Raw genomic sequence first — 72089 nt, forward strand, 5'->3', positions numbered from 1 at the left:
TTTATTTAAATAGTTACAAGTATTTAATATATTTTGAATATAAGCTTTAGCCTATTCACGTTATTCATATTATGCTTTTTGGGGTTTTCCCGGGTCTTGAAGAACACTTGACAATAATAATACGCACATAAATTGTCACAAGTATTTAATATAATATAATTTGAATATAAGTTTTAGTTACACATGTTATTCATAATACGTTTCTCGGGGTTTCCTTGGGTTTTGAAGAACACTTGATAAGAATAATATGCACATACATTGTCACACTGTCACATATATTTAACATAATATAAATTGAATATAAGCTTTAGTCCACATACTTACCTGTTTTCACTTAAATATGATAACTAGAACATTATACATTGAAAGAGGATATTATTAAATATTTGTATTTTTTAGGACCTCAGATAAGGGGCACTGATTTAGGTTCTATTAAAGAACGAGTTTGTCACTATTTAACTAATATATGAATGAAAAGGGAGCAGGGATTATCCTAAATTTTTAATGCACATACGATATGGGTATATGAGTATTTACATATATATTCATATATATACATATATTAGTTGGACTTTATTTATAAAAAATACAATTGGGTCTTGGTAAACGATCAATTATTTATATTGGTTTAAATATGGTAATAGAATAGGAATAAAATTAATAGCATTATTATCACTTTATATTGTACTCAATACTAGGGAGTTAGTGGTGTTGGAGGTTTTGTACTTGATCGGAGATCTTTAATTGAATATTTGATATGTATACTCAAGTTTATATATATATATATATATATATATATATTTATTTTTTTTTTAATTTTTTTTTTCTCCCCCATCCCCCTTATGCCAACCTATCTTTCTCTTTTTTCCGCCCATCGGCCCGGAGACTCGAACCTCTTTTTTCTTTTTCCTTGATGGTTCAGGAAGTTTTTTTTTATGCCAATGACGGAGAAATCGTTCTTCCTTCATGGCATGAAGAGATTGAAAGTTTTATGTGTTGATGATTGTTTGTGGATAGAAGCTTCCGTGTTAGAGGATTATTTGAAGGAGACAAATTTGGAAGGGAGTCCTATTCTGGGATCCACGGAGATAAAAAAAAAATTTATGCCACTTAAAATGTTATCAATCAATGCACAGGGATTAAACTCCCCTTACAAAAGATCTTATCTATATGATACATTAACCAAAGATGGGATAGACGTTGCATTTATTCAGGAGACACACTGGAAGGGTACTAAGGGAGACTTAATTTGGAAATATCGTAGATATCGCGAGGTTTTTTCATCTTCTCTTCCAGATAAAAAAAAACAGAGGAGTGGCAATTTTGATCGCATCCAAAAATAAATTTGAATACATTTTTCACAATATCGATCGATCAGGAAGAAGAATTATCCTTATTTGTAGCATAAATGATATTATATATACGTTTGTTAGTTTATACGCCCCATCTGAAGCTTCAACTAGATTTCTAAATAAAACGATAGAAATAATAGAGAAGGTTTCTAAAGGGATATTAATTATGGCAGGCGATATGAATTGTATATTAGACATAGAGAAGGATAGTAAAACATCTAAGAGACGTAAAACAGATTCCTGTCTGAAAGCTAAAGCCGAAACTTTTTCTGCTTGCCTTTTTAAACATGGTCTCTATGACGTTTGGAGGGTTCAACATCCAGATGAAAGAGATTACTCCTTTTTTTCAAATGTACATAAATCCTATTCACGTATAGATTTCTTTTTTATGTTGAGCCATAATTTAGAATGTTGTATTAACTCATCAGTGGGAAATATTTTATCGTCTGATCATGCCCCAGTCTATATTTCCTTGAAAGATAATCTTATCTATAAGATGAGAACTCGATGGACCCTTAATGAAGCCATCTGAAAAACTGAAGCTGACAGGGCCGATTTGCTAGAGCAGACACAGTTATTTCTGGATCAAAATGATAATGAAGATACCTCAGATCTGAATCTTTGGTGTACTCTTAAATGTGTTCTGAGAGGTTATTTAATAAAAAAAGGAGCATGGGTAAAAAATAAGAGTGGTAAGAATCTGACACATCTCTATACAGGATTAGCCCTACTTGAGAGACAAAATAAACAGAATCCCTCTTTAGAACTTTGCAGGCAGATAGAGAGTATCCAAAAATTAATACTAAGCAAACTTAAACTTAAGTCTGAATTAATTATGGAGAGATTGAAAGCGCGTTGGTATAGCAACAATAATAGAGTGTGTAAAGATCTTTCTAATAGACTAAAAGCGCAAAACCTCCAATTTAGAATTAAAAAAATCTTATACAAAGGGGAAACTTGTATATCACCAAGACAAATAGGTAATGCCTTTAAGGACTATTATGAAACCCTATATAATTTACCCGAATCTACAATTTCCTCCGTTTACGATACAAGAGATCTCTAAGGCAATCCGGGAGCTTAAACAGGGGAAAGCTCCGGGCCCTGACGGCTATTCAGCTTTATTTTTTCAGATTTTGGACCCGGTGATCTCCCCTATACTAATGAGATCATTTAATGCAATTGCCTCAGGTAGAGAATTTCCTAGAGAAATGTTAGAAGCCAGTATATCACCTATCCCGAAGCCAGGAAAAGATCCCTCACTGGTCACCAACTATAGACCAATTTCTCTTATCAACATTGATGTTAAGATCTATTCTAAAATATTAGCTTCAAGACTGGCTCAAGTGATTAGAGATCTTATCCTCCCCGATCAAGCAGGCTTTATGCCTGGTAGGGCTGGGTATGAAAACACTCGCAGAATTTTTAATATAATTGAATTTATTCATAGAAACAAAATCCCTTCGGTGATAATGGCTTTAGATGCCCAGAAAGCATTTGATAGGGTGAATTGGAGATTTATGGCGGAAACTCTTCGTGCTTTCGGTATTCATGGGTCCTTTTTCCATTTAACGATGGCTCTATACACAGTTTCAACGGCCAAAATAAAGGGCCCTGCGCTGGATTCGGAACGTTTTTCTATCCAGAATGGCACCCGACAAGGATGCCCACTGGCTCAGTTGTTATACGCTTTATCAATTGAACCTCTTGCGGCGTATATCAAAGATTCTAGGAATATGCAGGGTATAAAAATTGGTGATTATGATCATCGGATTACTCTTTATGCCGATGATATCCTTCTAACAATATCTTCCCCTTTGGTATCTGTTCCTGCTTTGCTAGATGGAGTGACGAAGTTTGGTCATTATTCTAACTATAAGTTGAATTTATCCAAGACCCAGTTGCTTTCATTTTATCTTTCAAATTCTCAGAAAGGCTTAATCCAAACACAGGTTCAAATTGATACTTGTTTGACACAGATTGATTATTTGGGGATCAAAATTGGTACAGTCCTAGAGGAAACCTCTATCGCTAATCATAAAAAACTTTTTGCTGATGTAAAATCCTTGCTCTTAAACTGGGGGAAGTTGGAGACTTCATGGATGGGGCGTATAAACATCCTTAAGGCCTACATCATACCTAAAATTCTATATCTTTTTAGACTAATTCCCTATCAAGTGCCGAAACAAATTTTGGTAGCTTGGGATAATCTGTTTTCACGGTTTGTTTGGGTGGCAAAGATGACAAGACTTCCAACAGATCTTTTTAAGAGAAGTACAGATTTTGGTGGTCTTGGTTATCCGAATTTAAACGAATTGTATGAAGCTTCCCAAATATCCTTTATGTTAGCTTGGAATTTGACAAAAGAGAAAAATGTTCCAGGCTGGTATGATATAGAGAAATATGTCTGTAAGAATTTTGACCCTCTCTTATTTTTTTGGATGCCTCAAACTCAATAAAAAAAAAAAAATCCTAGTCTTATTATTAATGATATTCTTTCTACTTTTTTTTTAAATTAAGAAACGTCTGGAAGATGGGATAATATTTGCGAAATGTTGTCCGATAGATGTTTTCACTTGTTTCGTCCCCGATCTCTCACTGGAGAGCTGGAGAATGTCGGGCGTGGAAAAGATAGGTGATCTCTATGTCGGATCCCAAATGGCTTCCTTTTCTTCATTGATAGAAACATACGGTCTACCGGCAAAATATATCTTTAAATATATTAGGATTAAGCATTTTCTTACTTCTAATGTGCCTGTTGAGACTACTCCCTGGAACAAATTTGTTACCTCTAATATCTAAGATCTTGAAACTTTTTAAGGTTAATAATAATTATGAGAAGAGTAAGGCACAAAAACAGTGGGAGAAAGACCTCGACCTTTCTATCTCCTTACCTTCTTGGCATAAAGCATGGCAGGTTACGCGAAAATCGTCCCACTGCTTAAATCTTCAAGAACAATTTTATAAGCTTATGCATAGATGGTACATGTTACCGGCTCGCATAGTTAAATTTCAACCATCAAAAGGAGCCTTATGTTGGCGATGCCATATTCAAATAGGGACACACAAACATATGGTGGGATTGTATGTGTTTAAATCAGATAAAAACTCAATTAACTGATCTCTTTTCAAAGTTATTCGGATTTAATATAGTACTTTCCCCCCAGGCGTTTCTCTTTCATTTAGATTTACCAGATATTAATGGGAATGATCAAACTCTTTGGTTAAATATCTTACTTGCTTTTAAAATCTGTTTAGCTAGATATTGGAGGAATCAGACCCTTCCATCATTTTTTTTTAATTTCTGTGCATTGAAACCATTGATACTTTGCTTATATGTTTATCTCCGTGGCATATGTTCTTGAAACTCCTTCTATACCGTTGCTTTTCTCTCTAGAAATTCTTCTTATTGTCAGATATTTTATCATAGAAAACATGTATTCCATATATTCTGTACTTTACATGAACACAAAATGGAGTCAGAGCCATTTTATTTTACTTAATCATGTAGTGATTATTTCTTTTTGTCCTTGTTCCCTCTATAATTGAGAACAAAGGAGTATTCATGTATAATGATGTTTCAGCATATATATATGATACAATTAATGTTATCTTCCATGAGAAAGTTAAGGAGTAGACAATGCATATCCTTAGGAATGTAAATTGGAATGGGGGATACATGGTAAGACTACCAAGACCTGAGTTATTATCTAGGAAGTAACACCTGGCGATAAGGGTGACCAAGGATAAATTCCAAACACATATGTAATGGTTTTAAGTTAATTCTTAGACCAGAGCGTCTCTCACAGGTAAATTAAGAAATTACAACGGTGTAAATATGAGTAGAAATCCTAATTATAATGGGTAAAACCCACCGTTATGTGAGGTGGAGGCTTTGATAATAAGCCCTGTCTTTAAAAGCTTATGTCTTGAATAAAAAAAGGACGGACCTTAAAAAGATCGCACCCTGAAACAGACAGACCCGGACGGACTTATTCACCAAATTTACCCCAGAGAATTGGAATCTTAAGATTCTGGCACCATATTTCACTCTTGGAGTTACTTTGAGTTCTAACCTATATAACTGGTAGAAAGTTATATTCTTTTCCACTTAATTTCTTGCCAATGAACCTGGATTAATTTCTACAAGGACCGGTGGGACAACAGCAACAAGCGGTGGTAATTATAATTGTTTTATTATTCTGAATGGAGATGAATTTTGTCTTCTTCATATAGAATTCCCTGTTTCTGGGAAATAATATATTGCATTATTGTATATGGCGGCTTGTGAGACTGCAGCTTATAACCCGTGATAATAACAATAATGAAAAGGTATTTTTACCTATAGATGAAGTTTGACATTATTTGCATCTATTAGGAATTTCACTAATACTCTTAAACACAATTAAATTATTTTTAATTTGTTATATTAGTTGAACTAATATTAGAGAGATAGTGATATTTTTATTACTGCCCTGATTATTATAAATTTTTGGTTGCTGAGTGGACTGGAAATTAATTGTGTGTTAGACTCATAAAGTACTAATTCATATTGATAACTATCGATAATATACTGTATTTGAATTGATTCATTTTTGATATGTTTTAAGAATTTTGTGTTTTATATTATGCACTGTGTGACTCATATAGATATTTTATAAATTGGATTTACAATAAATAATATTTTTATTGACTATCGTGGCGATATCTATCTAATTTGAATTATAATTTTCGGCGATCTGAAAGAATTTAGGATCGGAGATAAAATATAGGGTATCTCCTTAAATTAATATTGTGGATGTGGTACTGCAATGTTTGGTAGCGTCGTTATTTTGCGTATGTGACAAAATATTGGTTTTGCCTATTTTGTCTCATTAATATCCCTAACATTATCCTTTGTCTTACTGTCCTCTTTCCGGTCCATCACGATACCGCGTGGGTACCTCCTCCCGGTTGCTTGAGGTGCCTCATCCACAGTGCTGTACCCAAACCCCGGCTTCCCTCCGATGTCGGTCGCTTTTCGCCTCCCATGTGGGGCTGGCCCCTTGCTGTCCCCGCCTCTATAGTTTACCCGACTCGTCGGCACTCGGAGCCTTTTACACATTCTACATCCTGTTGTGTCACGGGCCACGACGGTGTCACTTCTCTGGTTACCAACTTTGATTGGTCCATCATGTTTCCGTTGTCATGCTGCTGACCCAGATGTGTTGTTCTCCGAATGTATACCCTTCATGCTGCATAATTTTTTATTTTTATTTTTTTTTTCCTTACTGCATATGTTGTGCTGGATTTGGACTGTGCCCTCATCCGTGTCCCCCCCCTTCTATATTTCTGTACCCCCCCCCCTTTTGTTGGATTTCTTCGAAAAATGCTTAATAAACATTGATTTACCCTAGAAATTCTTCTTCTCGGTAGCCCGGTGTGAATGATAGGAATTTGAATGTGAATTATTAACATTGGATTAGACGGGGATACTCTCAATGACACGAGATACTAGATATACTTTATACCCTAAAATAATGTACAATATTGGAAATTGTATGCTTGTTTATTTTTGTCTACATTGTTTGTTTTATGGAAAAAAAATATATTTAATAAAGAATGAAATATAAAAAAAATATATATATCAGAAGAATTACTTATATTATGGATTATAGATAGAAGAATAAAGATTATGAATTCGAATTTAGAATTACTTATATTATAGATTATGAATTAGAATTTATATTATATTATGTTATATAATATATTATAGATTAAGATTAAAGATTAGAATTATTTTAGTACTATAGCTAGTACCTTGAAGCTTTGCTTAGTACAGTTGTTGTCATCACACAGTCAATCTTTCTTGAAAAGAAATTAGAAAGTAAAATGTCACAGCAAAACAGTTAGCTTCACTGCTTGGTGAACAAAAACACACAGCACTTATGCGGCTGCACTCACTAGCCCAACAAGTTCACTGATGGACTGAGGTGAGCAAAACACTAAGGGTACTTTTAATAAAATTAAAATAAAATGTAAAATAAATGAGAAAATCTTTGCAAAACAGTTAACGTCACTGCTTGCTGATCAAAAAAAAAACACAGCACTTATGCGGCTGCACTCACCAGCCCAACAAGTTCACTTCACTGATGGACTGAGGTGAGCAAAACAAATGAAATAAAATGAAAGATTATTAATTAAGAAAAATTGACTTGGTCTCTTGCTGTTGCTAAAACAAAGCACAAACTATAGAGCTGCAGCACCAGTACTAATAAGATTAGCTGAACTATACGCTAGTAGTAATTAATTAATATTATTACTTTTATTTATAGCTAATTAACTATTAAGCTAGCTAAAATGAATTTTATAATATTACTGATTTTAGATTAGACACTAGTAGAGGTCTTGAATGTCTACAGTACACTCTACACTAGTATACTAACTATAACTATAGTATATATATATGACTGACAAATATATATATATAATTTTATAATGTATTAAATTATTATATATTCTATTAAATTATTATTTATAAATTCAGTAGAACTGAAGTGAGGATGAAGTACACTGTGAGAAATGGCAGGCTGAGGCTTACCAGTCTCACACAGAACAGAACAATCTCTCTCTGTAACGCTCGGATGCAGCACAGCAGTGTTGCCAAAGCAGTCACAGCGAAAAATGAATGGATCTCTCAGGCAAGCTCTGGTCTTATAAAGGCGCCTTCAGAATTCAAAAAACAGCAGCACAGGCATTGGACGAGACCCTTAGCGTGACGTCACAAGAGTGAGCTGATTGGACAGACGAGGATCAGCTCACTCCTGTTTGAAATTTTGGCGGCTGCGCGGCGAAAAAGAAGACGATCATGAAGAATCGTCGATTCTTCGTGGTTGTGAGTCTTCGTCTTCTCCTACGTTTTGCCGGCACTGTTCCTTCGTAACGAACAAAAAAATGGCCTCTTCGTGCTCGTTTTCATCTTCGCCCGAAGGTGAATGCACAAGTCTAGTTCTTAAGGATCTGGACCAAGCATTTCATACTCTGGAATATACGATTTTTCTCCACCTTTCATGCCATTGGTGATGTAAACTAGAGAATATACCCCAAATTTCCACATTTTCCTATATTCCAATTTTTATATTTTTAAAATATAAAAATTGGGAAACATTTTACCCTGCATACCTCCCCGCGGGCATAGCAGCCATGGAAGTATTTTTTCTTTCAACTGTGGTTTTCCCCAAAAGTATTTTTTTTTTTTTATATTTTTTTTTTTTTAAACAATACACTTTTTACGTGTGATTTAACCCCAAGACTTGCTCTGTTTTATCTCTGCAGGATGCCTGTCTGCACTCATCACTGTACAGGACACCGAGAAGCACGCAATGCTCTTCTCCACGGTCATCCTGAAATGCGATTACAGCACCTCGGCTCAGATACAAGACGTTTTAGTCACTTGGCTTTTCAAGTCCTTCTGCAAAGACCCGATTTTTGACTACTATTCAGCCAGTATGATCTGCTTTTGCAAGCCGTGCAGCGTACACAACAATACGATATGTGAATATTACTGCTGATCTTTAGGGTTGTATCAGAATGAGGCATCTCGGACCCCTTAACGGAACAATCAAAACCCTCAGACCTTTACTGGGGTCTGTGTTGGACACTTTAAGGATGTTCCATGGACCGTCCCAAACTTTGCCACGGAGGCCGGTTTCCTTGTATGGACACTTTGCCCCATAAGTGTACGGCAAGAATTCAGGGTCTCGCCCGGCGCGTAACTAGAAATCACAGGGCCCAGGTGTGAAAATTGCCCAGGGCTCCCCAACTACACAGCTGGCCTGCTCCCCAAACATATACATCCATGCTCGCACACACGCACACATCCATGCTCACACACACACACACAAGTATACATCCACTCTCATGCATACATACATATATATTTTTATATGTATATTCTGTTGTGAAAAATTGTATTCAGTTCTCAGCATAGAGAATGCCTTTTTAAGAAGCAGAAAAATGTTGCTGTTCCGTATTTTAATTAACTCACTTTTTTTTTTTTTGTCTACAAATATGTGTTTCTGGTTAATTGATATTTAACAGAGAAATTCATAGTTGTTTTAGCAGGAATGTTAATTTGCACTGTACTGTTTTCGGAAAACATGGCAAAAGAAATGAATTCTAAAACGTAAAAAATAAAAATAAAAAAAGATTCCCGTAAATGAGTCTTGGGAAAAAAACCAAAATAAATTTACACAATGCTAACGTGTAAACTTGCGCATGTATGTAAGGGATTTAACAACGTACAGGAGTTAAGGTTTACTTCAAAGGATGAAGGATCATGTAAGGATGTTTTACTTTACTGAGGCGGTAGTAGATAAGTGGAACAGCCTCCCAACAGATCAGACCGCAGCTCCCTAGTCACACCTCTATGACAGCCACTAATCCAGAAGCTTTCCAGCCTTTTAACATTTTGGCAGGATGGGGGGGCATATGCCTGGGCAACGGAAATGCTCCTGCGCTACTCGGTCAGACCTAAGGGTTTCTGCGCCGAGTGGCTTTGTCTTATTCTGTATACATGTTAATGGCATACGTTGCGTTATCCTTTTATTTCCAGATTATCAAGCGGGATTACAGCTCGGTCAGGACCCTTCCAACGACTGTAATGATAACCAGCGGACGGTGCGTATCGTCGTACAGAAGCAGGGGCAGAATGAACCGATGCTGGGCATGGATTACCGGCAACGCAAAATCACCATTCAAAACAGTGAGTGCGCACTGTTTGCTAATCACCTAAAAAGTGTCGTTTTGATCCAAAATGGGTCTTTTATGGCAGGTTTCTACAGTTCAGCTCATCTGGTCCGGTATAATTCAATAGGCGAAGAGACTTTGGTGAAAGCTCACTGTTTTTACTATACAGTATACAGGTCGTCCTGTCGCAGATTGGGGTTGGCCCTTCATAATGTATATTGAAGTCAGTGAGCTGAAAAACAACTGACAAGGTTAGTGAATAGACCCAAGCGTTGCTGTCGACCTTGCAGGGCTTTGTCCCTCCTGCCAGGGACTAGAAAGCCATTTGTTTTTTGCTCTGTTATCTGAGCCAAACGCCTTGACCCCTCATTATACTTTCTGTGGGAAACAATGGAATGACTCTTAATCACCCATCCGGACCCTCTGACTAATGAAAGTATATGAAGGAATAGACTTTATCAGTATATGTAATTATATTACATTTTCCGCAGGGTTAACTCATTTAGAAAGTTTTCGTGGCTTTTGCTTAAGCAGTAACTTTAACAGTGTTTATGAAAATAGCCATAAAATAGAATTGCGAATTTAGGTTTGACAACCTTTGCCAATTATACAAATGGGTACAACACCGCCACCTGGTGGTACTGTTAGAGAAGTTCTATTCTTCTTCCCCTGTATCGGTTCTTGTTAAAGCTGTGGCGTTACACACGTTGCCCCTTAGTGGGTGTGTTTATGTTTTTAAAGGTTTTCTGTTACAACCTTAAAAAAAAAAATAATAAAAAAAATTTGTCATTCTGATCAGAGCTTCTGGCCCACTTTAAGCCAATAAACCTGGGTAATTGATCCAAGACTTTTTTGAAAAGAAAATTAATTTAGATTTTATTTTTCTGCACCAAATGTTTTATTGAATCCATTGTGGGGAGGCACTTTGGTTGTTGTTGTTTTTACCCATTTACTTACTTAGTATTATTCTTGGCTTTATTGTTTTACAGTTTTCTTAGTGGAAAAAAAAAAAATCCGAAGAAGGGGGAAAATTCCTTCTTTACTCGTCTTTTCTGCTGCCGTGCTTCGTGTCTTTTTTTTTTTTTTTTTTTTTTCAAATAAAGATTTATTGATTTTTTCATGTGAAAGAAAACAGTAGGTAGGGGAGTAAGGGAATGGGGAAAAGGGAGGGACAGGATGGGAAGGGAGAAACAGCAATCCCGTCGCAGCGGGGTATATTAAATCCGACCATAAACAGTACAGAATAAAGCTCGAAAAGCAAAATATGTTACAGAGCAGTATAATAACGTCGGTGGGCAATACAACACCTCGTACCCGGGATAGTGGCGCATTAGTGCCGCAGAAGGGGCCAGTTGTAACACTGGTAGATTGCCCATGTACGGTGTGAAAGGTATCGCAAATCCCCCGGCAAAAGTGCGCGTACACAGTACCACCAAACGGTCAAATGGGGCCGAAAAAAGGGGGGGGTGGACAGGGAAGACAGAAACACAAGGAGGGTAGGGAAGAAAAACCAGAACAGGGGGCGATAATCAGGAAAAAAGGAGGAAGACAGAAGAGAGAGACTAAGGGAGAGAAAAGGAAGAGAGAAAAAGAAGAAAATAATAATAATAATAAAAAAAAAATAATAATAAAACAAAAATAAAATAAAAAGGGGGGGGGTGAAAACATCCCACACAGCAGATGGGACCACGGCAGCCCGATCAACACCGCAGCCTGCCCCTCAGCGACCAAGAAGACCCCGCACTTCCGTGCTCTCCACATAGGACAGCCAATAGAACCAAATTTTCCCATACTGTTCCTGCCGATCTGCAGACGCCATAGCCAACTCCTCTAATGCCCTAATTTGTTCCACCTTTAAAATCCATTCCCGGAAAGAGGGGGGGAGAGGACTTTTCCAATGCAGCGGGATCAATGATTTTGCAGCATTCAGAAGATGAGGTATGACTGACTTCTTATAACTCGAAACCGAACTAGCAGTGTGGTGCAAAAGGAACGTTTCAGGCAAAAATGGGATTGGGCAATCTGTGAATTTTGGCAGGATCGCATGGATTTGTTCCCAGAATGGCGCTATCCTCGGGCACTCCCACCACAAATGTAAGAAGGTTCCCACAGCGGCCCCGCATCTCCAACACGTATCAGGTAAGTCAGGAAAAATGTTATGGAGAACCACAGGAGTCTGATACCAACACGACAGAAACTTATAGGAAAGTTCCTGAAGTTTCGTGCTACGGGAGCATTTATGGGTGAGAAGAAAAATCCTGTCCCAGTCACGCTGATCAAGAGTAAGTCGTAAAACGCGTTCCCAGTAGCCTTGGAAGCACAATGGAACGACAGAGTGTGCCTGTAATAAGAGCTGATACAGAAGCGAGATCCCATGAGCAGGCAGGGAGGCTCTAGTACAAAGGAGTTCAAAGCTCGTGAGATCTCTGGTCATAACATGTCTCCTTGGGTTTTTAGAAAAGAAACTCGTCAATTGATGGTAATGGAATCTATCGAGAAAAGTAGGGACAGTACCCGCGAGGATCGCTTCCAAAGGCTTTAGCCCAGTGTCAGTCAAAAACCCTGAAATCGGGGCTCTGTCAGTCGGCATCGTTGTCAGAAAAGAACCTGTACCCTGGCCCTGCGGAAAATCCGGGTTATTCCGTACAGGAGTCAGAGGCGAGGGGTACGTCGTTAAGGAGTGCGTCAGATGGAGGGAGTGGAGGTTGTGGAGAGTAGCCGCAACAAATGGGTGCCCGCGGGCAATCGTTCGGGAATGATGCCTAGGCAACCACAAGAGGTGGTGCAGGGGCACCTGCACCATATGCGTTTCAATGGTAACCCAGAGTTTATGGGAGGGTCGGTGGGACCACTCCAAGGCCCTCAGGAGATGACAAGCTTGATAGTAGAGGCGCGGGTTAGGGAGACCACCCCCACCACACAATTTAGGCCTACACAGAGTCGCGAATTGTATGCGGGGTCGCTTCTTTGCCCATAAAAATTTCAGGAACATCGAGCGCACGGAATTAAAGAAAGCCAGAGGGATCATTATCGGGAGCGACTGAAACAGAAACAAAAGCCTGGGCATAACATTCATCTTAAGTGCATTGATGCGGCCGAACCAGGAAAGGTATTGCGGGGTCCAGTTATTCAAATCCCTTTGAATCGTCGTCAAAATAGGTAGGACATTATGACGGTACAGGGTAGAAGGATCCCCAGTAAGCCAAACACCAAGGTACCGCAACCTCTCCCTACACCACCGAAAGGGGAAACTAGACTGCAGGACCGACGCAACACGGTCCGTGAGATTGATATTAAGAATTTCTGATTTAGCAAAATTAATTTTTAAATTCGCCAGTTCGCCATAGATCTGGAACTCCCGAAGAATAACTGGTAACGACAGCTGTGGATTCGTGACCGTAAATAGCAAATCATCTGCATAACCCAAAATTTTATGCGTGGTCCCACCAACGAGGAGACCTCCAATGTCTGTCGGATTGCTTCCATAAAAGGCAAATGAAGAGTAACGGGGAGAGAGGGCAACCCTGCCTGGTCCCGTTCGTGATCGTAAAGGAGTCAGTAAGCACACCGTTAACCCTGATTCTAGCGGATGGACAGGAGTATAAAGATGCAACCCATCTCCGCATATGAGGCCCAAATCCCATATGGTCCAAGACCGCGAACATAAAGGACCAGTCCAATCTGTCGAAGGCTTTTTCGGCATCTGTCGACAGAAGGATGGTACGCGTCCCGGACTGGACCGCGCATTGGATCAAATTCAAGGCTCGAATCGTGCTGTCCCTGGACTCCCGGTGTGGAACAAACCCCGTCTGGTCAGGATGGACCAGTGCAGGGATGTAGCACTTCATTCTAGTGGCCAAAATTTTGGAAAATAACTTTAGATCAGCATTGAGCAGGGAGATGGGGCGAAAGCTACTGCACTGTTCCAAGTCCCTCCCCTGCTTCGGGATCAAAGAAATAGTGGCCATAAGCGTATGTGGGTGGATAGTGCCACCATCTAATATGGAATTAAGAGAAAGCACCAGCTGCGGACCCAGTACCTCTAACATCTTCTTATAGTAAACCAAAGAGAGCCCATCAGGGCCAGGACACTTCCCCAGCTTAGAGTCCTTAATCGCCGCACCTAATTCAGATAAAGTGATGGGGGCTTCCATGGAGGTTGCCTCAACGGCTGACAACTTACGCTTTATATTTCTAGAAAGGTAGTGGTGTAAGGCTGGCGCATGGGACGGTACCTGTTTAGAAAGGTTATACAGATCCGAGTAGTATTTAGTGAAGGCACCCATTATCTCCTGAGGGAGTTGACAAGGAGGACCCGAAGTAGGTTTAATCCGAGGGATATAGAATTGCCTACGATGAGCATGCAGCGCGCGAGCCAAGAACTTGCCGGGCTTATCACTGTGTTCATAATACAGCGCTTTCAGTGTCATAAAGGAACGACGCGCCCGCACAAGAAGAAGAGAGGATAATTCCTTGCGCAATACAATTAAACGCTGAAAGGCGACATCCGACAAACTCTCCTTGTGGGCACATTCCAAGGACGCTATTTCCTGATATAATTTCGCAAGAATAGGCGCATGGGCCCTCTTTTTCTCAGCCCCCACCCTTATTAGATGCCCGCGAACCACACATTTGTGGGCCTCCCAGACCGTCAAGGGGGAAACGTCAGTCGAGGAGTTTTCAGAGAAATAATTAGTTAAAAGGGTTGTCATGTCAGCGAGAACCACGTGTCAGCGAGAAGCGTTTCATTCAGTCGCCATGTCGTAGAGGACGGTCTAGTGAGTGTCGAAGTCAGTGACAACACCAAAGGTGCGAAGAAACTATAATCCCTATCACTAGGGTGCAATGCTCTCCAACAGTCCACTAGCTGGAGATCATGCAATAAAGTTTTAATTTTACGGGAGACATGAGGGGGAGTGCAGGAGTGCCCTACGGAAGTATCCACCCCGGGTTCCAAAGCCACATTAAAATCACCGCCAAGCAATAGGACACCCTCCTGAAAGGTCTGCAGCAAGCGGAGGAACCTAGAAAGATATCGATGTTGTTGTCTATTGGGGAGATAAATATTCGCGAAGGTATACATGAGGCCAGCTATGGTGCCCTTAACAAAGACGTATCTACCATTCTGGTCAGTTAAGCAGGCCTTCTCAAGAAAGGGAGTATGTTTATCAAAGAGAATGGCCGTGCCTTTGGACTTGGTGGCGGCATTGTTGCTAAAAAACCCTATCGGGTAGTCCCTATTCAGTAACCGGGGTGACTGGGAGGCCTTAAAATGGGTTTCCTGGAGAAACACAATGGAGGCTTTATAGTGTCTCAGATCCCTCAACAAATGGGAACGCTTTTCAGGGATATTCAAACCCTTCACATTAAAGGAAATAACAGTGAGGTCCCTGGGTAGGAAGCAAGGCTGCCGCGTCGACACAGACGCCATAGGGAACTAAGAGAGAAAAGAGAAAAAGGAAAGAAATTAAAAAAAAAAATAAAAAAAAAAAAGGGGGGGGAGAAAGGGGAAAAGGGTAGAGGTAGGAGGAAGTGTGGGGGAGAAAAAAGAAGAGAGGGGGAAGAAAACACGTGGAGCGTCTATTGGGTAATGGAACGTGCCACCCCAATATATTAAGGCACTCCCGATGAAGGGGCAAGGGCCAACCGCCCAAGAGGGAGTACGTGGAACCGGAACTCGAGAGGAACCGGTAGGTAAAGAACAATAACTCGGGCGCCGCCACACCCCAGCCCGAAGTAGCATACAGGTCCCGCAAAAACAGAGCACAGGAGAAAACAGAACGACTTCATAAGAACAAAATAAACATAAACATCAGTGACCGATTGCAGTATTTACCATGTTAAAACAAATCAAAGACCAAAGCAATCAGAGATACATAGTAACGATTGAATGACAGAGCGCAATGCGTCGAGTGGAGTAGGAACCAGCAATATGTGTGAGAGCGTCCCCCATAATGCGAGCATCTGCGGGGGGGGGGGAAACAAAAAAAAACCCACAAAAAAAAAAACCCTTGTGCGGAGCTGGGAATATATCGTATAGAAATAGCAGCAACTGCCATTAGCTGCTTAATCAAATGGCCCACTCATCTATTAGGAAGCGCCGCGGGCCGCCAAAAGTCTCGCGAGCAGTAGCTCCTGCTGTGTGCATTATAAGCTGGTAGACTGTGCAGTATTAATGTAGTAATGGAATGTGATGCTATCCTCTGGGAATGTGTATGCGTTTTGTTTGTGCTACCTGGAACAGCGTATAAAGCCGTATGCAGGACAACAGTAGCAGCGGCTCACAGGCACAGTTGGTGCCGCCAACATTGAGGGGACACCTCCAGCGTGAGGAGGACATGGACATGGCAAAAACAAAAAAACAAAAAAACAAACCCCCCCCCCCGGAGAGACGTCCCCCAAGGAGGAAAGTTAACCTGTCAGATAATAGAGACAAATAGCAGTTGTGTGGGTAGAACAGCAGCAGCGTGCCTCCAGATGAGAGGAAGAGGAATAGTGACTACCGCGTGGCTCAGGCCATGAGCGCGGCATTAGACATAGAGCATCAGCAGATGGCCCCTATCCAACATCAGAGCAAACATTACGTGAGAGTACATGTAAAAATGTAAAAGATAAGTGTAATGTGTGAGAAACGGTAAGGGTCATGTATATCCAAAACAAATAAGCAAATGGGAAGAACCCAAACAAGAAAGTCAACGAAATGAACAATCCAAGAGCTAGCAAGTAAGCGTCTTGTGGTGGCTACATGAGACTACTCACTGCCCGGAACAGTCACTATTCTTCCCGCAGAAGTCCACTGCGAACTTCAGCGTCTTGGCGCGAAGTAGTAGGGAGAGGATCCGGTCGTAGTCCCCGAGGTCGAGACGCCTCACGACGGCGGTGACGCGGCAGATGATCCATCGGTCTCCCAGGTAGAGGAAGCTCCGGTAATCCCCAATCAGCGACGTGCAGGTCAGAAAGTCCGAGCGCCTCCAAGAACTCCGGTAGCTCATGATGATATCGGAGAGAGTGAACAATGTTATCGATGCGCACATTGAGACTGAAAGGGTAACCCCAGCTATAACGCAATTCCCGTCGCTGGAGCTCTCTCGTTAACGGTCGCAGTATCCGCCGGGTTTGTAGGGTCAGGTCAGAAACATCGTGGTAGAAAGATATCTCATGGCCGTCGTAGAGCCAGGAGCCTACCTCCCGCGCGCGCTTCATAATGGATTCCTTCAACTGGTAATCCACAAGGTGACATATGATATCCAGTGGAGGGGCCGACAGCGGGCCACGCGGTCGCAGGGCTCTGTGAGCTCTGTCAATGCCAACCACGGCATCACTGGGCCGATTGAGGAGCGAATTAAACAGCGTGGTAAGAATCTGGAACACATCTTCACCCACCTGGGGCCGTGCTTCAGGTAGGCCTCGGACCCTGACGTTATGCCGTCTGCCCCTGTTATCGAGATCTTCAAGCTGGCGTCTGTAATCTGCCAGATACAGAGCGTGTTGTTAAGAGATTTTAGCCACCTGGGTGACATTTCGTGTCAGTCTTGTGGATTCTTGTTCCTGAGCGGTGATCCGCTTCTCCAGGCCCAATAGGTCTGCTCGCAGGGACGCCACCTCCTCCTTCACCGCGTGCTTGAGCTCCGTGATGAGGGTGCTAAAATCCTCCTTCCACGGAGCGTGAGAGAAGAGTCGGTGCACGGACTCCCGACCTGGGAGATCCGCGGAGGTGATATCACCCCTACTCTGCCCGCTACCGTCAGTACCCGACGAGCTGGCCGGTAAAGAGGCCTCAGGGCCTTCAGGGAGTTGCGAGGTAAGGTCTCTCGGCGTCTGAAAAAAGTCTCGTAGCGACGCAGATGTAGACTTTCCCTTGCCTCTAGGAGTCTCTGAGTCGTCTGGTAGCTTTTTATTTCTGCCCATGGTGCAGGATGGCTAAAGATTGCTAATAAGGCCGGGTTTGTGGCAGAGCACCTCACTCAGGCGTCCATCTTCCTAGACGGCCGACCACGCCCCCTGCTTCGTGTCTTTTGACCTTCTGTCTTCTTTCTTGGTCCGTTTCTTCACGCACCCCCCCCGACCCGATTTGAGGAATGAGGAGGGGCCTTAGGGTGGGGTGTGTCGTGGCGCCGCCCTCTTGCTGAAATACTGCAGGAATCCAGAATAATGCAGGCGGAGTTGCAGAGAAGCATTTGCAACAATATAAACAATTCTGTTTAGAACACTCGGTGATCTGACAGCCCCGTTCATAAAGTCTTGCAGAATCGCGTTGGAATCCATTCTGTAATCTGACCTCGTATTTTTTATTTGATTTCCCAGAGGCAGACCTGGTAATCAGTGAGGTGATGTGGTGGGACCATGACGTGTATTTCTGCAGCCTGCAAGCCCGAGGTGACACGTCGGGCGACATGGACAAAGAAGTCAAGATGATTGTGCTCCGTAAGTGCGATAAATAAAAATAGTGCAAGTGCTTTATCGATCTGTGTTTTATCTTCCACTTCATTATTATTATTATTATTATTATTATCGTGAAACTTTGAAGTCCAGATTTGTGAAATCTGCAAGAAAAAAAGTAAAAAAAAAAAAAAAAGGTCCTGACAGCATAATCCAAAAGATGGGTTCTTAGTTGTTTCCATGGTGATGGCCAGGTGGAGGGCGAGTAGTGTGTGTTTTGGGGAGTGTAGGGATCCGAATTCCTTGCAGGAACTGAATATGCTTGAATTGTCTGAAAAAGGGCAGTTTAAGCAGATTTTTTCTTTATTTTTCTTTGAGGAGTGGACTCTAGGAGGAGAGAAAAGGTCATTTCAGAACACTTTCCCTTTTTCACTAAACATAGTTTGTTTTAAAGGTTAGAATAAGTTATACGTTCGAATAAGGAAGACCTTCAAGCAAATGCATATAATGGCAAAAGAAAGAAATATACAGTAACCGAGCCCTATGATTTTTTTTTACTATACTCTAAATGCTGTTTAGGTGATGGGGGTCTAGAGTGAAATTATATTGTAAATAACCTAATGAACAGACTGTAGGAATGAACTACAAAGGGTTAAGTTGTGGTATGATGTGTCTGGGGTAATAGCGGAATGAGGCTTTGTACCAGAAAGTTAAAGATGACAAAAATGAGGGAGAGTCTTTTTTGGGGGATCGCTGTGCTTGACCTTGGCACCTCCATCTTGTAGGCATTTTTTTTTAATAAGATTTTGTACTTTTTCTGCGGTTTTGAAGACTAGATGTTACATTGTGATGGTTAACCCTTCTTGTGCCAGATAATTCACACTACAGATTCTAAGCATTGCTATAAAACGCTTCTTCCCTTCAACTTCTGCTTCCGAATAGAGATTTCTGTGATTTTGGTTTAATTATCTCGCAAAGTAATATGTAATAAGTGTGGGGTAGGTGGCTTTCCGGCTGTAACCCATAATCCTCAGACAGCATATTGCTCTGTCCTGGCTGGCGGAGGGTAATAAAAGTAGTTTTACTTCTGGCCAAGAGCTGCTGTCAGCCATACTGTTGAAGAACTTATTGAATTAAATAATGAAATCTCTAAAATAATAATTTTATGGCACCTTGTAAAGGAAACCAATATTGTGAACCAGACCGGACACTAAATGGTCGAGCCGGTTGGCGTTACTGACACGAGGGCCACCGCTATTTTCTACGCAAGCCTAGCCAGATCTTTAATAAACAGATACACACCGAGCTATCATACATGGAGAAACATTGTTGCGTTTGCCCACAGATTGGCTGACGGTCCTGTTCATCGTTATGGGAGGGCTGCTGCTTATACTGCTCCTCAGTATATGTTGGTGCCAGTGTTGTCCTCAGTGCTGCTGCTGCTATGTCCAGTGCCCATGCTGCCCAACCAGGTGCTGCTGCCCAGAAAAAGGTAAGCAAGAGTTTCCGTGGGCTTATGAGCCAATACAAATGCGGTTTGACAAAAACCATGTTTGCCGCACAAGTTTGGGTTATTTTTTTGTATAAATGACCTTCTTAACTTCCCTGTGCACATTATTTTGATGGGTCTGCTTAAAAACTTGGAGCATCATAAAGATGGTGTTAACACATTATATTATTCGTTCCAGCCATTGCCCGGCACCGGTACATGAAGCAAGCGGAGGCTCTATTTCCTTGGGTTGTGGATCAGCCGATGTACGCAGGAGCGGCAAACTCCAAAAGTTCTTCTTATCACCTCAACCCGTTGCTTCAGCAAGGTGTGATCAGATGTTTAATAATGGAGTTATTTTGTTCAGTAGCCCTATGACATAAAATTTTATAATTTTCTTCTGGTTTTTTTTCTTTAGATATTTCATTGCAGAACAGCTTGCCGGTGATGAGGCAAGCAAGTTACCCCCCGTCCACTAACAGAGTCCTCGATTTCTTGGAGACAGAAATAAAAAACCTTAACACAGTACAGCCTGCTGGTAGCCATTATGGCGGTGGACATCAGCAAAGTGTGCTGTCATCGCTAGGGGACATTGGAGTGCGGAACGTAGAACGTAGGGTCATCCAACTTCCTCCAATAGAACACATTATTGGTTCCCAAAGAGCCAGTAACTCCCCCCAACAACGGAGGAATATGAACTCGTGGGATCCACTGGAAGGCGATAGAGACAGACGGAGGAACAGATCTCTGGAAGACAGCTATTCCACGGAGATTGATTGGAGAGAGCAAGACAGACATCGCAATGATAGGGCTCATGGATACAGGAGGGAGACTCCGAGCGGTGGCCGTACAAGAAGGGATCCATCTCCTTACCGTCGGCACGATCGTGATTATCATAGTGATGATTCCATTTATGACGACCGCCGTGGTCGGTCCAACGTCTCTTCGGCGAGAACGCAGAACCCCAATAGAAGGACTTCTCCAGAGAGAGGAGAGCAGAGGTCAGGAAGGAGCCCGGACCGCCATTCAAGACAACAACAACAACGCAGAAGGAGCCTTTCTCCACCCCATCGACGAGGCTCATGGAGCTCAGAAGATGAACGAGAGCATCCCCGAGGTCGAAGGGAAAGACGAGATTATGAATGGCCAGAGAAGCCACCCAGCTACAAGTCTATTGATGTCACCGTAGGAAAGAGTTCAGCTCATCGGCCAGGAACTGGGAGACAGTCTGTGAGTTTAGTGGCCTAACATACTCCAGTTATAGTTTTTTTGAGGGGTGAAAATATTATTCTGTGCATATGCCCCTCCCCCTTCCATGAAAGGTCACAGAAGGGTTAATTCCTAATCCCAACTGGTAGGAGAGAATGCATGTGCAGGAATTATGGCAGAAAGTAAACCATTCATCCATTAACCATGAAAAAAGGGATAAGTGATGGTAGCAGTAATAGGGGGTGTGTAATCTAAGATAGGGAAGGTGGGGATGGGGAATAAAAAGCACTACTAACCAATGTTTTTTTGTCAGTCTCCTCTATTGAGAATATTAACAATTTTATTGGCATATGGAACCATTCTTAAAAACGTGCCTGTTCTTAACAGTTCTTCTTCTCTTTATCCAGGATCGGGCTAGTTCCAGGAGCGGAAGGAGTATGGTCATTTAACAAGAAATAAAAGCGCATGATGTGGACACCAGCTGGCCACAACCCATTACTAGAGTGGACTGCAATGATAGGAGTTGGGGGTCCACAGCAGCTGGAGGTTAATTGAGCGATGGTTTTACCCTTCTGGAGCTGTCGGTTATCTTAGCACAAAATTACTCATGTTTGTGTTCAGACGGGGTAAAGCTGGTATCTGGGCTGTCACGAAAACGCATCCACAAATCAAATTTTAGTAAAATCGTCAATACTGTCGTTTTTGGGGAGGGCTTAACAGAACAGTCCTTTTTTCCTGATCTGAGAGATCATCCAACAAGCAAACATTATCGCCATATTTGTTTTTTGTGTGTGTGAAAGGCTCTGAAGAGCTAATGAAATAGTCTGCCTAGGATAATATTGGTGTGGATGCTGCAATTCTGAACCCAGCCACTAGGGGGAATACTTTGCGTGCAAATGAATCAGAGATCCAACAGTGCAGCTCGTGAGTCGATAGGTGACGGCCTTCAAGAGAGCAACCAGCGGACTTTGTCACCACGTTTAGATCAAACACACGGATCAATAAAGCAAACACGAACTACATATGTGTTAGTTTACTCAAGTCGTGTCACGCGTGTGACAGTCGTACCAGGATCCTAATACCTTCTCTATGATCATTTTTGGGGGTTATTGCCGAAGGATATTTTAATTGCTTTGTTTTAAAACTCGTTATCATATAGACCTCACTCCCTGTCCCAGTCAATCGCTTGTTTTAAATGTTAATTTTAAATTGATATTGTCTTAAGAAATGAACATTGTTAAATCTGCTACTGTTGTAGAATTGTATAGTTTGTTTTTTTTTGCTTTAAATTGCCTTTTTTTTTTAATCACAGATTTATTTTAAAACTGTTGAGTTTTTTTTTCTGTAAATATTTGGCATAATTAGACTAGTTTTTGTCATTTTTGTACGGGTCATGTAAATAATTGAAATGTGGTGGATAATGCCATATTCTTCCCCCTTTTGGCCTAGGCATTACACGGCTAGTAGAGGGTCGGCATCAAAATAAAACAAAATAAAACTGAGTGTTCTTTTAAGAGGTTATTTCTGAATGAAACTGTGATTCTTACTCATTACCACAACCACAACATTCTACCGAGACACTCGCCACCAAAGTTCTGACTTCAGAGCGCCATCTAGTGGCAACTTTACAAATCTACTGAAAGGGAAACCCAGTCTGTGAGGTTTAATGACTAGCGGCTAAAATTTTATTTGTTGAGCTTGCTCTTTTCTTTACGTTTCAGGCTACGAGGATTATTTCCCTCATTGTGGACTAAGTGGCAATGAGACCCTTGGCGACTTTAAAACTTAATGAAACTTTCCACTCCACCAAAAGGCTTTTACTCGCATGTATAAGAGCAGGGTTATACTGATCAATTTTGTGAGCTTTTAACCCCTTAGGTTAGATCAAGCTTTCAGTGATCTGTAGTCTTCACTCTTCCTGTTTAACACACTCTGCATATACATAAAATGGGAAAAAAGATCATAATGCATACAAATATGGCGTTTTATTCCACAATATAAAGGAAAGGAGGCTCACGATGTTCGCACAGAGACTCACTTGAAGCATATAGGATATAGCAGTGTTAATAACTGGAACACCTTGAAGTTTCCAGCTCATCTCAGCATTTCAGGAATACTGGGGTTACAACGCGTTTCGCCCTCCTGGAGATTCTTCTGGTGATGCATTAATGAACTTCCCCTCCTCATTTATATGATGATGATTTTTTTTTTATTCATAAAATTGCTACATTTGCTATGTGGCTAATTTACATGGTACATATCCGCTGTCTGATAATTACACTTAATCATCCGATCGATATATATGTCCATTATCTTGTATTTGTCCAGAAAAACACACACAAAACTCTAAATTTATCAGTTTGTCAATTTCAATCTTGTCATTAAGCGCTGCTTAAATTGTTGGAGCTATATAAATAAAAGATAATAATATTTTTTTTACGAATCATATAGATTTTAACCCAAAAAATTACATTTATATACAGATAGGATATCATCATGTTCTTTTAACAAGCTGTTCTAAAGAAATTACTGCATATGAATTATATAGCAGGTTACAGCGTAGTTCCTGTAGCAACAATATGGTGATATCAGCAGCATATTATGGATTTAACAAGAAAAGTATTTGCTCGATTATAAGAAAAGGTCTTTTCAGAATAGAAATCATCTGGACGAAATGACAGTCTTATATTTGAGGTCATCTTTTATTCAGATTTCAGATCCGCAGCATAGCCAACTAAGCCTAGAGGCTTGCCACTCACCCTCACTCTCTCAGTGTATCCCTACATTCTCCGCCGACGGTTTCCCCGTCTCCTTTTCTGCTTCTTCTCAGCATCAGCTGCTTTATCCAGGTACTCCCCCATCGGAAGATGTCCCCATAGAGTGCGCTATGGCTCCAAATGGCACAGAGTTGCGCAGAACAGACACATTTCTTTCTCTGTGAATCCGTCCGCGAGCTTTAAGTAGTTTTTAAGTGTCTTTGTTACGGATTGGTAGGTTGAGGAAAGTGGAAGAAGTGTCACATTATTGCGGCTTTTAGGGCTGTAGAACCCTGTGATACCCTCACACCCAGCAAACATTGGGCGCTTCTAGAAAGAACGGGTATCAAGGGAAGAAAAAGGGACCCAAAGAGGGGTTGGTTCTTCTAAACAGAGACACTTGGGAGGTACATTCTAGATGTAAAGAGTGCAGTTTCATCTTTTAGACATGCCCAGTTTACTAAAATGTGACAAGGTTTGGGTATAAGGATGACCAGTTAAAGTAATATTTCTCTCTAAATTTTCCCCATTGATTTCAGAATTTCTCACATAAAATAAAGCCCCCTAGGACCTTTGTTCATTTGATTTGGCTCCGATATGGGATTATGACCCTTCTGGACAGCAGATTATTGCCCAACGTGAAATTTGATCTGTGGACATCATATAAAAAGTTTCAATGTGCAACATCAACCATTATTTCAGGCAAGTGATCCGGTTAATTGGGGATTTGGCTTGGACATTAAAACATTTGTACGAATATTAAAGGGTAAGTGGACATTTCTTAAATATATGAAAACCTGGGAATCGGTTCTATAAACCAAATGGATTTTCTATTATTCTCTACTGTAATATTCCAAATGCTAATTAATTATTCCTTGAAGGGGCCATTAAGTCTTTTATCTGTATTTTTTTTTTTCTATAGGCAATTTGATACAACATGCGCTTAATGTTCATCACAGGCACCTTTCTACTGCTTCTGATCTCACCAGGGAAGTATTATTAATATATACTGAGTAATAATTGACTGTCTAGCCCCCTCTAACTCTTACATTTCTGAGGTTCTAGACTGGGATCCATGACAGGCAGCATGTGCACTGCAGGAAGGTTACTGGGTACTCCTGTGATACACACTATATATATATATATATATCACCTTAATTGAAGGTTTTTGAGGGCAGACATTAGTTTTTGCAAGACTTGCATAATTTACTCCTTCCCTTTAAAATATTCCCTATGACTGATTTCTACAGTGTCGACCACCAGAGACTCCAACGCACAGTTAAGGTGTGCACTTGCATTTAGCGGCCGTGTGGTACAATGATGACCCTGGACAATAACCCATAAGTGCCAAGTCCTGCCATTCATAACAGTCTGTATTTTCCACATTTTGTTTCTGTATTTTCTTTAGAAGCCGGGGCCAAAGCGGTACCGAAAAGACACGTACGTCGCGATTGGCTGATCTTACCGGACACCGTCACGTTTTGGATCTATGAGTCGGTGAACAAGGTTTCCCCATCTACGGGGAAGTTCCTTATGGATATATTTGAAACACCCCTGGTGCAGAACACAAGGTATTTCTACAGTTGGGTTTGGCGAAGAACTCGAGACCATGAAAAGAATAAATTTTAAGTGTGAATTTTTAGCATGACTACTAAACAAACATACACACTCGTGGTTACACGTTAAACAGTGCAAACATGCGATGAAAACCCACGTTATATGTAGCGCCATGCCCATTATGCATTATTTTTATTATTAAGTTACATTTTCCTTTTGTTAAGATGTTGGTTTAATTCCATGTAAGGCGAGTGAATGAGTCTTCCTGTGTTTGATCCCTTACAGAAGTTTACTGATCAAGCAGACATCCCAACTGAGTTTGAAAGCTGAAGACCTTTATAATAAGATCGTTGAATTGTGGCAGAAGAAAGAAAAAAGTGAAAACTGAATGAAAATGACACTATATATATATATATATATATATGAATAAAATAATAATAAATATATATATATATCCAGCTTCTCCTCTATAATAGAGTCTGGCGGCGTGGAATGGGGTGTGTGCGCGTGCGTATTGAATGCGAATGCGAATGGCGGGTTGCGTACCTCGTATGCTTCGTGTCCTGTTGAAGAAACCTTTGTTTCGGTCCAACGTTAAACCCTTTTTGTGGAATTCTTCCCGGAAGTGCTTCTTTCACTGGCATCCTGGCTTCTTATTTCGGGCTGATGGTGTTGTGGCTTCTTCAGGCCGCCCGCATCCAGAGCACAGGGAACAGAGGTAATTATAATTAAAGGAGTATTTCAGATGCTTTTCTTTCTGTCAAGATTATTTTCTACTTGCTATGGCCTGTTGACCCATTGTACACAGTGGCGTCACTACAGGGGGCAATTGTCCACCCCCCCCCCGCCGAATTCGGAACCACCCAACGGATTGCCAAGGACAGTTCCGCAATGGGACTTTAAGTGCCGGGCACCGGGCAGCTTTAAACGGTCCCCCTCAGTCTCCTTCGCGAGGCCTCCGTCGCGGTACATAACATACTGTCAAAGGGGGCACTAATAATTTCCTCCGCTAAATCATGCCTCTGCAAAAAATAATAATAAACATATATATATATAGATTAAGAAGATGCCAAATAAAGTATTTCAGAATGCAATGATACCTTTTTTGGAGAACTAATACTTAAAAGACAATCTTTCACAAGTATTTTTCAGAGGTTCTTTTATATACACTGCCTTTAACCCCTTCAATACCGTTTTTGGTACCTCAAGTCCTGGAGCAATTTCACCATTTTTGCGATATGACGGTTCAGCGATTATTCTCTTTTCCTGTGAATAGTTGGATGATTCGCTGAAAATTTAGAATGAGAAATTTAGTAAAAACTAGTGAAAATTTGAAAAAAACCCCCACCTACTTGTTTTTTAAATATTCCCGCTGAATCCTCACAAAATTAGGTAAAGTGATGGAAAATCCCCTCTAAGTTCATCAATTAAGGTGTCCTGATTTCAAAAATACCTAATTTATATAGATTTTCCATACTTTCCCAGCACTTATAGGGAACATAACATATAAGGTCTAAGTTTTTTGTGAACGGGGGCATGCTGGGTAGATGTTGTGCGAGGGGGGCAATGGGATGTAAGGTTTTTTTTTAAAAAATATTTTTATTTATAGTGTTGTTTTTTTGTATTTTTATATTTTCTTTTTAAAAAAATGGTTAGAGGTCCTCTTAGGGACCTCTTGAACATGTTATTAATGCCAGTGATGCCACAATGACGTGATGTGATGTCACCATTGTGAGTGGAGCGAGACGAGAAATAATAACCCGGCTGTAACCATGATCAAAATAACCAGTGATGACAATGAGCATCAGAGGCGCAGTTGGCTAAACCTTTCCGGTTGACAGATCAGAGGCAAACCTTTCCGGTTGACAGATCAGAGGCGCATCTTCAAACATTAACCCATTGAGAGCTCATCACAGTCTTTCATAGTGATTCGCTTATGGTACCGACCACATGTTTTGTGAGGAGGTAAAGAGATGTATTTTAATCACCTGCATTTCGAAATTGCAACCCTCTTGTGAATTCAGCAGGTTTTTTGATTGTTGGTTACTTCCAGCATACAGTCAGGGCACATAATGGGTTAATAAGCATCATATGTGTCTCCAATTTCTAGATTGCAATCTCCTTTGAGCCGGACTCTCTATGCATTTTGTTTCTTACATTCAAATTATGTGACGCGAATTTAAAGGAAATGATAAAAGGAGTTAAATGGAACGTGAAATGTTAATCTACCTTACCATACGCTGTATTAGCTAGTTCCTACCCAGTAGAACAGGGGTTCTCAAACTGCGGCCCTCCAGCTGCTGCAGGACTACATCTCCTATAATGCTCCTTCAGCTAAGGGGCTGGCTGAGGAGTATGGAAGATGTAGTCCTGCAGCAGCTGGAGGGCCGCAGCAGTAGAAGGAGTCTGGCGATGTCAGCAGACCTTGTGACTGTTTGGTCACATGGTACTAAGAACTACAGGAAAAAGAAGAAGCAGCAGCGCGGGACGTGCAAATGGGCTGTGCTGGGCTGCTGTTTCTTTTTCAATAACATGGGATGTGAGGATGAAGCTTTAACAGAACTCCTGGAAATACAGAGTATTATGGAGGCAGAAGGAAACTTGAATCTGTGAAATAATTCACAATGAGTGTCTCTCTCTGTGCCAGTGTGTGTCTCTCTCTGTGCCAATGTGTGTGTCTCTCTTTGTGCCAGTGTCTCTCTCTCTCTGTGCCAGTGAGTGTGTCTCTCTCTCTCTGTGCCAGTGAGTGTGTCTCTCTCTCTCTCTCTCTCTCTCTGTGCCAGTGAGTGTGTGTCTCTCTCTCTCTCTGTGCCAGTGAGTGTGTCTCTCTGTGCCAGTGAGTGTATGTGTCTCTCTCAGTGCCAGTGAGTGTATCTGTCTCTCTCTGTGCCAGTAAGTGTGTCTCTGTCTCTGTGCCAGCGAGTGTGTCTCTGTCTCTGTGCCAGCGAGTGTGTCTCTGTCTCTGTGCCAGCGAGTGTGTCTCTGTCTCTGTGCCAGCGAGTGTGTCTCTGTCTCTGTGCCAGTGAGTGTGTCTCTGTCTCTGTGCCAGTGAGTGTGTCTCTCTCTCTGTGCAAGAGAATGTCTCTCTCTCTGTGCAAGTGAGTGTGTGTCTCTCTCTGTGCCAGTGAGTGTGTCTCTTTCTCTGTGCCAGTGAGTGTATGTGTCTCTCTCAGTGCCAGTGAGTGTATCTGTCTCTCTCTGTGCCAGTGAGTGTGTCTCTGTCTCTGTGCCAGTGAGTGTGTCTCTGTCTCTGTGCCAGTGAGTGTGTCTCTGTCTCTGTGCCAGTGAGTGTGTCTCTCTCTCTGTGCAAGTGAGTGTGTGTCTCTCTCTGTGCCAGTGAGTGTGTCTCTCTCTCTGTGCCAGTGAGTGTATGTGTCTCTCTCAGTGCCAGTGAGTGTATCTGTCTCTCTCAGTGCCAGTGAGTGTATGTGTGTCTCTCTCTCTCTCTCTCTCTCTGTGCCAGTGATTCTCTCTCTTTCTCTCTCTGTGTCAGTGAGTGTGTCTCGCTTTGTCTCTCTCTGTTCCAGTAAGTGCGTCTCTTGCGCCTCCGCTCAACTCTCCTGCACATCATTTTTTAGTGAATAGACTCATTTGTTATAGACTAAATGCCATGTCTGTAATTGAGACCTTCACAATGTATATGAGAATGCGATCAAAAAAAGCAGCAGCTGTATATATGTTCACGAATAATTAAATGAACATAACGTATGTAATATATCTGGAATTGCAATAAAAAATCAGTTTTGTTTTTGTTTTTTTTCTTTAACTAGATGTTTATACTGTTTTCTTCTTCTACAGTCTATCTCAACCACTCACAAAACATTAACTTTTGAGTGACATGGGTAGATTAATAGATTACGTCCTCATGGTGGCGGCTTTTTGGAATAGGAGCCAGGCATAAGCTGTTGCCCCCCGAGTATTATGCAGTGGACAAGTGCAAAGGTAGTGGGAACCGCTCAGCTGTGTGCGTCGGACCACCATGCACAAGGGAGAATATCCAAGAAAGGCTCCATTGGTTGTGTCTTTCTCCTGCTCAGGTGATTAGGGACCACACAGGGTTAAGGTGTGAATCCAGGACAGATGGAAGACAATTGGAGTCATAAAAAGGACACGTTGGTACCCATTAACACAACAATTATTATTAGGAATATCTATGGGTATGTTATGAAACCGCGTTAGATTAAATAAAATCTAATAGACAATGTTTCTGCCTTTTTGTTTCTTGCCTTTTTTGACCATGGCAAGACCATGGAAACAAGATTTCTCACTATGAACTGTCTAGTTCCTATTCCTGTAAGGGACCTGTGTGAGCTGGAGGTATGAAAGTCCTTTAGCTGGATAGAAACTAGATTGCTCACTATGAACCGTCTAGTTCCTATCCCTGTAAGGGACCTGTGTGAGCTGGAGGTATAATTGTCTCTTGGCTGTATAAGGACCTGTGTGAGCTGAAGGTATAAAAGTCCTTTAGCTGGATGGAAACTAGATTTCTCGCTATGAACCGTCTAGTTCCTATCCCTGTAAGGGACCTGTGTGAGCTGGAGATATGAGTCCCTTTGCAGTATAAGAACTAGATATTGTTATCCTTGTTAAGGACCATTGTTAGCTGAAGGTATAAAAGTCCTTTAGCTGGATGGAAACTAGATTTCTCACTATGAACCGTCTAGTTCCTATCCCTTTGAGGGACCTGTGTGAGCTGGAGAGATAAGGGTCCTTAAGCTGGATGGTAAATAGATTTCTCACCATGAACCATCTAGTTCCTATCCGTTAACAGGACCTGGCCACGATGGAGCAAAAGGTCCTTTACAGGGATAGAAACTAGCTCTCTTTACATGAGTTGGATACTTCCTATCCCTGTACAGGACCTGACCACTAGAGGGCAAAAGGTAATTTTGCTGGATAGAAAATAGCTCACACACACTGAGCAAGCGACTTCCTATCCCTGTAAAGGACATGGTCCTTCTACCGGATAGGAACTAGTCGCAACCATTAAAAAATGTTTAATTTTCCAGTGAGACTTCCACGTTGATTACAATGGGGACATACAAAGTTGCAAAAATAAAAATCAGGACAGCATTAATCCAATCAGCAGGAACATTTGATCGGTTGCTCAGGTGACAAAACCACATTGCACTAGGATCACTTTTTATGTATAAACCCATTAGCCATATGTCCAGAATGACGGACCCCCAATATGTTGTAAGAAGGGGCCCCTGTGGGAGCAGATCCGGGAGGCTCCCAGGTACAGTATGAACATAATGTGTAGTAAATGTATAGTATCATGTGACCTCACTTCTTATTTCTAAACATTAAAATATTTTCATTAATTTAATTCCTTTAGGATTGCTTTAGTCTAAATAATAAATTCAGAATTAATAATTTCCATAGAGTTAACCAGAATTCAATCTAAACTGAGCCTTTTAGTTACAATAACAATTATGGCTATCCTTCATGTGCTTTATTTTTCAACAATTTATGCATTAGAGCCACGGCGATCGGAGCTATTAGTATTGTTGCTGTTCAGAAATGAAGGTACCTCTTAAAACTTTTTGTGGACCCTCAAGTGCCGAGTCTGGTATTCCAGCAAGGAAAACTAATGTGCCCTATTTACCCGTACTCTGTGCTTAAATCAAGCCCCATTATTTAGCCGTACACTCACCTGCGGGAACATCAGTGGGAGAATGAAGATGGCGGGGGACTCCATGCATGATACCTGGAATGACATTGAATGTTATTTTAACCCCTTGGCTGCTAAGCCATTTCCCACCCGGGTGCTAAGCTGGTTTTCGGCATTTTGGTGCATCTCTCGTTTAAACGCGTTTAGAAGTAAATTTCTTGGGAATAAACTATACAAACCATATATTGTTTTTTTCAGCACACCCAGCAGATTCCAAATATATATTCCATTTTTATATGTGTATGTCTCATCAGGTTTGCAAAATAAAGCCAAAAATGGGAAAAAGGCTTACGACTCAATAAAAACTAGTTTGTAATTTTATTTTTCTAAACTCTAATATCAAAACCTGTGTTGCTAAATATTTGTAGTAGGTAACCGGTCTAAAATAAACAGACATTGAGAACAGTAATTTGTGTTATATATAGCAATATTTTATTGCTATAAATTCAATTTACTAGACTATCACAAAATTCATCTTTAAATTTAATGCATGGCTGCCGTCAATTAAACAGCTCTAGCTGCCCGGGATGTTAAAATATGCCAACAAAACTATATATTTTTAGAAACTACACCCCCAGCCACAGCAAATGAGGTCTTATTTGTATTTGTATCACAAATCTGATGTGCACAACAAATAAGTGAATATCACACTTATAAAAAAACAAACACAAATAAAATTAAAAGCGACAAGTTCATTTATGTCTTGTGCACTCCAGTCTTGTGCTACTAATACATGCAGCCCCTCATTTGATGCACCAAGGGGTGTAGTTTCTGCAAATGTATACTTTTTGTCCCATAATTTAACTTCCCAGCTGTCTAGAGCTGTCTAATTGCAGGCATCACCCCTAAATGTTTTAAGACAATTTTTTTAACAAGATTCTCAAATCTGCCATATCTGAACTTAAAGTGGTCTAGACAGGGGCAGACATTGACAGTGGTACAGCGTAATCCCTATCACTATACATTGAGCCAGACACTGATAATAGTGCAGCATAACTCCTATCACTCTATACTAATCCAAACATTGATGTGGTGTAGGCCTACCACTTCATTGTCTGGCTTAGGGATGCACTGAAATGAAAATTCTGGACTGAAACCGAAAATCCAGCATTTACCTGTCCGAAACCAAATATGACCCCCCACCATAAAAAAATCTCACACTTTTATTTAACCCCTTCGTGACAAAGGCTGATTTAACTTTTTGTACCCTTCGTGACAATGGCGGTTTTAACATTTCTGCGCTGCTCGTGTTTAGTTGTAATTTTCTTCTTTCCCGTTTACTGAACCCACACACATTAGATATTGTTTTTTTCAGGACAAGAAGGGCTTTCTTTAGATGACATTGTTTTGATTGTATCATATTTACTATAAAAAAAACTTTTGAAAAATCTTTTACTCATCTATAAAAGGTAATGAAAAAACCTGCTAAATAGATTCTACTATTTGTCCTGAGTTTAGAAATACCCAATGTTTTTATGTTTTTTTGCTTTTTTCTACACATTATGGGGCAAAAAGTACAGGTAGCGTTTTGCTATTTCAAAGCCATTTTTTCAAAATCTGGTAATTCTTCCCCCCATGTGCCATTTCAGGTATCTTTGAAGCCGGCCAATGCAATTTACCCCATCAAGTCATATATTTTTGAAAACTAGACAGCCCAGGGTATTCCAAATGCTAGTATTTTAACTCTTTCCAAGCACTAATTCTACCATCAGCCTTTGTCAAACTTTATGGTAGTCATTTTTTTTGCATTTGGTTTTTCACACACATTTTACTTTAGGTATGAATAAACAGGTTCTGGTATATGTCACAAAAAACACCCCAATATGTGTTTAGCAACTTCTCATGAGCGCAGTGATACCCCACATGAATGATTTTGCCTGGCTGTTTGGGGGCAAAAGGGCCACATTTGGGGCATGCACATTTTTCAATGTTGAACTTTGGCATTTGGGGATTCACTGCCCATGCCCTATTTGGTACATCTTTGAGCCGGGCCATTTCAGTGTGCCCAACAAAACCATATATTTTTGAAAACTAGACACCCCAGGGTATTTTAACTCTTTGCATGCACACATTTTACCACCAGCATTTTTTCAAAGTTTGCAGTAGTATTTTTGTGTGTGTATTTTTCCCACACACACACCTACTTTATGTATGAATTTACAGCTCCTGGTATATGCCGCTGTCACATGACACCCCAATATGTGTTCAGCAACATCTCCTGAGTACAGTGATACCCCACATGCATGGGTTTGTCATTTTTGGGGGGAACTAAAAGGCCACATTTGGTACGTGTGCATTTTTCTAATTGGAAATTAGATGTGTGGCCATCCTTCCCCCCCGTGTTAATTGGGACATTGTTGAATCCGGCCAATTCAATTTACCCCATCAAATCATACATTTTTTAAAAGTAGACACCCCATGGGCATTTAATATGCCAGTATTTTAACTCTTTCCATGCGAGAAGTGTTTTAAGCTAATGTGCTAATTTTAGGACTTGCTCACAAAAATATATTTTTTATATATATATATATATTAATTTTTTTTTGCCTTTTTTAAAACATTTTTAACATTTTTTTTCAACTTGAAGGTTCCCCTGATAGTGACATCAGAGGGAAATTATTTTTACATTTTACTGGTTTTTTACTATTTTTTTTCTAATTATTATTAATTTTATTTTTAATTTATTTTTTCTAATCACACTGTGATTAGAAAGCTGGGCTCCATTGACTTGCATGGTTGAATGCAGTACCTGTATTCAACCTGCAAGTGGAGCCAGAGTTCTCTAGAGGGTCAGGAGACCGTCTAGCTAACCTTTTCATCTTTATTATTTTTTTTCCCGGGCTGATGGCGAAGATCACCGGCAGCTGCGGCTATGACCGCTCTCTCCGGAGCGGTCACAGTCCATCAAGAGGTAAGTGTTTGGTGTCGCTGGATGCCTCCTGATCGAGGCATTCCAGCGACACCATTTAAGTTTAGGAGGTGATTGTTGATCGCCTCCTAAACGCTTTTAAAACGGGCGTCCGCCGCCATACATTGTATGGCGGATGTTGACGCCCCGGGGAGGGGCCAGACATGGCCCCTGATTCCGATCATGGTGTTGCTGAATGCCTCGAGGTCGAGGCATTACAGCAACGCCATTTGGGTAAAAAAAATCGATCACGGCACGTCATTTGTCGTTAACGACATGTTTTTCCGTGACGTGCCCGGACCGGCAATTGTCATCAAGGGGTTAAAGTAAGTAACAGCAAAATAGGACAATAAATTCAATAACAATATTAATATTTTTATATATATATATATATATATATATATATAATGATTAACAGCAATCACACTCCTATCATGCCCAGGCATACCCAGATTCCAGCATGTACTAGCTGACTTGGCATGATAGGAGTGTAATTACTGTTAGCCATTTTTTATATATTTATATATATATATATATATATATATATATATATAATATTATTATTATTGTTCACATGTGAACTCAGCACTGGAGGCATAGAATCAGACATACAAATCCCGTATTTGCAGGTATACAATAATAATGTATGGAAATATAGCAAGAGATAAAACTACAGGCATAGATCACAGGTTGCACAACGTAAAGCCAGCGCTGGCGTCCACACTGCCCACATAGAACCTGACCAGCACCCAGATTGCATACATAGGATTTACCATCTTTTTCCCCAAACAGCCCAGCATGAGTCAACTTTGTCCCCAAACAGCCCGGCCTGTGCCATCTTTGTCCCATAAACACCCTGCCTGTGTCATCTTGGTCCCCAAGGCTAAAACATCCTGCTTGTGCCATCTTTGCCTTTCCACAAATCAATTTTACACCAATCATACACACAAACACTTTAACAGTCACTCACTAATTCACACTTTCATTCCCATAATTAATTCACACAATCATTTATTCTCTCATTCACACAAATTTACACATTCATTAATGCATTCTCACCACCTCATTATCTCCCTCATTCAGACAATTCATCCACACATTCATTCTCACTATCTACCTTTCCCCCTTTTCTACCCCTTCTCGCTATCTACCCCCCTATCTTCTCGCTATCTACCCCCCCTATCTTCTCGCTATCTACCCCCTCCCTCCCGCCTCACTATCTACCCCCCTCCCTCCCGCCTCACTATATACATGTTCGGAGCGTAGTACTAAGCCTTGGCTAAGTCTAGGTGTTAGCACTTGATATCCAAGGCTTAGTACTACGCTCTAAAGCTTTTTTTTTTTTGTTCCCCCCCACAGCGTAAATATTTGCGCTCCTTATCTTGGGTTTAGTGCCCTTATTGTCAGAGTTACTTCATAACTATTGTGTCTGGAAACTTGCCACGCACCACGACATGCTAATTAGATACCTAAGCATTAAAAGGGATATTATACCCCTCATAACTATCTTTCCCCTCCTCACTATATATCCCCCTCCCTCCCTACTATCTACCCCCTCTCCAACTTTGTAGTTAAAGGTTTTGTACTTACCATCCAGAAGTCCTGCGGTGGGAGTATGACGCCTCCGTCTTCCTGCTCTGCCGCTGCTTCCTGCTCTGCTGCTGCGCGCCGAAATATGACGTCATATTTCGTCTCTCAGCATGACATGCCCGCAGGCACTCACAAAGGAGACTGAGGGTCACCGAGCGGTTGTTGCTAGGCACCCCTCTCTCTCTCCTCCATGTAACAAAAATAAGTGACGAGGCTGCCGGAGATCCGGGACATGTAGTCACCCTAGCCCGTGGTACCCCCCTGACGAGCGGCACCCGGAGCGGACCGCCCCCCGCTAGGTACGCTACTGGGTCTAGACATCTGGGAAGTTAAATTAGGGTACATAAAGTACACATTTCAAGAAACTACACCCCTTGGAGCTTCAAATGAGGGGCTACATGTATTTGTAGGACAAAAGTTGAGTGCACAAATAATGACGGAATATGTCGCTTTGCCTAGAAAATGTTTTTTCTAACCATAGCGACATGTTCATTTGTGTCTTGCGCACTCCAGGTTTGTACTAGCATCACATGCAGCCCCTCATTTGATGCGTCAAGGGGTGTAGTTTTTGAGAATGTGTACTTTTTGTGCCATAATTTAATTTCTTACGCGAGCAGTTCCACACGCCGTTCATATCTCCATTCACTCGCGGAAGCACACACCATACTATCCATACATTCACTCACAGAAGCACACACCATTCTTTCCCCTTACAATCCCAAAGAAATGATGGTAAAGGGAGAAAAGAAAAAAAATTGTGTGTCTCATTAGGTTTGCAAAATAAAGCCAAAAATTGGAAAAAGGTGTGATTTTTCACTTCGGGCTCAATAAAAACTAGTTTGTAATTTTATTTTTCTAAACTCTAATATCAAAACCTGTGTTGCTAAATATTTGTAGTAGGTAACCATTCTTAAATAAACAGACATTGAGAACAGTAGACTGTGTTTTTCTAATATTTTATTGCTAAAAGTTCAATTTACTAGACTATCACAAAATTCATCTTTAAACTTAATGCATGGCTGCCGTCAATTAAACAGCTCTAGCTGCCCAGGATGTTAAAATATGCCAACAAAACTATATATTTTTAGAAACTACACCCCCAGCTTCAGCAAATTAGGTCTTATTTGTACTTGTATCACAAATCTGATGTGCACAACAAATAAGTGAATATCACACTTATGGAAAAATAAAAAATTAAAAGCGACAAGTTCATTTATGTCTTGCGCACTGCAGTCTTGTGCTACTAATACATGTAGCCCCTCATTTAATGCACCAAGGGGTGTAGTTTCTGCAAATGTATACTTTTTGTCCCATAATTTAACTTCCCAGCTGTCTAGAGCTGTCTAATTGCAGGCATCACCCCTAAATGTTTTAAGACAATTTTTTAACAAGATTCTCAAATCTGCCATATCTGAAGATAAATTGGTCTAGACGTCTGGGAAGTTAAATTAGGGTACATAAAGTACACATTTAAAGAAACTACACCCCTTGGAGCTTCAAATGAGGGGTTACATGTAATTCTAGGACAAAAGTTGAGTGCAAAAATGATGGAATATGTTGCTTTGGCTAGAAAACGCTTTTTCAAACCATAGCGACATATTCATTTGTGTCTTGCGCACTCCAGTTTTGTATTAGAAACACATGCAGCCCCTCATTTGATGCGTCAAGGGGTGTAAGTTTTGCAGATGTGTACTTTTTGTGCCATAATTTAACTTCTTAACCCCTTCAAACCCCTATAGACGTACCGGGACGTCCAAAAAACGCCTATTATGAAACCCCTTTGGACGTCCCGGCACGTCCAGCCTTTCTTGCAGCGTCAGGGGACACATCCCTGCCGCTGCACGGGAGACCAGGCACGGGAGACCAGACTCCCCACTGACAGCAGAAGCCGGCATCTCCGGCTTTCTGCTGTAACAGCTTCCGGCATGAAAGCCGGAAAGCTGTTACATTTCAAACTGCCTGATCGCGCGATCGGACATTCCCTTCCGGGTTGCGTGACTGCGAGGACCTGCATAGAGATCACGGTGTGATCGGTGCAGGGGGATCGCCGGGAGGAGAGTGAGAAACCATGTCTATCACTCCCCCTCCCGTCCTGAAACAGAAAAGCAGAAAAAAAAAGTTTATTCATTTAAAAAATAATAGTAAAAAAATCATTAAAATAATAATATAAATAATACTTAAAAAAATAATAATGTGAGCTGTGATGTCATTGTGACATCACTGGCATGTTCAGAAGGTCCCTAAGAGGACCTCTAACCATTTTTGTGTTTAAAAAAAATAAAATATATATATATATATATATATATATATATATAAATAAAAATAAAATATAAAAAAAATATTAAAAAACCTTACATCCCATTGCCCTAGCATAACATCTAGCCAGTATAACCCTCCTGCCACCGTTCACAACCCCCAAACCCGTTAAGCCATAGGCATAAAAATTATACAAAAAATGTACACCTTATAGTATGCTCCCTGGTGCTGGGAAAGTATGGAAAAATCTATATAAATTAGGTATTTCTGAAATCAGGACACCTGAATTGATAAACTTGGAGGAGATTTTCCATCACTTTACCTAATTTTGTGAGGATTCAGAGGGAAAATGTAAAAAAAAAAAATCAGTTTTTTTTTCTAATTTTCTCTAGTTTCATATGTCCCATTCACTCGCAGAAGCACACACCATACTATCCGTACATTCATTCACAGAAGCACACACCATTCTTTCCCCTAACAATCCCAAAGAAATGATGGTAAAGGGAGAAAAAAAAATCACTTTTACAGCAAAAATAAGTTTTGCAGTAAAAATGCAAGGCGCTCCAGCGATGAGATGGTTACTCACCTACCGCACGGGCTAAATGGCTGATTTTACCAATATTTACAGTTCATCAGGATTTCAAAAATTCCCTCCCTCTACCATTGGCTAAATTTAACCCCATGATCAAAGGGATCATGAGGTTAAAATTTAGTATCTGCCATTTTTAAAAAAGGGAATGTGACTTTTCATAGCTATATGATCACTGTGGTAACATTGGCTACCACAGTGATCATTTAGCTAGAATACTTAAACTTTTTTTTTTTTTTTTTAAAGTTTAACTAGTTAATGTTGAGATAATTTAATTTGGGGGTCTCTAGGCAATTTTGATCGTTATGTATCTGCCTTTAGAGACCCCCAAATCATTTTTTTACTTTATTTTTTTAACTTAATATTTTTTATTATTTTTTCACAAGCATTATACCGTTGGAAAGGTGAGACGATTACCTTTCCAACGGTATATGTTGGGGGTCTGTAGCTGCTTAGATGTCTGAGAAACAGGCATCTAAGCAGCATGCCCCCATACCACTTTAACTGAGAATTGTCAGTTAGTAATAAAGTTGCGCTGTGACATCATCGCGTCATTGCACGCGCCGCCACCAGTCGGATTGGGTGGCCACGGTGATGCCCTTCAGTGTGAGGGGCAGATCGCCGGGGTAGGTGGTGATGGGGGTCCACAGACCTCCATCAAGGTAAGATAGTGCTAGCGACGGCATGGTGCAGTCGTTAACACCTGACTGGAACTGCTAGCGACGGCACCATGCCGTTGTTGGCAGTCAAGGGGTTAAAAGGACTGATAAAATCCTGTATTTTAAAGCAGCTTGACCATTTTGCTTTCTTCTTGTATTAGTTATAGTGAACGGACCTGTTTACGCCGAACTGGGAGCCTCTGCTTTGATGGGATGCAAAGTTCAGACCGAGGAAATAATAACCCAAGTAACGTGGCAGAAGAAAACATCTACCCAAAATGAGGACTTCTTAACCTATGCCAAATCCTACAGTGTAGTTAAAATGACCCGGCTTGGAGAGAGAGTGAAATATCTAGGTAATGACAAAGTTGGCGACATTACAATATCAAATCTGACACTAGCCGATGAAGGAACCTACAGATGTGTCTTCACCCTACACCCGAGTGGGGTAACGTCTCAGGAAATTAAACTGATCATTCAAGGTGAGAGGAGCGACGTTGAATAGGATCTGCAGTTATGGGGATGCCAATAGATGTTATTTTCCATAGAATGGTTAAATTGTATTTTGCTGAAAAGTAGCGCCTTTGCTCAAATACAAGACATGGTTTATATTCAAGGTTGTCTTATAATCTGACCTCAAACAGAGGTCTGACTATAAGACTAAGATCCAGATCCCCCCACAGGGCTGCAGGTGACCCGGATCCACCTCTCTGGCAGCAAGTGGACATTGCACAATCAATAATATCAATAAAAAATAATCAGCTCATCAAAAAATATTACAAAACATATACATAATTCAACATATTTTGATACATAAGATGCATTGTAATTTACCTTTTATAAGGATGGCTTGATTTATAGTTTCGTAATCAAGTTAAGAAAAAACATAATTTAAATGTATTATATAAAATTATGATTATGCATTTATGATTGTCCTTTTTCTGTCACCTGAGCAAGGGGATGGGAGTGGGGGGTAAAGGACGCCATGGAATGTCCTGGATTGGGCTTGAGGTAGAAGCTGGAGATATAGTCCGTCAGTGCGTGCCTCAGTATATAGTGATAGATGTTATGTTGTACCACGGTCAGTGTTTGCCTCAGTATATAATGATAGCAGTTACGCTGTACCACCATCAATGTTTGCCTCAGTATATAATGATAGCAGTTATGCTGTAACACGGTCAATGTCTACCTCAGTATATAGTGATGGGTGTTATGCTGTACCCCTGTCAATGTTTGCCTAACGATATAAGCTATGCAGTTTTAAAGTGTGTGTGTGTGTGTGTGTGTGTGTGTGTGTGTGGGTCCCACGTACAGGATCTGCCCCAGGTGCCAAATACTCTAGGTACGCACAACAGTTTTTCCCAATTTTTTATCCTTTATGCGGCCTGAAGCCTCCAATCGTGATTCGCACATAATTTACTTATGCAGTGAGAATTTCACCTTTAAAAAACATTATAGTAAGTAATACTGTTGTTTAACTAATACTACATTATCACACTATAATGTAGTGTTATTAACCATGAGCAAGCTGTACCAAAAATATAGAATAACAATTTAAATTTAACATTTGCAGAAGCATATTGTGCGCACAAAATTTTGGCTCTGGGAAAATTTTTGCACAAGAGAAATTTTCTGTGCACACTACCTAAGAAAAATTAGAGGGAACATTGGTTATAAGGCATATCAGGGTGAACAGTGGCATATAAGGGGGTATAAGGCATATCTGGGGGCCGAGTGTCATATCTGGGGTATAAGGCATATCAGGGGAGGACTGAGTGGCATTTCTGGGGGTATAAGGATAGCAGGGGGCACAGTGGCATATCAGTGGGTATAAGACATATAGGGTATATAAGGCATATGTGGGGAGGGCGGAGTGGGCTATCTGGAGGGGCAGTGTGGCAAGCCTGGGATCAAGCCTGCATAACTGGGGTTGGGAAATAAAAACAAAAAATGCATTTTTATCAAAGTTCTTTTTATTCTGCTGTTTGTTTTTAACATCCTGTTTGTTTATTAAATTATTTTAAATGAAAAATTTACATTTAAATAAAAATAAAAATCGAAAAAATAATTGTCCAAATAAAAAAAGAAAATAATCATTAGTTGCAGCCCTAACTGTTCCAGACATACAAGAGGATTTTGAGCAGGCAGGAACAAGCGTGTGGCTGAATGCCTGTAAAGATTTGTTGATGGAATGCCTGCCATTCCATCAACAAATCTTTTTAGGCATTCAGCCCTAATCCAGTAGGAGGAAAATTTCAAAAAAAATTTCTAAATGAAGCTTATATGAAGGAGGCTTTGTCATGTGAAATTCGGTGGTATGTCATGGTTTAACTATAATGAGATACTTAGACAAAGAATCGCTGTACATAGAAATTTAAATTGGGGAATGAAGAATGTTCCGTGGGTCAGTATAATGTTACCTCAGAGATATGCTTATAGCAATAGAATGCATGTTGGAAATGTTCGGCAAAAAGATGTTTATCAGACCTTTAACGAATCACAATGTAAATGGCTTAATTCATGTAAATTCAAACTGGAATGTACTTTTTGTGCGGGTAATCACCCAGGTTTCAGGTGTTTTTCGTAAAAATGGGGGAAGTCAAGCAAGTAGGCAGCCAGTTCAAAAGAGCGGTAACACCAGTGATATCGAGGCTGCTCCCCTGTTTAACGGCTTAACGTCCAATGACAGGCCAGGCACGTCAGACAAAAACGGTCTTTCAGGTGTTTGTCTTAGTGATATTGACTGTGGGACACATTTATTTTCTGGGCGCAAAGAAGAGCTGCCGAAAGGTTTCATGGAGAAAATCTCAGTTTCGGTTCTAATAAAATTTGTTTTCGGTTGGGAAGGTGTAAGGGGTATAAGCATTTTTCAATTAAAAAACAATATTTTGGGCTTTGTGAAAGTTTTTTCCATGGCCTGTTGTTGTTGTTATACATTGTGGGGCAATGACATAGGAAGGGTTAAATCTATTTGGCTTTTGGTGCACTGCAAGGAATTAATTTTTCATTTAAAAATTTTTCATGATACAATATTATCCTTTTTAGAAATTGTGCCACTTTTCATTTGTTAATGTACCCATTTGTGGCGGTCGGGGAATTATTTATGCTGGCCGGCTGGCTTATAGACCGGTTGGCCTGGTTAATTTGAATTGGTACTCTGTGGCCTTGTTCAAAGTTATTGTTAAATGGTTAATGTTTAAACTGCTGTAAGCTAAATTAAATGCGCCGGGGGCAGTTTGCGCTAGCGTTTGGGTGGGAATATTAAATACAAAGCGTTTGAGGTGCTGGATCAGTGCCGACAGTTAACAGCAAAGCCGTGGGTAGCAGCATTGAAGAGCTGCCGAAAAGTCGCCCTCCCTTGTTTTATGTTAATTTTAAGATTATTCTTTGTTTCGTTGTCGTAGCTTTTATGGGAGTGTTACTCTCTTGGCAGTGGGTGAACGTGGGGGAAATTATTATTTATGGTGGGTGGCTGGCCTGGGTAATTTCAATTGGAACTCTGTGGTTTGGAACAAGAGTTTGATTTTTATTGTTCAAAGTAATTGTTAAATGGTTAATGTTCAAACTGCTCGGATACAGAATAAAACCTTATGCCGCAGAATACGGGAACAAGTGCACAACTACCCTCTCTCTGTCCCTCGCCCACTTTTATTTTTAGTTGCAAACTTCTTGTTCATGCACATATAGGCATTCTTCCACCCTCCCTCCCATAGGCCTCACATAGTGTTTTGGGCTGAGCAGGGATCGCTCCATGTCCCTCGTCTGGGTTCTGGCACAGACCGACACGCACACCTTTCTGCCCTCCCTCCCTATGAGGCTGCCCTGGTACATTGTTACACACAGCCCTTTCTATAGTTTGGACCCTAGAAGATGTTTTGATAAATCACAGGTATCATCCTCAGGCATATACTTTGATAACAGCCTACCCAATGCAGTACCCAATAACACATTAGTAGGAATGTTATCAGACACCCCCACATCTCATACACCATTCCCTGCTCCCCAATCCAAAAATAATGCCACTGCAGGACATACTCCCCAATTCCTCTCACTGCTAAAGTCTTGCCAGGAATAAAGACCTCGGAGCTCACTAGCTCTGGATGCACAAGAGTCACTTCTGCCCCGGTGTCCCTCAGCCCCACAGTTACCTTGTTTCCCCACAGGTTGCATGCTCCCTCTGTCCTCTGTGCTGGAGACAAACACTGAAGATGGCCGAAAATCCAGGGACTGCTAAACTATACGAGCAGCGTCTCTTGTTCCCTCCAGGCGAAGCAGGAACCCAGCGGAGTCACGTAAATATATCTCGCGTCCCTAAAGGTGACGTACTTGCTTTCCCTGGGAGGGACAAGAGAAGTTATTCACACACAATGCGAGCAACACAGAGGAAAACAGTGCCGCCGTTCGGGGTCCGCAAGCAGCACCAAGCGGTGCAGTTCAGGTAAGGGGTGGGGGAGGTGGTATGAACGAGTATACATGATTGAGGGAAGGAGTGAGTATCTGTGAATGATCAGTATCTGTGGATGAAAGAGTGAATGAATGAACAAATGAATGTGTGTGGTAGCATGGATGTGTAAGTGGGTGGTATGATTAACTGATAGGATATAGTGGACGCATGGAAGGGTAATCCAGCAGAGGTGGTTTCTTTCTTTGTGTAAGCATTGAATGGGTTAATTTGATGTTGATTTAAATCAGGTTCTTTGTGCATGCCCTCTGTAACTGTTCTGGCAAGAGGTGTAGGGCTGAAACAACGAATCGATAAAATCGATAATAATCGATAACGGAAATCGTTGTCGACGATTTCCGTTATCGATTAATCGAGTGATCGATTCGTTGTTGGAGCACTCGGCTCCTTTTACTTACCTCCGCGAGCGTTCCCCGCTTCCGCTTCCGGTTCGCTCTGTGCGAGTGGCTCCGTTCGCACAGAGCGGTTCGCTCTGTGCGAGTGGCTCCGTTCGCACAGAGCGGTTCGCTCTGTGCGAGTGGCTCCATTCACACAGAGCGATTCGCCGGGGTGGGGGTGGGGTTTCAGGGGATGCAGGGCAGAGTGGGGGTGGGGGGGCAGGCCAGGGTAGGAGACTGAGTGCAGGGCAGAGTGTGGGGGCAGGGCAGGAGACTGGGTGCAGGGCAGAGTTGGAGACTGGGTGCAGGGCAGAGTGTGAGTGTGGGTGCAGGGTATGAGTGTGGGGGCAGGGCAGAATGTGGGGGCAGGGCTGGGTGCAGGGCAGAGTTGGAGACTGGGTGCAGGGGCACAGTGCAAAGTGCTGGGTGCAAAGTGCCAGGGCTGGGTGCAAAGTGCCAGGGCTGGGTGCAAAGTTCTGGGTGCAAGGTGCCAGGGCTGGGTGCAAAGTGCTGGGTGCAAAGAGCCAGGGCTGGGTGCAAAGTGCAAAGTGCCAGGGCTGGGTGCAAAGTTCTGGGTGCAAAGTGCCAGGGCTGGGTGCAAAGTTCTGGGTGCAAAGTGCCAGGGCTGGGTGCAAAGTGCTGGGTGCAAAGTGCCAGGGCTGGGGCAAAGTGCTGAGTGCTGGGTGCAAAGTGCCAGGGGTGGGGCAAAGTGCTGGGTGCAAAGTGCCAGGGCTGGGTGCAAAGTGCTGGGTGCAAAGTTTCTTGAACAGTAATAGTCCACCTCTTTTCAGAATGTTTGGGGTTATTTTGTTTCAGAAATATTGTGTTTGGGTTTTTGTACTTTGAAAATATTGGTTTTTTATTACATCATAACAAAATAAGAATGTTAATGTAAATTTTAAGTTGGTTTTTAACATCCAGTTCATTAAATTATTTTAAATAAACAAAAAATTTGCATATTGTTTTTTTTATCCGATTAATCGATTAATCGAAAAAAATAATCGGCCAACTAATCGATTAAAATTAGTTAGTTGCAGCCCTAAAGAGGTGTCATCTTCCCAGAGGGCCCCTGTGGTGATTCATGGCCCAACTGATAAGGATCCTGAGTTATAGGGGTTCCATTCCTAGCTTAAGTGGAGGGGTTATCCATTGCCTTTACCCCACTATAACCTACTGGCACCTCAAAGATGGGATGCAATTCTTGGAAAAGCTGTCATACAATTGGTCATGTGGCCCAGAGGGGTATTTTCTTGCAAAAGATTCTGATTTAGGGGCAATGCAGCGTCCTCAAAGCAGAACTCCACGATATACTCTGATTGGAACAACATCATAAGACACCATCTGATGAACTTGTGAGTGAGGGTCCCGTGTTTAAGTCCCATTGATTTTAAGAACTGTTTGCCTGTTTTGTTTTTCTTTTGTATGTCTAGTTTTTTGTAATTGTGGCACTGTGTAACATCCGTCTTTGTTAATATATATATGTTATTTTTTTTTTTAAAAGGTGGGGGGGTGTCATTTTTGGTTTTGGCCCAGTGCATCCTGAATTTTCGATTTCAGGGTGCATCCCTAAGGCTAGGTTTCCACTTGTTTTTTTTTTTGATAAAAACGCCAGTTCAGCCACACGGCGTTTTTTTAGTGAAAAAACGCTGCAGCCAGATGTTAGCTGTTCTTCAGTAGGAAATCGCACAATGCCATATCCACTTGGCGTTTTCTGTTTGGCGTTTTTTCAGTCCTCTTTGGCGTTTTTCTGCTTTTTTGGGCTCTGTGGCAGTTTTTCAAAATCACAGCATGTTGACACTCTGGCGTTTTTTGCAAGGAAATCTTGGCGTTTGTCTCCAATAGAAGTCTATGGGAGAGGAAAAAACGCCATGAAAAAGCCATGTGGGTTTTTTGCCTTGGCGTTTTTTATGGCGTTTTTTTCCACAGTTACAATGCAGAGGATGGACCCAGTATCTGTGTGTCCTATGAGAAATAGGCTGGAAATAAACAGTTTCACACAAAACAAAGTTCATATTGAATTTTACACCATTTGGAACAAACATCCAATACAAACAAACATACGCGACGCATCAACTGGATCCTGCGTGCCAAAAGCAACAGCAAACAATTTGCACCATTATTTGGGGCCAATCTTCCCAGAGGAGCAGACATTCGGAATAAAGCAGGCCTTACAAACCACAGAAAAGAGACAAAAGGGTCCGCCGGGGCGTTTAAGTAGAACTCTACCAAAGAAATGACATCAGGAGGGGGCAGATACTCGCCATTTATCCCAATCCCTTTTAGCTGGGTGAAACTTCTAACTTGTAAAGGCTGGAAAAACTGCCTAAGGTAAAAAAAAGCAATTTCCACAGAAAGGCTAAAACGCCAGAAAAAACGCCAAAATGCAGTGGCAGTTTTCTTGGCGTTTTTCCTGGCGTTTTTCATCAAGAATTGGGAATTTGGAATTGGGAGAGAGCCGCAGCAGCTTTGGCCGAAAAGGAACGGTGATAGTCATAAAAACATGAACCCCCCCTGTACTTGTAACCCTACCACATTGTACAAATAGAGGTCCAGCTCTTCTCTCCTATCCGGGTGCACCAAGCAGATTATATCCCTAAATAGACTAAATGCCAGCACAAACTCAGAGATAGAGAGTTTCCTGTTCAACCTGAGATCCTTAGACTTAAGAACCACTGACACATCCCCTTGCTTCTCTTTTGAAAACGAAGTCTCAGCCTGTATGGACCCCCCATTTCTGTAACTCAGCTGCAAGCTTGGGAATAGTCCAGGCCCTGAAGGACTGATTGCTACCCCAGTCAGACCCTCTGGCGGGAGTCTCAGGAACGGAGTCCAAATCTAGAAGGTCCGACATGTTAGACATGACGGCTGGGAGAAAACAAATGGTTAAACTGCGGTCACTATGAGAAAATACAGTAGCGGAGAAGGGGCATTGAGTGAAGACCACCTGGACAGAGCTGTGCGAGATGTGAGCCTAGAACGAGGTGGGACCCCCAAGACCGTACGGTAACAAGCTGGACATGTAGCTACCTAGGGGAAATGTACGTGCAAGGGCCCGGTATGCCGACCCGACCCATGTGGACTGGGTGGATCAATTAAAAACGGAGAGTCTAGGCATACAAGTCTGAAAGACTGTGGCGAGAACAGGCTAATAATAACCTCCGTCTGGTTTGGTTCAAGCGGACGAGTAAGAATGTTATGAGTATTGCACGTGTGACATACGTAGCACGGGTGAGTAGACTGAACGGCAGTCAATTTAAAAACGAAGTCTCTGCCCGTATGGACCCATAGGTGTGACAGATCTGGAACAACTGAAACATAGAAAGTGATGGCAGATAAGAACCAGTAGGCCCATCCAGTCTGCCCAACCTCTGAGTACTTTCCTTTAGTGCGTGCCCTTATCCCATATCTAGCTTGGCCATATGCCTATCGCATGCTTGCTTAAATGCCTTTACTGTTTTAACATCTACCACTTCTGCTGGAAGGCTATTCCATGCGTCCACTACCCTTTCCGTAAAGTAAAATTTCCTGATGGGCTACAAACACTCTCCCCGTTATTTTGTGTGGAAAGGGCCCATAGAATTCCGGCAAAAGCCCCTATACCGGGGGCTCCAGCCAGGACTATGATAATTAGATTGTTAAATTCATCAGATCGTGATGTAATTCTTAGACGTGCCAGGGAAATGGGTACAATTACATATAATTCGGTAAAGATTGCCATGTATCCAGGTTTTTCCAGGGAAACACAATTACATCGAGTGGCCTTTGGGGAAATTAAAAAACGGCTTCGATTGGGGAATATTCCTTACTCTTTGTTGTTTCCCACAAAGCTTTGAGTACAATATAAGTCAGGAACTTTATTTTTTTTAAGTCCTCAGGAGGCGATTAGGTGGTTGGAAGGAGAGGGGTTGTAATTCCAAAATGTCTAATTTATTTTGTTGTAGGGATGGAGGGGGGGGGAGTAACTATGACGGTGTGTAGAGATCAAGGGGTAATTGTCTACCACTCATCACGAGGGGGGGTTTATGTGTCTGCAGGGTTGGGTTTTTTTTTTGTTTGTTTGTTTTTTGAATGTCGATTAAGGTCTTGTTTTGGAATGTGAGGGGAACGGGAGAACGTAAGAAGAGGGTAGCCATATTTGATCGCGTTCAGAAATATCTTCCGGCTATTATTTGTTTAGTTGAAACGCATACGATAGGAGAGACTCAGAGGAGGTTGACAAGAAGATGGGCTCAGGTGGAACTACACTCCTCTCATTCTAATTATTCGGCTGGAGTTTCACTACTTTTCCATCGTAATATTCCATTAGTGATTAAGAACAAAAAAATTGATGTGAGAGGTAGATTGATTTTTGTACATTTGACAATATATAACCGGGAGATGATTATGGCGTTCTTTTATGTTCCTCCCCCTTTTTCCTCACAGCCAATAAATGAATTAGTTCAATTCATTCGAGATAAGGAACATCTCCCATTATTTTTGTTTGGGGATTTTAACTGTATATTGGATTCTGTGAAAGACGTGGTCCGAGTGGGTAATTTACGGAATATGAATGTAAATACTCAGACCCCATTAGCAAGAATAATCGAAAAACTAGGTTGGAATGATCCTTGGCGCTTAATGAATCCTGTCACACAAAGATTTTCATGTTTTTCCGCCTCGTATCAAACTGCATCTAGGATTGATTTAGTTTTATGTAATGATTTGGGGACTTGGGATTTGTCATTGGGGGAGGAGAGGAAAAATGAAGGCATACCTTTTAGGTTCAATCCCCACTGGCTGACACTATTGGACACCAAAGAGAGGAATATTCATGCCCTAAATGAGTTTTGGGAGATAAATAGAACATCCGCAACTTTTTGCGGGAGTTGCTCCTTAGAGATGTGGTCATAAAAAAACAAATTTTTTTCCAAAAAGAGAAAGTCCTCAGTAGTGAAGCAAATTTTGCAAAAGATCCTTCAAGGGAGAATCATAAACAAATGAAAGAATTACAGGACCAACTTGCAGCTTTGATGATAGATAAGGCACAACATAAGTTATTTTTTAGAGGCCAAAGGAACTTTGTAGAAGGGGGTAGGCCGGGGAAATTGCTAGCAAACTTGGTAAAGGCCCAGAAAGATAAAAGTGATGTCTTGGCAATTGAAGAGGAAGATGGTAGGGTGGTAAGGGAACCAAGTAAAGTACAGGCTGCAGTTGTTAACTTTTTTTTCTAAGCTATATCAAGCAGACCCAGTAGTAAATGAGGGAGATATAGTGGATTATTTAAAGGAGTGTGCTCTACCTACGATCTCGGATGAACAGAAGGATGTATTAGAAAGGGAAATTACGGTGGATGAGATGAGGGATGCACTTTTCTCTTGTGCTTCCTCATCCGCCCCCAGGAGGGGACTGTCTCCCTTTTGGGATCTATCAGGAATACGCAGGTGCTCTCTTACCTATGTTATGCTCAGTTTTTACTGAAGGTCTGAAAGAAAAGCAGCTACCAAGTTCTATGTTGGAAGCAGTAATTATTCTTATTCTTAAAAAAGATAAAAATCCAGCAAAAGTGGAATCATACCGGCCGATTTCCTTACTTAACACTAGGGCTGCAACAACTAATCGATAAAATCGATAATAATCGATAATGAAATTCGTTGCCAACGAATTTCATTATCGATTAGTTGAATCGATTATTATCGATTATAAAATGAGGGTTTTTTCAGAGCAAACGCTCTGAAAAATACCCCTCATTATATAATCCGTTTAGTCTGACTCACAGCAGCAGCTCCTACTTACCAGCCCCTCCCTGTAATCACTGTGACAACTGGCCCCGCCCCCTTCCTTCTCCCAGAAGGCCAGAACCACATGGCTGTGACACTCATCTAACTGTAAGTATAAAATTAATATTTGGGCTGCTGAAAGTTAGGGGAGGTGGGAGTTAATTTAGGGGCAGTTATGGTTAATGGGGTGTTTAGGGTTAATTTAGGGGAAGTTATGGTTAATGGGGTGTTTAGGGGCAGCTATGGTTAATGGGGTGTTTAGGGTTAATTTAGGAGCAGCTGTGGTTAATGGGGTGTTTGGGGTTAATTTGAGGCAGTTGTGGTTAATGGTATGTTTAGGGTTAATTTAGGGGCTGTTGTGGTTGACAGGGTCTTTAGGGTTAATTTAGGGGATGCTGTGGTTAATGGGGTGTTTAGGGTTAATTTAGGGGCAGTTATGGTTAATGGGGTGTTTAGGGTTAATTTAGGGGCAGTTATGGTTAATGGGGTGTTTAGGGTTAATTTAGGGTAGTTGTTTTGATGGGGTATTTAGAGTTAATTTAGGGGTAGTTATGGTTAATGGGGTGTTTAGGGTTAATTTAATGATGAGGACTGAGGGTTAATTTGATTAATTTAATAAAGTTAACTTAAGGTGCAGTTAGAGATAAAGGGGGGCCAAACTAAGGGGAATCTAAATCCTGGGGGCAGTGAAGATTAACCCAGTACTTATTTAAAAAAGTATGGTGTCAGTGTGCTGTGAACGGGTCTGTGACTCTATGAGGGCACCATGAGATATCTGGGGGGTATAAGGCATATCAGGGGAGGACGGAGAGACATATCCGGGGGTATAAGGCATATACGGTATATAAGGCATATGTGGGGAGGGCAGTGTGGCATGTCTGGGGAGGACGGAGTGGTGTATCAGGGTGTATAAGGCATATCTGGGGCCACAGTGGCATATCTGGGGGTAGACTGGAGTGGCATATGTGGGGAGGGCAGCGTGGCATGTCTGGGAGGTAGTGTGGCATGTCTGGGGAGGATGGAGTGGTGTATCAGGGGGTATAAGGCGTATCAGGCACAGTGGCATATGTGGGGGTGGAGTGGCATATGTGGGAGGCAGCGTGGAATGGTATATGTGGGAGGCAGCGTGGAATGGTATATGTGGGAGGCAGCGTGGAGTGGAATATGTGGGAGGCAGCGTGGCATATGTGGGAGGCAGCGTGGAGTGGAATATGTGGGAGGCAGCGTGGAGTGGAATATGTGGGAGGCAGCGTGGAGTGGCATATGTGGGAGGCAGCGTGGAGTGGCATATGTGGGAGGCAGCGTGGCGTGGTATATGTGGGAGGCAGCGTGGAGTGGCATATGTGGGAGGCAGCGTGGCGTGGTATATGTGGGAGGCAGGGTGGAGTGGTATATGTGGGGGGCAGCGTGGAGTGGTATATGTGGCAGGCAGCGTGGAGTGGTATATGTGGGGGGCAGCGTGGAGTGGTATATGTGGGAGGCAGCATGGAGTGGCATATGTGGGAGGCAGCGTGGCAAGCCTGGGCTCAAACGTGCATAAATTGGGGGGGGCTGGTTGGGAAATAAAGACAAGAAATGTATTTTATCAAAGTTTTTTTTTATTCTGATGTTTGTATTTAACAATTTGTTTATTAAATTATTTTAAATAAATGAAAAATTTACATTCATTTTTTTTATCCGATTAATCGATTAATCGAAAAAATAATCGGCCAACTAATCGATTATGAAAATAATCGTTAGTTGCAGCCCTACTTAACACTGATGTGAAAATCTTAGCCAAATTGCTCGCCAGAAGATTGGCAAGGTGTGTGTCGGATCTGATTGGAGAAGATCAGACAGGGTTTGTACCAGGAAGATTATTACATTCTAATCTTGAAAGAGTTTTCACCAACCTCCAGTTGGGCAGGAACTCTTCCCACTCCATCCTATCTTTGGATGCCATGAAGGCTTTTGATAGGGTGGAGTGGAGTTTTTTATGGCATACGTTAATAGCTTTTGGTTTTGGAGAGGGTTTCTTGAGCTGGATACAACTTATGTATAGTTCTCCAGTAGCAAGGATAAACTTAAATGGTAAGCTTTCGGACATCTTCTCGTTAAGTCGAGGAACCCGGCAGGGATGTCCACTTTCCCCCCTTTTATTTACATCATATATTGAACCCCTAGCTCTTAGTATTAGGAAAAATCAACAAATAAGATGATTTGGGATAATAGGTAACGAAGATAAATTGTTGTTATATGCAGATGATCTATTATTGTTTCTGGAAGATACTGAAAAAATGCTCCCAATAGTGATAGACATGGTTGATAACTTTGGTAGTCTTTCAGGTCTTAAAATTAATTGGGATAAATCATCACTTCTCCCATTGAATCCAGCAAGCAGCCCCAAGGTCCAGGGGGTTAAGATTTTGAGTCAGGGGGATCCTGTGGAATACTTGGGGATTAAAATTTCGAGTAAAGTTGAGCTTTTTATGAAGCAGAATCTTATCCCATTAGGTATAAAGATACAAAAAAAGGCGGAGACCTGGGCTAACCTCCCATTATCGTTGGCAGATAGAGTGAGTTTAGTGAAGATGATTGTTCTCCCGCAGGTTTTGTTTGTTTTGTCTGCCTCACCAGTGTGGATTCCTTATAAATGGTTTAGAGGATTAGAAGCTGCACTGAGCAAACTTTTGTGGGGAAGAGGAAGAGTGCGTATGAAATATGCCAAGCTTACATCACCGGAGGGCGAGGGTGGTTGGGCATTACCCCATTTCAAATTATACTTTCTAGCTACGAAGATTCAGAATTTGAGGTTAGATGAATATGGAAGATTAATACGGTTTCTTTTAGAAACTAGTGGGACCTCTAACCCCATTGAAATGTTGGAGACGGATTTACAAGTGGAAGGGGAGGTTGATTATACAACTTTGGTGAAACTATATAGGAAAGTATAGCAAGAAACTAAACGTATTTGCAAAATTGAGGGAAGTTTACCCCATACACGTATATGGCACAATTTAAAATTTAAGGAGTTTCACAAAGGTTTAGGGAGAGACTTTTGGATTAAAAAAGGCATTAATTTTGTGGGTCAGTTGTTTACTACTGGCCATATTAAGGACTTTGATGATCTTAAATTTGAATATGGTTTGGATAATGGTCATAAATTCTGGTACAACCAATTATTACACGCATATAATTATACGGAAAATAAGAAGTTTTTTGTACTTGAGACACATGATTTGTTTGAATTTTTACAGAAAAGGATTTTATTATTTATAAAATGTTGCTTGGAGAAATGGATATAAGGTTCTGAGATAAGATTAAAAGGAGGTGGGAAGAGGAGATTGGGGCTATTGATGAGGCCTCATGGAACCGTATTCTAATTAACACAGGGTGTTGCACTGTAAATAAACAATACCAATTCACTCAACTTAAAATTATTTATCGGCTATACTACTCTCCGCATCAGCTACGGAAGGTTAATTGTAGAGACAACTCAGATTGTCCCAGATTTGGGGCCCTTAACGCGGGTTTATTGCACTTATGGTGGCAATGTGATATGATAAAAAATTTCTGGGACGATATATTTAATTTTTTGAAAAGTAAATTTAATTGTAATGGCGTAATAGATCCAAGGGTTGTAATACTAGGTGATGTAGAACAGTTTGGTAGGTTAAACAAACTCTTTAAGAATTTTTTTTTTCTAGGGAGACTATTGATCTTGAGGAAATGGTTTGATAAAGGAGCCCCCGTACTACCCCAGTGGTTAAATTTGATTGACCAAATAAAAAAATATGAACAATATAGAAGTGGAGAATCCAAAAAGAAAATGAGGGACTTCCAATTTACTTGGGGTCTATGGTGATATATAATAATTTTTTTTTTTTTTCCCCTTGCAGACACAGGGTGGGTTGGGAGGGGGGTTATAAATTTGTGAATACTGTCTATTTGGTTTTATTGTATTTATTTATTTGAGAAAAGAAATAAAGAGTAAAATAATTAAAAAAAAATAAAAAAATCCCTGATGTTACCATTAAACCTTTTTAAACTGGAGCTCGCCTACCCTGACTACAATGGAAGGTGTAGGTATAGAACTTGCGTGCGTGATAGAAGATGAAATATAAAGCCACAGTAGGTTATGTAAGGTACGTACAAGCAGGTCAACTCACCAAGGCTTATAAACGGACAACAATGGAAACCGTAAAAAATATTACCAGCCCCTCCCAGGAACCTAATACAACATAAAATCTCTATGCACATATATATATGCCAAAGTGCACAATCCCTCAGGACCAGCGGTGACGCATACTTCCCACGTAAAACAATACATTGGATCGGTAGCGGTAGTTGGAGCACCAAGGGTTAAAAGCCATTCTAACACTAAACCAACAGCCAATTCGACACAAAGAGTGGAGAAACCGTGTACTTGGCCGTCCGCCAAACTTCAGGCTGCTACTCAGGAAAAGCGTGACCCTGACTCAACACATCACACCTAAGAGTGAGCGGTAGGGGGTTAAGTAGTTCCCCAGACTCCGCCCACAAATACGACCATTGCCATAGCCTCTAACATATATATATATTTCCTATACATGGTGTATTTATTTATTTTTTTAAGGTAGGGAGGGGGGATTCATTTTTGGTTTTGACCAAGTGCATCCTGAATTCTCGGTTTCAGGCCAGAATTTTCGATGTATCCCTAAATAGGCAACACCAATATTCTATCACATTCACAAAAATCCAACTCTTTTAAAACTTCAGAAGAATATACTTAATTACAGGTGGAGTCTCACAAGCTGTCATATACAATAATAAAATATATTATTTCCTCAAAACAGGGATAAACAGACAAAATTCACCTCTAGTAAGAACAATGATACACCATTATATTTACCACCACTTGTGGTCCAATTGATTCCTGTTGCTATAAATCCAGATTCAGGGAATAAGAACTTCAAATTAGACAATCACCATAAAGAAGATAAACAACACCGAAAATGTCGGCGACCCCTTCCAGATAAGAGTGCGTGCTTCCTGATTTCTGCGGAGGTAGTACTACGGTGCCCAACTTACAAATTACAAATGGCCGCAGCTATCCCCGCGCGTGGAAGAAACACTAGCTCCTTCTCTTCCCCCATGAGGTAGAAGCTGACGTAGAAGATGGCACAGGATACGCCCTCAGCAAAGCATCTGTTCCGGTCCGCCAGCTCTCCGGCTTCCTATGCTGTCTTGGGTTCCTGGTCAAGCAGCCGTTCCTTTATATCAGCCGGGCACAGCAGCAAAAACTCTTCCTTGATGATCCAGATCTCTCATCCACTGTCTGCGTGCCGTCGCAAGGCGTCCCACAAATGCAGCGTAGCTCTCGGTGGAACGCGTCTGCAAAGTCCGGAATTAGAAATTTCATAACTTTATTTACATTATTCACCGCTGAGAGATAATAAAGAATAATTTGAAGAAGACATCTGGTGTATCTCTAGAAGAGAGATCGCTTTGCAGTGTAGGAATGTGGTATTTACATCAGTAGAGATAAGTAGCCTCTACTCCCTAAAACTCCTCATACATTTGAAACAAACCATTTGTTTAAATGCCTCTCTCTCTTGGCTTGGCACTCTGCAGCCTCTCTCTTCCTCTCTCTCTCTCTCTCTTGGCCTGATGCTCTGCAGCCTCTCTCTCTTGGCTTGGCACTCTGCAGCCTCTCTCTTCCTCTCTCTCTCTCTCTCTTGGCCTGGCGCTCTGCAGCCTCTCTCTCTCTCGGCTTGGCGCTCTGCAGCCTCTCTCTCTCGGCTTGGCGCTCTGCAGCCTCTCTCTCTCTCTCTCTCTCGGCTTGGCGCTCTGCAGCCTCTCTCTTGCAGCCTCCTGATATTTAAGGATATGCTGAAGTCTTAGGTTTGCAGTCTATATATTTATATATATAAGGGATCCCCAGATCTCGGTACATCCCTGACACCAGCTGCAGGTATCTCCTCTGTGTCCATGCCTCCCTCCGAAGTGTTTTGAGGCATCACTTTGCGCTGCTTGTTGCATGTGATAATCCAGCAATGCTTGTACTTAGCTCCTCTTTGGTTTCCCCCCTATATTGTTTACACAGGGTGGGTTGATAGCGAGAGAGAGATTTTAATTCGGATGTCTCACAAATCTGGTATCAAAATCGTGAGTGGTGGCAGACTACCTGGGGGATACAGGCAGGATTTGGGGGTTAATTATGCCTTGTTAAGGGGTAAAGTTAGTAAATCCAGAGTCCTGGTGCTATCAACCCCTTCATGCCCATGCCCTCCGCACAGTTACGGCTTGGCAAGTAGTCCTGACCGTGACAAACTAGGTGGCAGTTGTGGGATATCTAGAGTTTTTTTAGTGCTATTTGTATTAGGTTAGGTAATTTTAGTACTAAAAGAAACTGGGGAGAGTATGCTTGTTTTTTTGTTTTTTAAACCAGCTAGTCTGATAAAATAACTAAGAATAACAATTACTCAGATTTCTATGTACAAGCTGTTGACTTCACAAATTTATTTTCTATAACAGTTTCTCCAGAAGTATATGTTGAACCTTCCGCAGAGCCCGTAGTGGCCGGCTGTTTACCCAAGACCATGGGCTTGTGTATTGTTAAAGCAACCAAACCGGCAGCAAATATTACGTGGAATGTTGGTAGTTTCCAGTATCATACAGAAGAAAACACAACACTTCATGACAACGGAACGGTAACCACAACCAGCCAACTGAAAATTCCTCCAAGCCGAGAGCTCTTCGGATATAATGTTAGCTGCCTAGTCTTTTGGCCGAATGACGAAGCTATGAAGCAGAACACAACTTTCACCATAAAGAACATTTATTGTGAGTGTGTGTATGGGGGAGAGGGTTGTCATTGTCTATCTGGAATTGTGTGTGGAAGGTCTATGTGAGTAGTTTCTCTTGGATAATTAAAATGAAACATAGATACTTCACTCTCCATTATACCTCAGCCTCTTTGCAGTGTTTGCCAGATAAAGTCTATAGGTGCACATTTAAAATGAATAAATGAAAAATTAAGGAGAAGCTACAGCTTCCCTTCTCCTCATCTGTGGTCTGCAAAGTGTCAACACTGTTTAGTTAACATTTTGAAGGTCACGATAGAAAAAGAAACTATGTAATAGAGTTTACGTATTAAACATATGTAATAGTGATATATATATATATATATATCTATATTATTATTATTATCTTTTATTTATATAATGCCAGCAATTTATGCAGTGCTTAATACAATACATATATTCAAGAGGTCTGAAAAGATGAGAATTGACAGACTAAGACAAACTGATACATTAGGTGGAGAGAGCCCGGCTCCCAAGCATATAGAATATATATACCCGGAGCCTGCCCTTGCTGGAAGCAACCAGAGCTGCCCGCTGACATCTGTTTGCGGTCCCGCTGACCTCGATGGGTGATCTCGATGATGTCGGTGTGTGATCTCGATTACGTCGCTAGAAACACCCCCATTTAAAGGGGAAATGGGCGGGGAGTGGGGCCTGTCAAGACCCCGCGACCCGAAGGCGAAGGATTTGGGTGGGTCAAACCATATGTATGTGTGTGTGTGTGTATTTATTTATATATGTATGTGTGTGTGTGTGTGTGTATATATATATATATATATATATATATATATATATATAATTACACGCATCAGGGGATCTGCTAGCTTAACTACCTGTAATCATCCAGGATCTGCATAAATCTTCCTTTTAATAGATGGTCCATCAAAGGTAGAGGCTGAGCTGACACCAACCGCTAACGGAGACCTACAGCTTTCTTGTGAATCTGATTCCAACCCACCAGCTTCCAACTTCACATGGTAATTTGGACTTTCCTAATGTTTGTAAGATCGCGCATTTCTTTTTTTTGTTTGATAATGTAAATTCCATTAAAAAAAAATACACCTGGTATACAACACAACCCATTCAAACCATAAATAACCATAAATAAATGTTAAAAAATATCAATTTTTTTACTTTTTATTTTTTAGTATTTAATTGCAGAAATATATTTAGTAACATGTTATCTGGTAGTTTTCAGTATAATTGTATAGTTATTTATTCATTAAAAGGAGAGTTGTGGTTTCAACAACCTTCTTTCGCTGTTCGTTATGAAGAGCCAATACTGGCAGGGTTCTCCTGCTAGAATGGCTAAACTAGCCCTGTAAAATATATATTATAGAATTTGGAGAAATCTCATGGATTTAACTATATATGATGCAGGGGCCTGCCAAGCTCTTCTGGCAGCAGAAGCTTACCCAGGATGGGCCTTCATAACATATAGTGAAGCGAGGGAGCTGAAAGAGAGCTCTCCTGCAAACGCTGCCTTCCGTGAATAGACTCAGTTGTGTCTCAACAGGACGAAAGGAGAGGCTGCCCCTTCGGAGTTTCTGGCTAGAAGCAAAGTTCTTACTTTAAGTAGCGACGCCTCATCGGGTTTATATGTTTGCGAAGCTACCAACCCACTGGACAGCAAGTTGGGGTATGTCTACATCTACAAAGCAAAAGGTAACCTTTTCCACACCGTAAATTTGATGTTGGTCTGTTATGTACTCTGTTATATACTTGATCAGCCATAACATTATAACCACCTGCCTAATATTGTGTAGGTTCCCCCTTTGCCGCCAAAACAGCCCTGACTGGTCGGGGCATGGACTCCGCTAGATCTCTGAAGCTGCGCTGTGGTATCTGCACCGAGACGTTAGCAGCAGATCCTTTAAGTCCTGTAAATTGCGAGGCGCGGCCTCCATGGATGCATCCTAGTCCGACGCACCTGGCCATGTGATGTAAAAGAAAATGTGATGTAAAAGAAAATGTGATTCATCAGACCAGGCACCTTCTTCCATTGCTCAGAGCTAAAGCAGCTCGTCTGTTGGGTTTGAGTACAGGGGGCAGCCTTTGTCCCCCCCCATGTGCATCAATGATCCTTGGCAGCCCATGACCCTGTTGCCGGTTCACCACTTTTAATACCGACCACTGCAGACTGGGAACACCCCACAAGAGCTGCAGTTTTGGAGATGCTCTTACTCAGTCAACACAATCTGGCCCTTGTCAAAAGCACTTAGATCCTTTTTTACTGCTTCCTCTGAGGATGAAATGTTCACTTGCTGCCTAATACACAGCACCTGGCTGACAGGTGCCATGATAAGATTATCCGTGTTATTGACTTCACCTGTCAACGGTCGTAATGTTATGGCTGATCATGACCTTTAACCATTCACACAGCTACAATGAAAGAATTGTTATGGAAGTGTTTATAATGCAATGAACAGGAAAGGTCATATAGGATAGACAATTAATGTATAAACTCTTATCTTCACTTCCCGGATGTCGAGATAACAGCATCTGCAGTTTATAATTCTAGTAACTAACTGAAAAACTAAAAACAGGTGCGATTAACCTCTTTCTGTCATCTTCGACAAAACATAAAAAATGTGAAATCTGTATAATTATTAATTGGTAAGAGGCTGGTTTTAAAGAATTTTGACTTTTGATTAACAAATGTTTATCTTTCTTTCTCAGGTTCTAATGGCTATGTTGCTTTCGTTGGCTTGTTTATTGTCAGTTTAATTGTTAATATCGTTGTCATTTGGAAGATGTTCATGGATAGACGTAAAAGGTAACTTTTTATACGTGCCAGTTTGTCTTACGTCCAGTAGTATACCCACACCTCTTGCAGAGGCTTAGATGGAATGTAAGGAAGTTTTACTTTACTGAGAGAGTTGTAAATAGGCAGCTCAACCTCACAGCAAAAGTGGTAGCGGTTAATACAGTGGGGGAATTTAAACATGCATGGAATAGGCATGTGGTTCCTGAATCAAGGATCCAGGTGAGATCAAGATACAGCATGAAAAAATGGTCTTTACAGTTCTTATATGTCCCATCACTTGCATAATTAGAACCTCTTAAAATTCAGTTACCAAGCACTAACACCGAAGTTCCAAAATATTTTTTTTCCGTTAAAAAATGTCACCATTTGAGATACTTTGGGCATCTAGTTTTCTAAAAAAAAAAAAAAATGTTTAAATGATCTAATTGGGTTAAACTAAATCGACCGGCTTCAAAATAGGACATGAGCGCAGGATCAAAATTCAAAGTTCAAAAAAAGCATACCCTTAAATGTGACCTTTTAACCCCTGAATAACACAACAAAACCATGTAAATTCATACCTGAAGTACAAGTGTGAGGGAAAAAAAACCCAATTGCTACCACAGCCTTTGATAAAGACTGGTGGTAGAATTAGAGTTAAAAGCAGCATTTATAATACCCCGAGGTGTCTATTATTAAAAAAAATATACAGGTTGATGAGGTAAATTAAATTGGCTGACTTCATGAAGTCTCAAATAGGACATGAGCACGACACGACCAGATTTGGGGGAAAATGGTTTTTAAATATGCTACTTCTACTTGTTGCCTTGTAAAAAAACAAAAAAACTCAGGAAAAATGTTTGAATCATCTTAGCAGTTATTTCATTAGCTTTTGTAAATGTAAACAGAAAGTTTTGTTTGTCAATTTCTCACTATATTGAATTGATTGAATTATATGATCAAAAAATAATGGTATAATATTAATAATGGTACCTAAAGAAAGCTTTTTTTTAAAAAAAAAAAAGCTATACAAGTTGTGTGAGTACAATCCTTGAGAAAGAAGTGAAGTGAGAGGTAAACATGAACACAATGTTAAAACAGCCATAGTCATGAAGGGTACAAATTTTTTTAAAAAGTCACATCGCGCAGGGGGTAAACTGCTTCCCCTTCCCTCTCTTACATCTTGATATCCTTAAACATTGTAAACATACAGTAACAAACATTCATCTGTGTTCTGTGCTGCTTCTGTCATCAATGCCTTGCTTTATCTTTGTTGCATCATTGTGACATCATCCATTTACTAACCCCCGCCCCCAAGTTAATCAGCTTGCCTTCTGTCACGTCTCAAAATCATCATTGGGACCTCATCAAATCCCGCAAATCGCAGCATATTCACTTTTACCCGCTTTGCTTGATTATCCTTGGATCATGTCGTCCTTCAGATTAGCATGCGCAGATTTTAAATCTAGGCATAAGACCAAAAAATACACTCTGAAAATTAGGGTCCCTTGTATCGTTATGATATCAGCACATTCTGGAAACTGGACCTGTTTGCCTTGTTTGTGATTATATCACAGCATGAGATATCGGTTTTTTTTTATAGTAGGCAATCATCTTACTTTACAAAGACCTGTGATATTAAGAAGCCCACATAGTTTTTATCCCCCTTTCAGTTAAAAGAGAAGAAGAGGCACGGCAATTCTGTACATTTGGTCACAAGATCTAGACAAAAGTGAAAACAACTATCCCACGTGAACAAGTAAATGGAATTAATAACAATAATTACGTTCCCCAAGTACATGGAAAACAGAAAATATTTAGCTTGACCTACACTGGTTCCTGTGATGAAAACTGGGACTTCATATTAAAGAAGTCTTTTCTCTATACTTTTTGATGAGCATGTCTCCAGCTCCATGTTTGTGAGTGTTATTGATCCACCAACAATTTTCTAATTTTTGTTCATACTATATTGCACTATTATATTTTCTTTTTTCAATTGCGTCATCCTTTTACTGATGCAGATGTGACTATTTTTTTGACAAACTTGAGAGCAAAGAACGACATGATGTTTAACTATTTTTTTCCCTTTACCTGCGAAGAGCTTTGCACCCCTCCCTTCACCAGTCATCCCATGACTACAGAAAAGATTTACCCCCCTTTTCCATGCTCTGGAAAGGCTGATTGTTCTACCAGGACCTACAGATTGTTACCAACATATTGTTCCTTCCCTGTCTTGGAACACAGTCTGCTAGCTGACCTTTCTAGAAAGACAATCCAAAAAACACAAGGAACTCTAGAGCACAACTGAACCAAGATGGTCTACTGGGCTTCCTACCAGACTGGTTCATGGTTTACGCTGTACCACAGCCTACCGTTAACACACCTGTAAACTGTCTTAGTTTAACCCAGAAGATCTAATAATAGAAGATAACAGAGGGCCTCAGGTCAATGTGGCACTGCCACTCTCCATCCTCTATTCCATCTGTTGGAGGCAGGATGAGCCGGAGGGGAAATCACTTCTGAGAACGTAAGTTCTGCTTCTCCCTCTAGATGCGGAAGGGGCTCTCGTTAGGCCCCTTGTAACTATTCATACAGCCCTTGAGGATGGGGAAGAGGCAAATAATATAAAGCCGTAATTTAAAGGGGACATGAATGCACTGAAGTGCTTTTTATCATTAATCTTTCGGGTTTAAATAGTTACACTGTATTGTGTAATAGTAGCCCAAGTCAACTGCAATTAGTATCTGTTTTTTCTTTTAGAGGACAAGAAATGTATCAGGCTGGAGGAATCCAAGCAAGGCCAACAGCTGAGGTTTGTGTTTCTGGCAAAGCCAACATTATTATGAATTTATTTACATAGTTACATAGTTCATAAGGTTGAAAAAAGACCAAAGTCCATCAAGTTCAACCTATATACATATTGTGTCCCTACTGTGTTGATCCAGAGGAAGGCAAAAAAACCCTTATGAAGCAGATGCCAATTGCCCCATACCAGGGGGAAAATTCCTTCCCGACTCCAAATATGGCAATCAGAATAAATCCCTGGATCAACGTTCTGTCCCTATTAATCTAATATCCATAACTTGTAATATTATTGCTTTCAAGAAACACGTCCAGGCTCCTTTTGAACTCTTTTATTGAGTTTACCATTACCACTTCCTCTGGCAGAGAGTTCCATAGTCTCACCGCTCTTACTGTAAAGAACCCCCTTCTGTGCCGGTGTAGAAACCTTCTTTCCTCCAGCCGTAGAGGATGTCCCCTTGTTATAGATACAGTCCTGGGTATAAATAGATCCTGGGAGTGATCTCTGTACTGCCCCCTTATATATTTATACATAGTTATTAAGTCCCCCCTAAACCGTCTTTTTTCCAAACGAAATAACCCTAATTCTGATAATCTTTCTGGGTACTGTAGTCCTCCCATTCCCCTTATTACTCTGGTTGCCCATCTTTGAACTCTCTCCAGCTCCAGTATATCTTTCTTGTACACTGGTGCCCAGTACTGTACACAGTATTCCATGTGTGGTCTGACTAGTGACTTGTACAGTGGTAGAATTATGTCCTTGTTGTGGGCATCTATGTCCCTTTTGATGCACCCCATGATTTTATTTGCCTTAGCAGCAGCTGCCTGGTCGCTACAGGTAAATTTACTGTTAACTAAAACTCTTAAGTCCTTTTCCATGTCAGCCGTCCCCAGTTTTTTCCCATTTAATACATATTCCCAGCCTGGATTTTTCTTCCCCATGTGCATAACCTTACATTTATCTGTGTTGAACCTCTGCCACATCCCTCTGCCACATCCCATCTGCCACATCCCATCTGCCACATCCCAGCCCAAGCCTCCAACCTATGCAGATCCGTTTGTTATCGTATCCTGATGTTCTCTCCCTTCTCCGCCCTCACTCTTACAAAGGCTGCCCGAACCAATCAATAACAACCAGCAACTTAACAATAGGAGAGAGATATTGGGGAGGAATAATCATGCAGATCCTGAGTACAGGCAGTTAAGAAATGAAAACGTAGCACGCGGCCCTTCTTCAGATAGACGCCAATATTTTTGAAGCCTAGTGCAATCAAGTACCGAGGAAGCTTTTCTAATGCATGGGAAGCTGAGCCACAGAGAATTGCTCTTCCCCTTCTCTACTCCTTCAGTGCTCTCTGCGTGTAGCCTCTCTGGCTACTAACACTTTATGCAAACACAGATTTTAACACCATACACTGACAAATAATACAATAACATGCTGTTTGTGGATTCTCCACATGGTCTAATGCTGTATACTAACCCACACACACTCTCTCTAACACCGTATACTAACACCCAACACGGTTTAACTCTGTACGCTGATGCACCCCAAAAACACACATTTAAAAGCTAAACACCGACACATACATAGTTTAACACTGTACATGCACAATAATCTGATCTACTATAATGAAGCAACGTTGTTATATCGTTCATATAATCACACATGACTCCGATCAGTGGTGATCTCCGCTTCCATAAACAGAGTTTATAGAAGAAAAAAAAAAACCCCGCCTCTCCACTACTACTCTACATTACTGTATTAAAAACCGCATTAAATGCACAAGTAAAAAAACCCATTTTATTGTTATTTCACTTTTCCCTTGTAATCATACAGATGTCCGGCTGTGGAGCTTATTGTAATTTTCTTTTCAATAAAAGTCCCTTTTTCTTTTTTCTAGGAGGAGTCGGAAAGTAGAGAACTTCAAGCTTGTTCAGAAAATTGAAAATGGAGAACCTTTTTGCTGTGAGGCCCCCTCGTTCACCTGGCTGCTATATACTGTGTTATGTTATAGTATCTGATATGTATCTTACTAAATATATTTTCAGTTATGGAAGTTTATTTTATTTTGTATTTTATTTTTTTTACATACTTGGTACGCGCTCCTTCAACTTTGTACTGGGATCCCAGTTGATGCATGCACACTCTCTAGGGAACGCATGCCGTCTTTATATGATCCGGTCACTATATCATCAATATTGCGCTTGCTGTAATGCAATTTGGATCATTTGTTCCCGCTGTCCATCTGCCTTGTACACTGTTATGCATATTGTAATTCCATTTTATTACATCTTATGTGTGTTGACATTATGCATATCTAATAAAAACGGAGAATTGGGGGGGGACTATTCGCTGACCTTCCCTGACATTTCCTATCCCCAAAACCAATCGGTACAATTAGTACCAGGGCTTTCTATTTAATCCATTTAAGAGAAGCATCTCAGAATCTCAGGCCTTTGGAAAAAATATTGAAAGGAAATTGAGAAACGGTTACTGTTGCAATATACTTTGTTACTTCATTACTTCATTTTGGATTTGACGGTACATATCAACTGACTCTGTGGTTTAAAAAAAAAAAAGAAGTTTTATTTTATCCATTTCACTCTATCCCTGAGTGAACTCCCTATGGGTGTCATCCGGCAGATAAGAACCATTCAGCCCGTCTATTCTGCACATTTTTCCTGCTATAAACACCGAGACCATGAGTCGTTGGTCTCTTCTTACCCCCCTCAGCCATTTGCCACATGATATGTTTAGAGCCAGTCAGGCCCAGAGTGGGGGATCTAATGAGAAACCCCTGTGTGCAGGAAGCGCTCCCATTGATGGCGCTTTAATAGCACTGATTGGCTACTTGAAAACCAGTTACATGAAAGTTGGACCATGTGGGAGATATGACGCTGCAGCTTCTACCAAAGCTACGACATTTTGTTTTATAATTTTTTGGGGGGATTTAATGATCACATATTTAAACTACTTACAAAGTACCCCTGCTTTTAACTCAGTGAAATGTTTCGGACTCTGTCTATTAAGTTAAGGTGAGGCCAGCCATTGCTGGAGAAGTTTGTCACGGTTGGCCCGTTATAGCGCGTAATAAGGTAGATGATTTGGAACTGAAACCTTTGCTCTAGTAAATAAATCCCAGAGGGAATACACATAAGTCAAAAACACAGGACCCTCGTTAATGGTGTCCAGAGAAGGCTTTAACCCCTTCAGTCCCAGAGGTTTTTGGTACCTTCAAGTCCCGGGGCAATTTTGCCATTCTTGCGGTATGTCTGTTCAGCGATTATTCTCTTTTCCTGTGAATAGTGTACCCATGTAAACTATATATTGTTTTTTCAAGGAGAGAGAGATTTCTTTTGATACCATGGTTAGATGATTAGCTGAAAACTTAGAATAAGAAATTAAGTAAAATATAGCAAAAATTTGAAAAAAAAACACCTAATTTTTTTTAATATATTTTCCCTCTGAATCCTCACAAAGTTGGGTAAAGTGATGGAAAATCCCCTCCAAGTTTATCGATTCAAGTGTCCTGATTTCAGAAATACCTAATTTATATAGATTTTCCATACTTTCCCAGCACTTATAGGGAACATACTATAAGGTGTACATTATTTGTAGAATTTTTATGCTTATGGCTTAACGGGTTTGGGGGTTGTGAACGGGGGCAGGAGGGGTATACTGGGTAGTTGTTGTGTTAGGATAATGGGATGTAAGGTTTTTTTCTTTTTATTATTATTTTTTTTATATATTTTTTTATATATATTTTGTTTTAAATGGTTAGAGGTCCTCTTAGTGACCTCTTGAACATGTTATTAATGCCAGTGATGTCACAATGACATCACTTAGCTCACTTTGTTGTTTTAATTATTTATTGTATTATTACTTTTTTTTTTTGACGTTTCGTTTTTCAGCTATGCTTGCTTCTGCTGTCAGGTGGGAGACAGCCTGATCTCCCGTGCAGCGGCAGGGATGTGTCATAATATGGCCGTATAGTGCGACGAGATCCCCAATATTTATGCTTTAGATGTTTCAAGAATGGTGTTTGCTGGGTATCCTCTGTATTCTTGCTTTTGGTTAGTGTAATTAATGGCAGAAAATAATAAAAAGTACATTTTGTATAAATAAATGTAGTTATGTGTAACTTTTTCTGGCACATATGTAATAGATTCAATACATTAGCAGAGCTTCAGGTGTAATGTCGTACAATACTGCAGCTGGCATTGGCAAATTATATTATCCAGCTTTGCTACAAAAAGTTCACAAATTATTTCTAACTGCAAAATGTGATGTAAAAAAAATAATCTTTTAAAAGAATGTATGTGGTTGGTTCACAGCATTGATTTCTGGGGGTCGGTAGCGGGGGAGTATATTGTGCGTTATGCTCTGCATCTTTCTGTTGTTTCTACTGATGGGGGTCATTCAAGGATCCTTCTGTGGTAAGTGGGGGGGGAAAGTAAAATTACAGATGATTGAATAAACCAAATGGTTTTAGGTGAAGACGTAGGATTCGGTTACTGAACACAGGCTGCTCCCAAACCATGCCCTGGCTTTGGGGATGAGGGTGTAAGATTGGAATATGGCGGGGTATATGGTACGTGGTAAACAAATGAAGGTGCGGCCGCTACGGAGTTAGGTTTCGTGGCTTGTAATGTGTCTGTCTCTATGGTAGATTTGCGCACAAAGAGTATCTCAAAGAGGCACACGCAGCCCGACTGGCTGACGACCCCTGAGGCCATTGGAACATTTATTTATGAAACCGTCAATGCAGTATCTCCTAAAGCTGCCGAGTTCCTCAAGGCGACGTACCAGGAGCCACCGGTCCTGGAAGTGAGGTACGAAAGAATGACAATGAAGCCAGAAACCGCTCGTCCATACGCAGCTACACTTATTTTCTGATATTCCTTGTCCGCTGACCAAACAGTAACTGTCGGTCTCTTGTTGGAATTCACCTCTCCCCCAAAACTGGGCATCCATTACCAGCTGCTGCCCAGTAAAGAAACAGTGTGACTGGCCCTAAGTAAAAGGATAATGGAGTATGTATGTATGTATGTATAAGTGTGTGTCCACATGTATGGTGTGTAAGTGTGTATGTGTGGCCATAGATCAGCATGTGCTTCAGCATGCATGTATAACTGGTGTGGGAGGGAGTGTTTGTTAGCATAAGCGTGTGTTGGTGAATGTGCGTAAGTGTGTGTACTTATGGGTACCTGTGTGTATGTCGAGGGGGGGAGGTCAAGGGGCAGATAGGGCTACTTAGCTTTACCCCCGGGCCAGTAGGTGCCAGCTCTCTCCCCAGCCTGTGTTCCTGCATGCTGTGATCATGTATATAATTTTCAATAGTTTTTTCCCCACCATTGCCCTCTGTCTTCTTCCAGTATGTGATATTACATAGAATACTATTTTTTTTTTTATCTATCATGAAACACTTCCTGATAGTTTTTTATTTTTTCTTATTATATATCATAGGCGGCTTGTGATATCTACAGTCCAGACAACGGCTGATTTGATTTACGAGACCTATAAAAAGATGCGATCCTTCTGGGAGCCTGACGGACGTGTCTCACCTGCAGGATTCTACCTGTGAGCTTAAATTAAATATAAAATCGGGAGATGCATCAATACTTTGGATGGTATCTGCCCTTACACGCTAAAACTATTGTTCACCCTGGCCAGCGAAACATGATATCATTTGCTTTTTTTCTTGAAACCTAACAAAGCGCAAAGGGCAAGTCATCCCTCTCATATTGAGACTTGCTGTCTTTGAACCCCCCTCCCCAGCAAATTAGTGAATCACACGATCCGTGAGCTTTATGTGGGTTTTAACGATGAGAAATAGTCACAAATAGTTTTCCCATCTGCGCTCTTCTATAACCTCTGAAAGCACCTATTGTCTTTGTCATTTGAGTACTGTCTCTGTGGTTTGGGAGGGATGGGGAGGGGGTGTATTTTAACCCTTTAAGTCCCAGGGGGTTTTTGGGCCATGTGTTTTTCCCTTTTCTCTATATGATGAGCCCCTCCCCCAGCACGTTATGGTATTGTTGGGAGGTATGATGTTGGTGAGCAGCTGTACATTTCTACCAGCTGGTCCTTGTCGTTTATCAAGTGACTTCCTGTGGGTGTCATCCGGCAGCCCCTCTATTCTGCACATTTTTCGTGCTATAAACACTCAGACCATAATGAGTCGTTGGTCTCTTCTTAGATTCAGGAGCCATGTGCCTATCCCGTGCATGTTTAAATTCCTTCTTCCCTCACTGTAATATCTTCTACCACCTCTGCTGGGAGCCTGATCCGCTTATCTACCACCTTTTCTGTAAAATAAAGAGACCTATTTTTACATGTAAAAGAGCTACACATGTAATCACCTGCAAATATATACATTCACAAAGTGCTTATCTTTTTAGTTGCTACATTGACTTTTTTTACTTCCATAAAAATCATCTACGTTAATAGTGTTCATTAGTTAAGTACACAATTTGCATTAACGCAGCCCAAAGAAGCATGACCAGAGGCACATGTCAGTCAAACCCTGCCCAATCGCTTATATACTGCCATACTGCATATAGACATAATGCCGCCTGGGGCGAAGTTTAAAATGCCCCCCCCCATTATCTACCCTTCCTCTGCCCCCCCCCATTATCTACCCTTCCTCTGCCGCCCCCCTATTATCTATCTTTCCTCTCCCTCCCTCCCTATTATCTACCCTTCCTGTCTCTCCCTATTATCTACCCTTACTCGCCCTCCTTCCCAATTATCTACCCCCCCCCCCTTTTGTACTTACCTTTCAGCAGTCCTGCGCTGAGCCTCCCTGCTCGGTCTCGGTGCCGGCTTGTAATGCTGAGCGCCGGAAATGACGTCATATTCCGGCGCTCAGCATTACAAGCCAGCACCAAGACTGAGCTAGAGGGCTCGCAGAGGAGAGAGAGGGGCGCCGAGCGGGTACTGACAACTTGGTAAGCGAAAACCACTCGGCGCCCTCTCTCTCTCCTCCGCTTTAAAAAAAAAAAAAAAAAAGGGCTAGGAGCAATTGCCCCACTCTGCTCCATGGTAGGGCCGACCCTGACTGCCACACACTTTTATTTATACATAGTGTACATCCAACACTGACTATAACACACACGTTGTTGTGCATTTTTAACCCCTTTGTGACAATGACTGGTTATATTTTTTGTACCCTTCGTGAAAATGGCTGTTTTAACATTTCTGCGATGCTCGTGTTTTGGTGTATTTTTCTTCTTTCCCGTTTACTGAACCCACACGAGTTATATATTGTTTTTTTCAGGACCAGAAGGGCTTTCTTTAGATGACATTTTGATTGTATCATATCATTTACTCAAAAAAAAAAAAAGTATAAAACATGGTGAAAAATTGAGAAAAAAAAAAGGTTCTTTTTCGGACTTTTACTTGAAAAATATTTTACCCATCTTTAATGAAAAAAATTGCTAAATAGATTCTACCATTCGTCCTGAGTTTAGAAATACCCAGTGTTTTTATGGTTTTTTTTGCTTTTTTCTGCACATTATGGGGCAATAAGTACAAATAACATTTTGCTATTTCAAAACCATTTTTTCCAACTCTGGTAATTCTTCCCCAATGTGCTTTTTTTTGGGGGGGGGGATATCTTTGAAGGCCCCCAAACACAATTTACCCCATCGAACCATGTATTTCTGAAGACTAGACACCCCAGGGTATTTCAAGGCTGGTATTTTAAATCTTTCCTTGCACTAATTCTACCGCCAGTCTTTCTGGTAGTAATTGTTTGCGTTTTCTTTACCCCACACGTGAGGGTGTGAGTCCAGTTTTCCATAGACCATGACGGTCCTGGCATGTCAATTGTTATACTAAAGCAAAAAGACTGTGAGGAGAACCGGTCTGCCCCAAAAATAGTGTGTGCTAAATAAGTAAATCTCTTAAAAAATACTTCCCTTTTGTTTTCTCACAGCTGCCGCCTTAAAAACACCTCTCTGCAGGTGTTGTAAAGTATAGGTTCAATTTCAATAGGGGGTGCTCATGTAAGAAAAACAAAACAACATTAGTGTAGACTGTTCAGACGATACAGTGTTAATTATATTGTGTTAGTTGCACTCACAATAGTGCTGAAGATTTGCGTGTGTTTCTCATTCCCCTCTCATAGCAGGATTAAACATCACTGAAGAGAGAGAAGGAGCAACCAATAGTGTGATACTGTTTACAAAAGCTTGTGAATAAGATAGTAAATGGTTGCACTCACGGGATCCAATGCACATAAAATTATGTACATTAGGTGGCGCTGTTACGATGTTCCACAATGCGTGAGGAGGTCATGAAGGGGTTAAACAACATAACGAATGAAGAATAAATATTACCTTAAACGAAGGCAGTCACCTGGATCCCTACATGTTGTTATGCACCCACAGACCTCCGTTGATTTTTCACATTCCTGGGCCAGTCAGGAGAGGTCAGAGGATCTTCTCTGCTGGCCCAAAATGCCCACTTATCACAAAAGAGAGACAGTGGGCCAGCTAATCATGGCAGTGGCTGAAAATTGTGACTCTCTCGTGGAAGTAGAGGCATGAAGTTCCTTGTTTAACACAGATTAACACCGTTCATGCCGAACTGGTCGCAATATGAGAATCTAACATGACGCTTACCAGCTCACCACAGAAAGTATTAAAAAAGATACTTGAACAGTCCAACACAACCAAGGGTTGTTTGTCCCTAGGAGAGGTCACCTGATGAATTATACCGTGAGGGGGTAGTAGAAGTATTATTAGACACTCGTCTACAGACACCAGACAAACCAGAAGGCTTGTTGTTCCCTCAGAAATCTCATGGTGCTGCCACAACCACAAGGGATTCTGGGTAGGCGCATGCAAATAAGGTCAACAATGATCACCTTTTGCCTCTATATCCACTTTATACATGGATCCCTTGAAAGTAATTGCCTGCTGTACAGGACAGTTTAGACAAAACTGGGGTTATAGATGCAATAGCCAAATCACCAATCAAAGACAGCTTTTTTTATCTATTTTTATACCAAGCAGAGAGAGAGGCCCAGATGAATCTAGTTAAACTAAGGAGCTGTGTGCAGTGGCCAGTTCCAAGCCTCAGGACCCACTAATAATAGGCCAGCCCATCCAGGAAAATGCAGCCTGAACAAACTTTTTAGCCATAATTAGGGGTCCAACTTAATCATAGGAGCCCTGCTGAACTATACTGAAAATACCTCAAGGGTCCTGCAATCAGCAAATAATTTATTCTAGGCTCCTTGGATTAAAAACAACCATCTCAGCACACAACTCATCCTTGGAAGATAGTTAGCAATCCCAATTGGATTTAATGGTATTTCTCGTGCTACCCCCAATCCTTAACCATTATACCAGCATCACAGCGTCATGCTGATGAGTACTGTTATGGATGACACAGCTTTAGGTGAATTGGGTTTTCCAAAGCATAATTAAGCTCACCCGCCACGTCAAGGCACACTCTCAATAGGGTGAGAACCTACTCTCACCTCCTACATAGTGGGCACACAAAGCAGTTTATACGGCTACCAAAACCTGGTTTAATTGCACCTCCCCCAACACATTAATAAGGTTTTGGTAGCCGTATAAACTGCTTTGTGTGCCCACTATGTAGGAGGTGAGAGTAGGTTCTCACCCTATTGAGAGTGTGCCTTGACGTGGCGGGTGAGCTTATGCTTTGGCCAATTCATATAACCAAAACCTCTCATTTATATTATGTTTATATATTTGTTGCCAACTTTATTAGGCTAAGAAGAGCAGACAGTTTTTGTTTTTTGCATACATCATAAGTGCAATAGCCAGATCACCACTCACGGAGAGCTGTTTTGTCCTTAATGGGACTCTTCAGCATGAGGTTGTGTCATAAATCTACTTACCCTCTCCCCGAGTCCAGCGTTGGCAGGATGCAGCATCGGGTTTCCTCTCCCCCCTCTGCTCGCCTACACAGACACGAGCAGAGGCTTCCTGCAGGCACG

At 41.2% G+C, this 72089-nt stretch overlaps 1 protein-coding gene across 1 annotated transcript; it reads left to right on the forward strand.

The window, feature by feature from the left end:
• The first annotated feature begins 8285 nt into the window (after nucleotides 1–8285).
• On the forward strand, nucleotides 8286–21605 carry LOC149281426 (immunoglobulin-like domain-containing receptor 1). The gene is made up of 8 exons (XM_089499286.1): nucleotides 8286–8322; nucleotides 8643–8837; nucleotides 9946–10095; nucleotides 18384–18503; nucleotides 19804–19950; nucleotides 20147–20275; nucleotides 20366–21177; nucleotides 21564–21605. The coding sequence occupies exons 1-8, from the start codon at nucleotides 8286–8288 to the stop codon at nucleotides 21603–21605; spliced, it is 1632 nt and encodes a 543-aa protein (XP_089355412.1).
• The last annotated feature ends 50484 nt before the right edge of the window (nucleotides 21606–72089 follow it).

This window comes from Sceloporus occidentalis, unplaced genomic scaffold, assembly GCF_023333645.1.
Source record: "Sceloporus occidentalis isolate IW3139 unplaced genomic scaffold, rSceOcc1.0.p SCAF_132, whole genome shotgun sequence".
Lineage (NCBI taxonomy): Eukaryota > Metazoa > Chordata > Lepidosauria > Squamata > Phrynosomatidae > Sceloporus > Sceloporus occidentalis.

Coding starts and splice junctions, on each gene's coding strand:
- LOC149281426 (XM_089499286.1), top strand. CDS start 8,286: ATGGCCTCTTCGTGCTCGTTTTCATCTTCGCCCGAAG. Junction 19,951..20,146: donor GTGCTGCTGCCCAGAAAAAG/GTAAGCAAGAGT, acceptor TATTCGTTCCAG/CCATTGCCCGGCACCGGTAC. Junction 20,276..20,365: donor CAACCCGTTGCTTCAGCAAG/GTGTGATCAGAT, acceptor TTTTTTCTTTAG/ATATTTCATTGCAGAACAGC.